The sequence below is a fragment of the Pinus tabuliformis genome, chromosome 2_2 (assembly GCF_031772625.1).
Source record: "Pinus tabuliformis cultivar Carrire ecotype Pingquan chromosome 2_2, CPIR1, whole genome shotgun sequence".
NCBI classification, from domain to species: Eukaryota; Viridiplantae; Streptophyta; class Pinopsida; order Pinales; family Pinaceae; genus Pinus; species Pinus tabuliformis.
The window spans coordinates 512,273,154-512,345,242 of NC_142300.1; positions in this window are offsets into that span (position 1 = coordinate 512,273,154).

Sequence of the window (72,089 nt, forward strand, 5' to 3'; positions counted from 1 at the left end):
TCAAACCCCTTTACAAGGAAGCCAAAAGCTTGAGTTATAATTTTCAATCTTTTAACATAAATTATCATGCAGAGATACAAAGAATGTCCACTCATCTACTAGTTGTGAATGATGACATAGGATCATTATTTATTAGATCAGAAGTCATTGAGCAGCAGCAAGATAGGTCATCATAATGAGAATGTGTGTTTGTTCTCATTTTTTGGGGGGCGCTCATGGCATGGTTCTTCCATTAAAGAAGAACCCATTTATGTACTTTTTACCCTTAAAATGCAAAGATTGGGTTGTCTTGTATGGGTGACAAGTATATGGACAAATGCGATATATTCCATGTATATGGAGAAATTTGATATTTGCATGGTTTGTGAATAAATAATTGAATGTTGTTGAGGTTATAAATATTTTCTTTTGCGTTATTTTACCATGTTAGTGATTTGTATTTTCTAATGCATTGAGGCAATTATTTATAGATTTAAAGTTTAAATTAGTCAAGGGGCCTAAAAATGTTAACATTAATTTGAAAATGTTCTATTGCTGTGAGTTAAAACACAACACCTAACACAACACCTCGCAACCTCCATCACCCTCTTTCATGTTTTTTATTGGAATTGGAAAATTACGCTTAAATTATAAGAAATAAAATAGTATTAAAAACATTATACCCAATGACTTTCAGATCCATAACATTGAACAGAATGTGGGGTATACGCTATACATTTAAACCTTGCCTTTAAATTTTGCAAGACTTTTGCATTCTGCAAACCATAATTTTATCTATAAAATACATTCTTATACTTACTTTCAAGTTGACAATCCAAAATTTTATCCATTGAGTATAGGGGTAGTCTTACCTTCAAGTTTTCAATCTAGAAATTTTATATATGAAGTACAGGTTGAGCCTCATAGTCCAGGTTTAGTCTAAATTTCCACATTGCAGTGTGTTTTGTTTCCTTGGCATTTGCAAATTGTAGGAAAGATGGCTTAAAATGTATTCATCTCTTGTTTTAGTGGGTTTGTTTTAGAAGTGACCTTGAGAATATATAACTCAAGTCGTCTCAATCACAAACAAGATTAATATGTCAATATAAGTACTATTATGATGAATCTATCCAAATGTTATGTATTAATCAAATCATACATATTAGTATTTAAATATATGCTTGCAGATTTCAACGAAATACAAATTGAAGTGCAAATTAACCAATAAAGATGTTTCCTAGATGTCCATCTCATTACATGAGGAATAGAATGGCTCATTATGACCGCGACAAAATTTCAACTTGACAACTGCATAACTACTTGGCCTAACTAGCATGGTCCCTCTTCAACCAAGGATTAGATTTTACATGTTAAAAAGACAAACAGTAACAAAACGAATACTTTTTAAAATAGAATCCTCATTAAACTTACTTTACTACGAAAAATTTGTATACAATGATAAATTCAAACACAAGAAATGTATTTCCTACAATTCCAAAAGCCTAAGATGGTTATCTAATAATTGAAAAATCAGAACTAACAAACCAAGTATTAAATCTAGGAGAATCACAACAATACCTTCTTTACATCATCTATTAGTCGTTAGCAACAAAAAACTATCTAAGCATTATTTGTTACAGGCATTACTTACCATCAATATGAACGCCAAAACATTGACATGTAAAATATTCTCAAAAAGAGATAGGATATTGTAGGAAATGTAGAGCAACGTGAAATGTAAATTATGAAATACGTAAAGAAAAAATTAACCACCACATGAACAAATACAGAGATAGAAGACAATACATAAAATAAAAGGCACTAACATTTTGCAAAACGCTCTTTCTAGAGGAAAACTACTATAAAGGGGGTGCATAAGTTACCATCCCCTTCCAAAAACCAATTAGTGTAAATAGTTTGCAAAAAAGAAGTCTTGAAAAATAAATAAATCAGTTCATAACCTAACACCCACCATATGTAGAATTCAAGGCCATAGTATCTATTTTTCTTCACTATGTTTATTATTGAAATTCCCTTTGTTGGCATGATGTTTAGGACTCTTTTGTTGGACATAACTGTAGATTACTATGCCTAAAGGTAAAACTCGACTTTATGGGTGAATGTTTGTAGGTGACAACAAAGATGGCTTAAAATGTTTTTATATCTTGTTTTAGTGGGTTTACTTCAAAATTTGATTTCTATTTTTAGCCAGAAAATAATGAAACAGGTGAGATGTAACTCAGTGGGTTTGTATCAGAAGTGACCTTGAAAATATATAACTCAGGTTATCTCAATCACAAACAAGATTAATATGTCAATGTAAGTACTATTATGATGAATTTATCCAAATGTTATGTATTATTCAAAATATCCATATTAGTCTTTAACTATTTGCTTGAAGATTTCAACGAATTACAAACTGAAGTTAAAATTAACCAATAAAGATGTTTCCTAGATGCCCATCTCATTACATGAGGAATAGAATGGCTCATTATGACTGCGACAAAATTTCAACTTGGCAACTACATAACTACTTGGCCTAACTAGCATGGTCCCTCTTCAACCAAGGATTAGATTTTACATGTAAAAAAGATATACAGTAACAAAATGAATACTTTTTAAAATAGAATCCTCATTAAACTTACTTTACTACAAAAAAATTGTATACAATGATAAATTCAAACACAAGAAATGTATTTCCTGCAATTCCAAAAGTCTAAGATGGTTGTCTAATAATCAGAAAATCAAAAGCAACAAACCAAGTATTAAAATATGGAAGAATCACAACAATGCCTTCTTTACATCACCTATTAGTGGTCAGCAACAAACAACTACCTAAGAACTATTTGTTACAAGCATTACCTACCATCAATATGAATGCCAGAAAACTGAGTATCAGTTCCTGTGGTGGTTAATTTTTTCTTTATTTATTACATAATTTTTATTTTGCATTGCTCTAATACAAAGATACAAAACAATACATAAAATACAAAGCACTAACGTTTTGCAAAAGGCCCTTGTTAGAGGAAAACCACTACAAAGGGGGTGCATAAGTTACCATCCCCTTCCAAAAACCAATTAGTGTAAATAGTTTTCAGAAAAGAATTCTTGGAAAATAAATAAATCAATTCATAACCTAACACCCACCATATGTAGCATTCAAGGCAATAGTATCTATTTTTCTTCACTCATTTTATTATTGAAATTCCCTTTGTTGACATGATGTCTCAGACTCTTTTGTTGCACATAACTATAGATTACTATGCCTAAGGGTAAAACTTGACTTTTATGGGTGAATGTTTGTAGGTGACTATTTGCAGACTCTTGGCCATCTTTTGAGAACGAGAAGAACTTTGTAAAAGTAGTTATGTAACATAGATCATTTTGTTCCATATCATGGCTATTCCTTTCCTTTCCTTGGCTAACTTCAATAAACTTAATCAAGTGTAATACATATCAATTCTTAACATGATGACTATTGTGAAAAACTCTTTAGTATAACCTCTCTTTTGTGTTTCTTGAACACATTCATTCCCTTCTCAGTTAAATTGGTTTGATATTTACATTTCACATTCTGGAGTTCCATTTTAGCAACTTTGACATCCCAAAATTCTGACATGTAGATTTCCATGTCCAGTAGCCTTTGCTTAAATAAAAGTACAAATTCAAAGGCCATTTTCACATCCCTTCACGGATTGGACTTGATATAGACAATTCTTGAGAGGTTAGACATGACAACAACATCTCAAAGACCTAGACCCTCTTTTAAGAGGCAGAAAGATGAGGCCATATAAACAAGATCCTACAGACCATTCCCGTATAAGGAATGCATTGAACTCAAGCACGTTATCTTCAAGAAACATGTACTTAAGAAAGATAGATACAATTTCCTACAGGGGTTGGTTGGAAGAAACATGGATTTTTGGCAAGAATTTCTTGCAAATGACACTTCTAACAAAAACACAGTGAATATCTTCAAGCACCATGAAAACAAAATACCAAATACAACCCACATCATTTTAGATAAGTTTCAAAGGGAAAATGGTAGGGGATGACTAAGGGGGCAATTCTAGGGCACTCCATTAAATGTTATGACTTTTGTTACAATATTTACACGTTACAATCCTTTGGATTAAACATATTCTAAAAATTTTATGAGCATATAAAAGGAAGCAATTTTAAAATAGGGGAAGCAACATTCCCACTCATGTCCATACTCATATGTGTTCTTATTCTTACAAAAATGAGTAAGAGCTACAAATACTTCAAAACTCTACCAAAGGGAAGACACGTATTGGCATCTTTGTTCAGATTGTAAAAATTGGGATGTAATAGAAGAATAACATATTGATCTAAAAAAGACAGAGCACCACATAGTGATTTTTGTAACCTCCAGATGGAAAAACGTTTAGAGACTTTGAATATTATGAGAGTGAGAAATAAAACATGAATTGTAGTTCATTACAAGTATATTCCAATACTGAATCTTTGCACATATGAGCAGTAAAAAAGAGAACACGCACGTAGAAGGAGGACAAACAAAAAACCAGTAACACATGAATCTTTGAAACCTTTCAAAATTTTGTAGAGAGGAAACTATATTGATCTTTAAAAGCCCACATTACACAAAGGTTTTTTCCCGAAGATTTCGGAAGCCTTTGTACTTTTTTTTCATACATTATATATCAATATGTACAAAACTTTAAGGTCCATAATATTCGGGAAAGAAACCATAAAATATTACAATTTTTTTATAATACAATTTTCAAAAAACGTCTATCCCTATTGACAAAGTTCTGTGTATTCCATGCCGAGCTCTTGAATTGGGAATCATAATACATGAATCTTTTTGTACAAGTTGACTCCAAATCATTTGTTTTGATTTCCAAACCTTTCTCTTTGGCATGTTATTTGTCTGTCAGGAAAATGACTTGCACAACATAACCAACTCTTGAGACACGTCACAAGTTTTCAATATATGCATGTCAATATTATACTAGGAACAATTCTCCCAAGATGAGAATTTGGAACCACATGAAATATAAAACTATTGTAGATATGTAAACTAATATAAAGATTCACCTCTGCAAACATTCAGACACTACATTAACAACATCAATACATCGAGTACACACATTTAAGAGAAAATTAAGAGGGGCGATATAGAAACAAGCATGACAAATCACCAATTGGATAGTTGTCCACCAAGCATGCTCCAGTGGAGGATGATCCATAGGAGCAAACAAACGAATGCGATGTTGTTCCACTACAAACATTTACACACTAATTCATTAAGAAATGGTTATGTCTATATAAACTAATCTAAATATGTTGACCTTGTCACTTTATGGAACTTACCCAGGTCAATAGAGGATGCATTGTTGGAATGAGGAAAACCTCGCTTGTTGAGATGTTGAGACTGAAATGGTTCATAACTAGATGCAGGGACATTCAAATCAGTTTCCAAGCTGCCACTTTGTTTTCATCTTTTGGTTTTCTTTTGAGGGCTAAGGAAACTCTTCTTTCTCTTCAAACATGATGCATAAGCACCCAACCCAAGGGTGAAGTCATAGTCCATAATATGAACATCATTGGCATACATTTTTGTAAACAAACCTATCAACTATTTTTTCCTTCTCGAAGTAGCAGGAGGGTTATTCCTCAACAGGTCTATGTAGCCAAACAACTCCTCCCTAGTCAACTGAAGTTCTTCAACATTTAGATCTACATTGTTATCAACCATGATAGTTGTGTCGACATCTGTATTGAGGTTTGGCTCCTCCATAGCTACCTTAGGAGGGGAATTGAATGTATTGGGTGTGGTATCATTATCTAATAAAGCATCTAAATTCATTGTAGGGAAACACAACCAACCTACATTTATGTCATGCTTACAAACATTGCCATGAATAGACCATGGGCAATCACAGGTGAAAAAAAATTGTGATTCCAAGTGATAAGATATCGAATATGAACTATACTTTGACTCCTCACCCAATAAGCATGAGATATGATCTCATGAGGGTTGCAATAATTATCTTTAATTCTTATAGATTTTTCCATTGATGATTCAAGTTGCTTCTCTTTCCTGTCATTCTTCAAATATCCTCCTTTTTTCAAAATTTCCTTGAATTAGTAACACACTTTAACATTTTCGAGGAGAATATAAAATACCCAATCTGACCTGTGAGAGAATTTATTTCTACATCATAAAGAAAGTAAGTCTTGAGATAGTAGTGGTATGATTCCACAACCTTATTTGTCTCTTGATTTGCATGAGGAAAATCTTTGTAGCCTTTTACCCACATCCATAAACGTAAAAATTCAATTAGTGAATATATATTATCTTTATGAAACAACAGAAGTATAAACACAATAAAGATTATGTGCAATTACTAAACTTATCACTTACAACCAAATTCTTGTGGAAATAGTTCAAAAACTTCACCTTGGTAGCAAATTTGGTGAAACCCCCATTTATTTCATTAGTCACTTCATCACTCGAACAATTTTTCATGATATGGCTTAGTTCATTGAACATCTCTTTTCCTTTTTCTGGACTACTGGCTAACCTATTAATATTTTTGAGCCATTCCCTCCTTACATGCCAAACACACAATATTAATTCACACCTGGTGATGTTCCTGCCATATTTAATTCATTTTAGGTGAGAAATATTTAGATTGAATACAAGTTGCAATGTCAAATAAGATGATTGAGGTTACCTCAAAGAAATAATTCCAACCAATGCATTATCAACCATATAGGAATTGACCTTCCAATCATGACAAAGCTAATAACACCTATGCATTAGGTGCTCCAACCACAACGATATATCCCGTGATGTACTATGTGACATCACCACCCATGCAACAGGAACCCTGCATTATTGCTCATCAAACACCACGAGTGTGTACAACTTATAATGTAATATTAAAAAAAGTGAAGTTAATTTTATGCCATTAACCATATTGAATCATTACAATAAAACTGATTTCACTAAATGAATCATTGCAAAAATACTAACCCCATATTTATTTGTGTTAAATGTTGAATCCATGCCTATTAAGTTATTATGGGATAGCTTAACCATAGTGTCCAACATCCATTTTTTTTGTATTCCAGCTATAAAAGGGACATTTTCACCATTCGGCTTTTGGTAAAAGAAGAAATAATTTTGGTGTTTTTCATACCAAAGATTCACACTCATTTTGTCTTTTTTATGAAGTTGGTAATTTCCTTTCATCAGACAATTATAGATGTTTGCGACATCTTTTATGCATAGGAAAAATTCCCTATCCCAATCTGTTCCATCTATGTCAACATATTTTTTAATATGAATTTTACAAATTGAGTCAATTAGAACTTGTAGAAAAAAACAACTTTCAACATAAGAAACCATGTCCCTTGAAAGCCTTGGCTGATGCAGAGACCTAACATCACCCAAAATGTTATTTTTTCCATGACAGTGCGATCCTTTCCCATCTACATGATCATACATGTTGTATGTTATTATTGGTATCTTAGGACATTGAACCATAATCCCTACAATAAAATGGCATTGGCAGCCCTTCTTCTTCACAAAATACTTCTTTTGTTTGGTTGTACATTTTTCTCTATTGTCCTCTAGACCATATGAGCAAGAATAACTACATAACAAATTTTAAGACATCAAAACATATGAAAAATAATAAAGCACTATTAATATCAACATCTAAATAAGGCATTTCTAAAATACTTACAGTTCTCATCGCAGGGTAGCACTACCCATTAAGCTTAGATCTTTGGTTAAGCTTGAAGTTTTGGTTTTTCGTTGGGAAAAGGTACATGGAGCCTCTTGATTCTTTTCCTCTCCTTTAATGAATTCATCGACTCTATGTAGAGGAATTTTTACAACTCGATCAATACTCATGATGGCTTTAGATACTTAAGACCAGACTAAATCTTTACCAGAAAATATGGTTTTCTCTTTAGGGTCTTGCACCTCAAGGCCCATTATAGCCTTCCATTTATTCACCATTGTGTCTCACAATCTACAAAAAATAAGGAAACATTTTAGGAAACCTATTGTCCCAATGAACATTTGCACGTAAAAAATTCAATGAACCCAACTCCCTAACATCATGTTCAAAATATCACACTCTGGCTTGAAAAGAAATAAAAAAAAGGGGAGATGAGTCTTCTCTATTTTCTAAAATGTATGTAATAAGAGAACTCTGCATAATGGACATAAAAACTTCTCTAAGCTCTAAATTTGTTTGTGAATGTATTCATAAATAAATATCATGTAGATTTGAATGATGGGCCTTGGATCAACTCTAGAATGTGCTTGAATGATGGAAAATATCTCAACTATCAACCCTCTAAAGACAAATTTCTGAGTATTGTAAACAGATAACCCACTCGCAGGCACTCAGGGCTATGTTTTTGCAAATGGAACTAGTCTTGATCCTTTTGTTGAACATATAGTTGGGTTGATTAGATTTCTTATCAATACTTTTAAGTAGTAATTTGTATATATGGGCCACTGAAATGAAATGGCTATTTATTTTTTACACTACCTTTCCTGTTGGGTACCACTGTTAGGGTTTTTGAGGTTGTTGAATTCATCTTCCTAAGTTAAATTTAGATTTTTTTTGGTTCCTACATATATTGAATGTGATTATTCAGAAAACTCAAACAACGTTGAACATAACCACCAAGTTGTAGATTTAAACTACCATTTTTGCCCATTTTTTTTAAGATTTATGACCCTTTTTTCGCAGGGATTTTACAGTTATTTTGAAGTCATGTATTTTCTTAAATACAACAGTTTGAATGCTAGCACTTCAAGTTTACAATCTTGCCACCTTAAAATTGTGATTTCATAGGTTCATGAGTAGTCTAAATCTATATTAAAATTGCAATTTGAAGCATGAAAATTACAATCTAAGGATTTCTTGGTTTGATAGATTTTGGTGCAAAACTGAAAAGACCATTACATAACCTAAAAGGAATAACAAGAAATTCAAAATTTCCCTACCTTATCACACAAGTTATCTTTGACTCTTCTCTTTCTACAATCCTTACTTGGTAGTATTCCCACCTCAGTTCTAGCTTTCAACGAACCTTTTCCTCAATGAACTTGTAAAAAAAACACAACACCAAAGCTAATGGATATCAAATTTTGATGGTTTTCTTGATCAATACATGATAATCCAAGCACATCCATAATTATGGAATTTCCTCATTCTTTTGGAAGAGGACTAGTGTGCCATATAGGGACTTAGTAGGCTTGGTGAACTCAACATGAATGAGCTCAATAAATTTCCACCTCAACTCTTCTAGATTAGATCGAGAACATCAATAGGGGTCTCTAGTTGTATGATACAATCCAATTTCAAGATCAATATCATGGTCAAATATGAGCCTAAGTGGGGGGAATTTGTGCAAAGAATTAGGCATATAACTTGCACATTCGTGACTCATCTAATACATGATTAGAAAGTGCTAGTAAAACATACATCTCCACTCCACCTTCATACTCTAATTGTACATGAACTCTGGATGAAACCAGAGTTGTTTCCCTATCTTAAGTATTGACTACCTTAACTAAAACATTAATCCACACTCATTAGTCACTTGACATGTCACTTAGTGGCTCGAGGTGCTCACTGCCCAACTTAAAGAAGACTAGGTCCCCAACTAAAAACTCTACCTCCATTTTATCATGATCTACCCAATATTCATCCTTTCTAAAACATTTTTCAACTAAATGTGAATCATCTCCAATATGTCTTTCCATACCTCCATGAACCTTAAGCTTGATGGTTTTTGTTGCAAAACTATGAGCGGTTACAAAAATTACTATCCATTTTCCAACACAAGTGAACTATAACCTAGTGCAAAACTCAACATGTTATAGCTAAACTAGATTGCATCTAAAAACTCTGGAAAATCATTTCTGTAGGTGTTGGAAAATTATTTTTCCACACTCCTGTAGGTGTTGGAAAATCATTTTTGAGTACCTACAACAATTCTAGAAAATGGTGATATTGAAGTGTTAGTAAGAAGTTATAGTTTTCTTACCTTGAAAAAACATTATTATTTAATTTAAGGGGTCAATAAAGTACTTCTAGGTAACCATGTCTTGATGTCTTTTGGAGTCTAATACTTCGAGTGAGTTGCATCACCCCTCACCAACACTAAGAGAAAAATGACATATGTGAAGGAATTATATCGATATCCTTATTAACTTAGAGCAGAGGGATAATAAAGAGTGATCATTTGCAGAATCTATAGTATCCACCAACTTGTTTGCAAATGACATGATAACTAACTACATTGTCCCTAGGAATTCCTACACAAGAATAACTTTAAAGTCTACAGGGCCCTTCCTCTAGTCTAATTGTGCATGAATTATGGATGCAACCCTAGTTGTTTCCTTATCCTTAGTATTGAATAGATTAAATGGAACATTACATTATCCAAATGTAAGTTCAAATTCAATTGCTAAATCCTTCCCCAAGTTCATTACAATCAAACATGAATTATATTTCATAACAAGTATATTCTAATAAGAGTTGTAAATCCTTCAAAACTCTGCCAGAGGCAAGAAAAGTATTGGCTTCTTTGGTTAGATTTTAAAAATTAGGATGTAATTAAAAAATAGCATATTGATCTAAAAGAAACAGAGCATGACACAGTGATTTTTGTTACCTATAGATGGAAAATAACTTAGAGAAGAGAGAAAACTATACTGATCTTGAAAAGCCCACAATACACAAAACTTTTTCCCAAAAGAGTTTTGAAGCCTTCATCCTTCATTTTCATACATTTTATATCAAAATGTACAAAAATTTAAGATCCATAATATCTAGGAAAGAAACCATATAATATTACAATATTTTCATGAGACAATTTACTAAACAAAGTTTATTCCTATTGATAAAAAACCCTTAGGAAAAAACCCTAGCTTGCAATGGCCTATGCAGTCTCTGCAAGGATTCTTAACTTGTTCTATTTTGTGATTTCCCTCGTGGATCTTTCTTTTTTTATTTTCTTCGGTGGGGTCTTCTCATCTGCTAGAGCTCTTTTGATTTTCTTCCATGGGGTCTTCTCAACTATTGGAGCTCTTTTTCTTTCCTTCCGTGGGGTCTTCTCATTTTTTGGAGCTTGTGGCATAAATTCTACTAACATCCACTCCTTATCTCTAGTAGTCTCGTCATCCTTTTCATCTTCAATGACAATAGTCTCCTTAAGCTTGGGATTCAATTTAGCTTCAAACCGCAGCCTTAGTTTGTTCGTGGGTCTAGATCTTGCCTTCCTTGAATAATCTGTTCTAGCGTCAAGTTCTATAGGATCTTCACCCTTCTTTTGGCCTTCCTCCATGGTCTCAACTTTCTTAGTCTCTTGAAATTTTGATGGGTGTCCTCTATCCATTCTTCTATAAACCCTAGAAACCCTAGGGATTTTTCTTCAATTAAGTTTTTTGTTGTTTTTCTAGCTGCTTGTTAACTGCTCTCAGCCTATATAGCAATAATTTTCTTCTTCTTATGCCTTTTCGAAAAGGGGTGTCCCAATGTCCTCCTTGGATTCTCTGCTTTCTTGTTCATTTCATGGATGTATAACTTCTTGATCAAACTATGGTGGTATACAGAATGTGGGTACCAAAACCTCTTTTTTCTTACATAGGCCACCATATTAACCAAACTTTGCTAAAGGTAAGAAGGTAGGTTTATCCTATTAAAACCAACCAAATGTACAAGAAATCACATATGGTATTAGAAAATTTTGGAAATACGACCATCACATGTCAGATAAAGTTGAATCTTCCTCATATGATCAACCCATTTTGGCTTTAAAATATTTATGTGCACTGCAATGCTCCAGCAAGGATCATAGTTGTCATCCTTTAAGAAATAATTTAGACATACTCCTTGCACCATTTGTCTCTTAAACCATGTTTTCCCCTCAACAGGTGTTTTTGTTGCCTCAACGATGCTTTATTCTATTACTTGAAATAGCAGCCCTTGAACCCTAGCGTTATTGTTATCAAATGAATCAATTAAAACATTGGTGAGCTTAATATCATACCTGATGAAGAGTTGAAAAATCATCTCCAAGCCAAAATCTTTGAAAAGTGAAAATGTGTCATCCCCATACACCTATAAGAGAGTTGATCAATCTCACTCATACAGTTTGAGGTGGCCAATTTTACCCATTTGTCCAGCTAGCAGGTTCTAAGAATTGACCAATTGAACTTTTTCCCCTTGTGTGCTCCACCACCATGGAAATGGTTACCAACGCCTCGGAAATGGTTGCCACTGCCTCGGATTTGATAAACCCTTTTTTTTCATACACTTGGTTTCCACCACCTCAAATTTGATAAACTCTTGTTTTTCATGCACTTGGTTGCCACCGAATCAGATTTGATAAAAACTTATTTTTCATGCACTTGGTTGCCACTGACTCGGATTTGATAAACACTTGTTTTTCATGCACTTGGTTGCCACTTTATGTAGTAGGCATACTTTACCAAACATCTAATTTACCAGTGTGTACAACAGTGCCGAAAACTCATTTTGCAACGCTTTTTCTCTTCAAATCTTCTTCAATCTCTATTAAAGGAGAATTACAATATGGGCTAATATCAATAGCATTACGATATGGGTTAATATCAGTGAGTACCTCTTTCCTCACTATTCCCCCTTTTGGTTTGTGGTTTCATTCAAGAATGTGGTGGAGACTCTAATCTCTTCTTGCTCTCTTATGGTTGTACTTGGGTTAACTATCTTTTATTCCAGCCTTGGATTTACCACATTTCCACTTTTTCTCTCAAAATATGGGAATCTTTGGACATGCATCCTTTAAATAAATTATAAAACTCATCAATGAAAACTAAATTCCCAAGCACATGCGGACACCACAAATAAAGGGGTAAATCAGTTAAATGCACCCACACCAACGATATTTATAGCCATGGTTGTTGGATTGGGTTATGAGAACCTAGGTGTGATGTAAACAACCACTTTTCCCATAAACCATGGTCCCTCATGTAATGGAATATGACACAGGGTCCTGAAAATTCACAACGAAAAAAACCTTTAAAACTTAGAAGAAGGTTAAAATTGATGGACCATGTTTTCATAAACCAATAATGAAGAACTACAATGAAATGCTACAACCCATTACATGTGTATATGAGACCATGGGTTTTGTAATGAATAATGTATTCAATAACCCCCTATATATCTAATTTTAGCACTTAATTGACATTGAAAACTCCCATGTATAGGAGAGGAGGAATTCCATTTCTAAGGGTGTGCCTCTTCTCGACACACCGCCACATTGGCATAAAAATGACCACATAGTGGATTAATCGTAGATGAAATATTATCCTATCAATATGAATTTAATTTCTTTCCAAGAAATAGGAGATTTCATTGGACATGGATCCCCTCTTTAAACCTAGGTTTGTAGTTGTGAACTAGTAATATTCTAAAGTAGTCATGAACAAAGTGATAGTGATTTGACTTTTTGTTCTCACGAAGTTGAAAAAAATTTGGCCAATCCAAACTAGAGTTTTGGACTATGACTGATCCTTCCATTGTCTCTGTTATATTTCCATGTCAATTTTCCTTTTTCTATCTCATTTATCCTCATTCACTTTTCCTGTAGATATGGTAAATGATCAATCTTTATTAGCCCTCTACTCTAAGTTAAGAAATATATCTATATAAGTCCTTCATACCTATCATTTTTCTCTTAGTGTTTTTGAGGAGTGATGCAACTCACTTGAAACATTAGACTCCAAAAGACATCACCATTTTATAGCATTGTTGTAGGCACTGGAAATTGATTTTCTAGTGCCATCATAAATCATTTTCCACCATTTTTTTAAAGGAGGCTTGCAATTTTTTTTGGAAGTTAAAGTTGTAACATTACAAATCAAATGGATGTATGGCTAACCTGAAATGTAAGGTATGAAATGTTCAATGTTCAATTAGATTATTACTTTGGAATTTGCAAAACTTTGATGTATATGCCTCATGTTTATAACTTTAACACATTAAATTCCAAATTGTAATATGCAAAAGTCAGATCATTACTAGATCAAGGGCAAGGATCATTGCAAGTGGAGGTAGTCTAGGAAGCAAAGCCATGTGAGCCAATACCAAAATCTAAATTTGAGTTAATAGAAATTACTTTCTCTTCCCTTGATACTTCTCCCAATCACAATAATGTTGCCATAATTTGGACCTTTAAATCCCTTCTTCTCTAAAGCTTAGCCCTAGCATGAAAGTGAACATTAATTTCCTAATGCAGACGAAGAAAAAAAGGTACATCAAGGAAAGGTTTGCAAAAGTCTCTATGGTGGTCACTAACGATACAAATTTGGAGGTGATTCCACAATTTGTTGGTAAAACCCTAGTTGCTCGCTTTTGTGGAATGGTGGTAAGGGAGAATTATTTATCATAATGGATGGAAAAATCATGGAAGTCACTACTAGGATATGTTCCAAAGTTTCACATTTTGGCTAGGGATTGGCCCTATTTCATTTTTACTTTGAAAGCCAAATGTAGCAAGATTAAAAGGTTTTCATGGAATTGTGGCCAGTCAAGACTGCTCAAAAAGTGTTCAATGGATTTTTTGTCTAACTATCAAGAGAGTTCTCAAGTGGTTGGCTACGGTTGTAACTGTTTAGGAAAATGTTGTGTTCCAGGTAAAATTCTTACTCTCCTTCATTGGTAGTTAGAACAGGGATACAATAGATATGATTTACTAGGAACAAAACATTGGGCTAAACAGTTACAACCACAACCAATTTCTACTAAAAAATGAATAGGGATACGAGAGAGATTTTATAGTGTCCACCCAAGGAAAAACCCATAAATATATCAGTAGTTGTCTTTAGTATTATAGTTTTCACGTAGGGGAGCTATCAGATTTTGGATAGCATTCACAATGTAATAAAAGCAGGAAGCATACTGGTTTCAATGGGCAGGGGAGTTTTCAGAGAGTAGGGGAGATTTCAAAGCACAGGGATTGGTCTTTTCATTCGAGATCCCGTTGAATTCGGAATGGTCATTTGTGAAGGAGGTAGATTAGCAATTTTAAGGGCATGCACAAAATTCAATTTTTTTGGTCCAAAATTTGCAATTTAATGTAGCCTTGCATCGGGTTCCTGGGCAGGGGAGGGTGGTAGAGGGTGTGGGTAGGGGAGGAGGGTGGCAGAGGAGGAGGGGCTCTGGGGAGGCCACAGACAATGGGGCCCTTGGGTGATGGGAGGAGGAGGGTCAGGCAAAGTCGACAAGACACGATCGCCAACACCAGAGGAGTTGTTGAATCACCTCTGTTCCTTCGCGTGAATAACTCATTCCTAAAATTAATCTAAAGGGCCGAGAAATCACAAGTGAATGTCCAGTGACATAAAAGTCATCATAGTCGTACAGTTGTTGTCTAGTGACATAATAATTTTATTCAAAATACTTTTTTGGGTAGGAATGTAGTAAATTTTGGATTGAAAAATCTTAGCTTTTTACGGTTTGAATTATGATTTTAATTTTAAAAATGGATACAACATTATAAAAAGCAGGTGCATCCCAAATTTCACAACTTATAGTTGTAGTCTGGGTTTTTTAAAATTTTGACCAAATTTAACAAAAAAATTCCAGAAAAAACAACATTTTCCTCACAAAAATGTCAACTGTTTAAACTAGGCTACTAGATAGTTGGAGGTTAATTCTTTTATAATTTCCATAATTTGTTAATTTCTACGATATATTTATAAATTTGATTATTCTTAAGGTATATTTGTTAAGAATTTGTTATAATACTAAATTTAAATTATAAAATCTGTAAAATATTGTTATAAATACTGTTATAAGATGTTGAATCCATTTTTATATTTAAAAAAACACAATCATATCTAAAAATAAAATAAATTGAAACATTTAAAACAAATCACTAATTCTTAATATAAATAAATAAAGTTAAGTTAACTTATTCCTAATATAAATAAATAAAGTTAAATTAACTTATTCCTAGCGAAAAGAGAGGATTTGGGTTTTAATTAATAATTAAATTTATGGTTAAACTAGACATACTGTGAAACGAAGGAATTTGGGTTTTAATTAGCGATTGCTAAATCTCAATAGGTAATAATCTTCTATGTTATGTGGGGATTGTCCTTGTGACCAACCGTAGTCGTAGCGTATTGGGAGGCTGATGTTCAACCCTTTAATTGCAAATTGCATCCATGTGAGGCTTCCAAGTTCAAAGAAAAGACTAAGAAATATATTGTATCTCGTTTATCACGGAGAAGGGATGCATGTTATGCTATCGACGGGGTACTTCCCATGAAAATATGAAGATGCGTCGATATTTTCACACAAACAAAACAGGTTGTATTCATATCGGAATTCGTAACGCCTATAGCACCAAGCATTTTATGAAATATTTTCAAAGGAAAAGAATCTTTAATGTTAATTTATTTATTTATTTTTATTTTTTTTTCAGCTGAACAGAACGTTGGTTTTTATTAATTAAAGACTAGTACATACAAACTCAGTAAATTCTCCATGCTTCATAGAAATTTATCAAAAAACTGCAGAGTGTTGAGAGGCGATAATGCAAGTAAACCTTATACTTATACAAGAGTAAAAATCCAGATAAAAGATTGTAGTACTGACTGTCTTTACAGAAAAGATATTCAAAAATAAGAAAAACAAAGTTTCAGAAAGGATCAATGTGGCAGGCTGATCACTCCAACTTCTGGAATGTGCTGATCCATTATGAGTTTGAAATGCATGATCCCATATTGCCCCCAGAGGGCTTGCCTTGGACAACTTTGCCCCTTCCACATTGAATTCTCTGAATATAGGAAGTAAGGGAGGCCAGTACAAGTAATATCCTATTTATCTATCCAGCAAGTAGAAATATATGACCCATAATACTTCCAATGAGAGATTGTGAATTGCCATATATATTGATATTGTTTAATTGCTTTTCTTTTGGCAAACCAGAGTAGCCCCTAAAAAGCCATGGTTTCTGCTCTAATGTTGGTACTAGGACCTCCATTGCAGTGTAGAATATAATAGATATTGTTATTAGTTTTGAGAACCGCTCCACAACCATAGATTCCTCTTTGTGAAGCTCCATCGAACCATCCAACAATTAGATTAATTGTAAGAGAAGATCTGATCTTCACCAAATTTTGATTTGATTGTGTAGGTGAAGGATAGGTACCCACCCAAGTGATCACTTTGAAGCAAATTATGTCTCATCCTTAAATTTAACACATTGTATGATTTGTTTTCCATTTTAAATATGGATTGTTTTAAGATGGTGTCACAATGAGGTTGAGTTTAAATATTTTTTAAATATTTTATTTTAATGAAAATTAAGGAAATTAAATTTGATGATGATGATGATGATGATGATGATGATGGTTAACGTCCACTGAGACCAAATTGGTCTATCGGACCTACAATTTTCTTAATTTTTACTTGTCTGGCTCCTCGTCTTTCTTGGCGAGATTGGTGTTGTAGCTTTCTTTTTTTTCTCTACGGTCTTCCAACTTCCTTTATCTTGCATCTCCTTCATCTCTTCTGGTTCTTGGGACATTGGTGTCTTAGCTTCGCGATCTATTGGTGTGTCATACAAATTAATTAATTAACATTTTTATAAATATTTTATACAAATTAATGAATTTACTTTTTTATAAATATTTTGTATAATTTATTTTCAAGATATATTTAATTTCAATCTTTAAACGTTTTATCTTTAATTTTTATATTTACATAAAAAAATATAATATATTAAATTTATTTTCGAGAATAGAGAGTAAATATCGTTAATTACAAATTGTACAATTTAAACATACAATGGTTTTTTAAATTATTAAATATATTTAGACATTTAAAAATACAATATTAATAATAATATTTTAACAAAAATATATAATTAAATTTTGATGATAGTTTTTTTTTAAGAAAGACCGAATCTTATAATATTTAGACTCCTTCAAAATAAAATATTAAATATAAATTTATTCATAAAAAAAAATACTTCTGGATCTTTTCTAAAATTATTGTATTTTCCCAAAGCTTACAACATTCTTAAAAGAAGAAATATATAAAAATTATATGGAATTTTTTTCTTTTCTTTTAAGTGAAAACTTAAAACTTGGTTAAGTTAATTTTTTTAAAGTTCTAATATAAGATAAATTCTCAAAATTTAATAACCACATATATATATATATATCATATGATTTCACAAAATCATTAAATCTAGTACATCAGTGATCATGTCATCACTAACATATATTAAGATAGATGGTCTCAATATGTCTAATGGGAAACCAAATGTTTTTGACCACTTGTCGATAGAATAATTTGTTCAAAATTTTAAGAGTCTTGAAAGTTGTAGTATAACTAGAGATTCTATTGCAAAAACATAATACAAAAACATGTTATTTACCAAGAAACATATTGATATCGGAAGAGATAATGGGTGTCGAGTCTTCCATAGTAGATCCTGAAGGAGTTGACATAGTGGTGATGTAAGGGATATGCCTCTCAATTTGAGACAGACACATGTGCATTCTTTCCATATAAAAACATTGGTTTCTCTACTTCGGTTTCACTTCTTCTAGACTTGCAGAGACATTATACCTCTCATCATGACTCTCATTAGGGAACCTACCCAGTAGGGTTTTCATTTGCCAATAGAAAGAAAATGATTGATAGTACTTCCTTTTCCTTCCCCTAGCATGGCCAAGACTAGGAACCCACTATCATATGCCTTCTATGAGCTCTGAATCAGAGAAGGCTTCCCTATTTCTCATTGTTATGGTCTCTAGGTTCTACATTTCACTCTAAATTTTAGTGGAAACCGCAACATGAAAAGTCTCAGTAGCCTCTTGGGCTTGTTGTTGGACTCAGGATTGGCCTTGAGGAACACACCCTCTTCCCTTTATACTGTTTTTTCCGCATTAGGGATGATTAACTACACGGTAATGGGTAATAACTAGGCTAATGATAAGAGGATAACTATATGAAAAGATGAAACATATAAACAAACAACTACCTAGTAGGAGGGGTAATTCCCACAGGAGATACAACACATCACAGTCTATATAAAAATGAACCGCCCTAGGTATAAAGTGAGATAAAAAATCACTGATAAGAGAGGGTAAGGCACTAGCCCAATGTATGTACAAGAGCCCAATGTTCCAACAGGTGAAGCTTAACAACATTTGAATCCAAAAATCAACTTGATTCACAATTCTTAGAGCATAAACCATATGGAAACTTACATTTGTGTAACCAGATAGAGAATCAAAATCAAATATAGAAAGCCTAGAGATCTGCAGAGCTACCGAGAAGGATGAGACTACCAAAAGATGTGTGTTAGAAGCAACTTGAGGTCTCTACATGTTGTATCCCTTATGAACGAATGAGCTAAGAGGTTTTCCTATCTTCTCACATCTTCAATATCAAACTCGCTTTCTGAGTACCATCTTGTGAAGATTTAGAGAAAAATTACCCTCAGGGAAGTGAACACAATGTTTCCTTCAAGTGTAATAAGTCAGTGGAATGTTTCTCCTGGTTGTGTGACTACTAGAGTTCCAAACCATATTAGAAATATAATCAAGCTTAGGCCCAAAACTTGCCTAAAAATATGACTGTTGGGTCGTTAATATGCCATTATTATTATCACTTGTGAACACTTATTCCACCCATTTCTACCATTCTTCATCACGTCATTTTTCATAATTTATTATATAAATCCATTTTATGATTATTTATGCTCTTATGAACGAATATTATTTATTCTCCTTTATTTCTAATAAATTGATGATTATGCATGATTTTATCAATGATAGTTTTAATAAATCAGTTGTAACATTATTCACCATTTTTAGTCTCCAAGATAATTTCCAAATTGAAGATTTGATCATTAAAAGTGCCAACTCAGAAATTTGCTGGAATAAGAAGTGACGGTTTTGCGGTTGAGATTCTGAGCAAATGAAGCAGAATCTGGAAAATTTGGAACATGGGTTTTGTCCAGAACGGACCCAATTAACTTTAGTTAAGAATTGTTTGCCCAAATTCGGCTTTTATTGAGAGAAACACAGGGTTCTTTGAGCACGATTTTCACAGATTTGTTGTTGCGGCCGTCCTCCAAATCTCAGCTGTAAAGCCAAATTCGTCTTGCTCTTGTTGAAAGCTGGATGGAAATATATCTTCTTGTTGATCAAATGGTTAGAAGAAAACCAATTTTGTAATAGAAATCATGTTGTACTTATCTTTATTGTAACTTCTCTTTGATCTCTCTCTATTTAAATGAAAACAGAGATCAGAGATGGGGTGATTTCGGGGGATTCGAATGATGGAAAAATGATGGAATTGAGGATTTAGAATTAAGAATTCATGATAGGATAGGAGGAAGAAAGGATTGTTTCAGGCTGTAAGTCTCAAAGCTACTGCTGTTGTAATGATTTTACCATTTAATGATTAATACCTAATTTGGGAGTTGTTGTTCATTCTTTTCATCTGAAGTAGCCCAGCAGCATCTGCTGGCAGCTAAGGGCCCAGCCTCTGGTGGAGTACGCTGCTGCTGTGTATCATATCTTTACAATTGCTATTGTGTGATGGTTTGATTTATTTCCTATTCTTTTGAATTGCATTATTTTACAGTTTCATGGTTTTATAGTGTGCGGTTAGAATATTTTATGGAATTGTTTTATTGCACAAGTTGAGATTGAATCGCGTGGTTGTTCTTTTCCATCATAACAGAGATTACTATCCTTTTCAACTTATATTGTTATGCTGTTCATTTCAAATGTAAAGCTTCGCTGTTCATTTTAGATTGTTGGTTATTCGATTCCACTAATCAGAGTTTGCTGTTCAGATTTATTAAATATGATTTGTTTTTTAATTCCTTTAATTATAAGTTTGTTGTCCATTTACTTCGCTGTTCAGTTTGGTTGATTAATTGCAAGAGTTTTCTTTTAAAGAGTTTTCCTAGTTTACTTTCAATGACAGCTTTAGTTCAGTTTCGATTTCCTTTTGATTCCTTTAAAGCAGGACTGTCAACTGTAGAGAACATTGGTTATTGCTTCCTCGTTCCCAGATTGATTGTCTTGTTCCGGTTTGATTTCAATTGCATCAATATCCAGAGGAATGAGTTATTGCTACTGTATCCTCGATTGATGGTTGTTTGAGTGAATGATTTAGTTTAGAACATTTTAGTTTCTTGTTGTTCCAATTAGATTTTGTTTCCAGCTTTCCTTTACTTTTGGATTTTGAGCACTATACTGCAAAACATTACTCTTGAGTAAATAGCCGCCTCAGACTGAGTACACTCTTGAAATAAAAAGTCGTCCTTGGGTTGATAATTAATGTGAAGGTAATTAGGAGTTCAAAGTCGCCTTTTTATCGCTCCACAATGACCAAGAATCACTTCTACATGTAACAAGTGAATTTTCCATAGGGATGTTATACAAGTAGTCTTCCATGCCTCTCCTCTCCTTCCTTTGACTCTCCTCATGGGTTTTGAGTGATGAGCTATTTGCATGCAATTGCATGCATGGCGCTAGCCACACCATCCCCTCCATTCAATTCACTTGCAATCTCATAATGGTGAGAACATGGCCCTAAGACACCAAACTCCTCAATCCTCATCCCCATCAGGGGATAATAATATTATATTTATTTCTAATATTTTGTATTTATTTTTAATCAAAAAATTATAATATCTTAATTGAAAAAAATAAAATTAGATCCTTTATATATTAAAGCATGCCACATTTTATTACTTAAGTTTAAATTAAGGATGAACTTGTTTATTTTTCCAAATTATATGAAATTATTTCTTGTACTTATGCCAAGACTCATATGACTTGTTGTTGCAAACATTCCATAGTTATCAAATTTAAAAATTATAAAAATTTAAAGTCATCATGAACAAATCACATAGTTAAAATCACTTAAAAATATAGATTATCTAATATTATAAGGTTTGTCGATGCTCCTATGACTCATCAATGTCACATTCCTCAAGGTGACACTCTAATAGGAGGCAATAAACAACATCCCTTAAAAAAATCATCTACTTTTTTACTGCAAACCCAAAAAAAGGTATAAAATGGAGGTATTCTCAAATATATATACCACTTCTTTTAGGTTGGTTCTTAGAGTTTTAACTATAGGTTGTGAATATTTTTCTTCCCATTCATCCAATATACCACATGTTATAAGTCCCTAAAACTATAATGATTTAAGACTTGAGTCATATAATTTTCTTAACAAAATCTTCAACACCAATAATTTAATCATTTTACTTGTCTCCTAACCCCCACAAGGCTCAAGCCTTCATATAAAAATAACATAGTTTAGATCAATAATACCACCCATAGACCACACAAATGGTTTGAGCGCTAACATTCCCCATTAAAGAATCCCAAATTGGACCCCTTATTAATCAGTATTTCTCCCACTTTTTATGCCAATTGAGGGGTATTTTCTTCCTCTAATATATTGAAAAATGGTACCACCTAGGGAAAGTATTAGAAATTTGGAACTTCCTTGCCTGCAAAGAGTTAATTGTTGTCGCCTAACAAAATCCCCCATACTACTAACAATGGTAAGTCTCTAAATAAAATTAGATATACCTTATCCAACTAGTCTTTGAAGAATAGGTCAAGCTCACTTTCAATCCATATATATATATTTACTTGGTCAACCTACCAATATCCCGCTATATTTTTGAGTGAAGGGACACTAAACGAAAAAGTGAACTATTGCTTCATAATGATTTCTAGCTTTTATATATTTTGGAAAACATGGTATTCCTTATAGAAAAAACACCTTTAGTAATCATTCATATAACCAAATGAAATATCATAGCACTAGTATTTTTGCATGGTTTAAACCCTTTTAAGAGGGAAACAATCCATGGACCCAACCAACATGTCCACCTCAAGCAATTTTATAAATGCAATAGAAAACATGCACATAAAGAGTTTCTAACAATTTATCATCAATAATGAAGCTCGATTAGGCTTTAAGCCATGGATTGATACCTAAATTTTCAGATTACTTTATGTCTACAATATATTATGACCATCAAATTGCAATGCAACTAATTCACGCTAATGGAACACATTTTTACTTAAAGACACATTATATAAAGTTGATCATATCTAATTCCTAAGTGTCAAAATATATTAACACCCCCCCTTAAGGAAAAGTTGGGATAGGATTGAAGGATTACAAAGGTGACATAATAGGAGAAGGAAGGAGGCATTAGAGCCAATCCCCCTTTAACGACAACTTCTTTAACTCCTAACATAGATTGAACATTATAAAACTTTTCCTCTATAAGAGGCTTTCTGGAAATTCTTTGACTTATCATATGTAGGCCAAAAGGGAACTTTGATAAATTAATCCTGAATGACATTTATGATCAAGTGCACTTGTAGATCAATGTGTTTTCTATTCTAATGTTTGTATTGGATATTTTGAAAACTTGATGGTACTTTTATTATTCGATCATAGGGTTGTTATATGCTACTAGTGGAATCTAAACACTGAAAGTAGTTTTTGAAGCCACGAGAATTCTTGACTTGTATTAACTATTACTTGATATTTTACTTCTACTAAAGAAATAATAATAGCCTACTACTTCTTACAAGCTGTAGCGATAGATACTAAACTAGAAATAAAAACATAAGCTCTAGTAGACTTCCAATCGTCATGGTTACGAAACCAAGTTGAATCATTAAAATAAATTAGAAAAAGAGCCCCCCTAAAATACAATGTGTCCCAAGCTTAATTATAACATGGATATACTAAAGCGTCTTTTTTCTACATTTGAAGGAATTTCATGGGGTGTTTGCTTATACCAAGCATGAAGACTAGTAACAAAGGAAATATTAGTATGTGTATGACTTATTTATAAGAGGTTACCACAGTAATTGATGGTAGAAAGTGGCATGAAATTTGGGATTAGTGTAGGTGGCAACAAGTTTGGCTCCCAAATGAAAGGGAGAAGGGGCTAGTTTATAATGTTCTATGTGAAGGAAATGAAGAGGATCACATGCATAATTATATTAGGAAAGATAAATTCCTATGTTAGTTTGCAATACTTGGAGGCTAAGGAAATAATTCAAATATCCTAAATCTATCATTTCAAACATTTCCTTAAGGATTAATTTCACATGGGATAAAAGTTTAGCATCAATAATAGCGAGGATAAGATCATCAACATAAAGAACAAGAATTATGAGATGGTTTCCTACTTCTTGGTGTAGACATTGGGGTCATAATAACAAATAGAGAAGTTGGTCTTAAGAAGAAATCTCCATTTTTACATACCAAGATATCTTCAAGGCGAGAAATATATTTATTAAGGTGATAGAAAAAGAAGAAATCATGTTGAATATAGCAAAGAAGTTGTTCCAAATAGATTTACTCTTGTAGATCCCCAAGAAAGAAGATATATTTAACATTCATTTAATGGACATCCCATCCATGTGAGGAAAAAAGGGCTAGAAGAAAATGTATGGATTACACTTTTGTTATGGGGACATAGTTTTTTGTTGTAAGAGAACCCCTTGGGAACTAATAAATCCTTACCTATTTCATTATTTTCATTCAATGCATACATAATTCTATATACCCATTTACCTATAGCAAGGTTTCTTCATTTTGGAAGAGGCGTAGGTTCCCATGTATCATTCACATAATTATATCCCACTCTGAATGGCCTAAAGCTTCTACAAATGTTTCCAAAAGACAATTTTTTGAAACTTGAGATAAAAGAGGGAAGGATTATTAGAATTATGAGGAAATACGACATTGGTCTATAAGATCATTGAAAATATCACTAGTTAATTCCAAGGTTGAACAAACTCATTTGGAAAGCTATGGTGTTAGTGCATGTTCATGATCAACAAACGTATATAAAGGAAGGTGTGTAGCTAAAGTTGTATTTTCATCCTAATTTCCATCCTTTGAAGAAGAATCTATAATACAAATAGAAGGTGGCAACAAATATGGCTCACAAGCTAAAGAGGTTGCAACCATTGAATTATTCCTACACACCAAGAGTTTTTTCATATAATTTAGGATATCTTTTAATGATATTATTTCATTGTAATGAGGTTGAAGAAGTATATAACCTTTTACATCTTCAAAATATCCCAGAAAAATACACTTCTCACTTTTAGGTTGTAACAATTTCATTTTCTCGTTAGGAATGTGAGCCCATTCTACATTACCAAATAAATAGAAGTGACTTAAATATGGCTTGATATTAGTCCATGATTCTTTTGATGTTATAATTTTTAAATTCTTTGTGGGAGTGTGATTTACTATGAAATTTGCACAATTGAATACTTACACCCTCTAGTTAAGACTTAATCCTTTATATTGAATCATACACTTAGCCATTTCTTTTAATGTATGATTCTTTCTTCCATCAACATCATTTTTTATGGTGTGTATGGAACAATATGTTGCATTTGATTTCCTTGTGTGATATCGTAAGTTGTAAATTTTTTGTTTATGTTTTAACATCCATTATTTAATATTAACCTTTGTATTTGATGCCCATATTTTTTTCTACAAGAACGTTGTAGGCCAAGAACAAATCAAAAATTTCAATCCTTAGCTTTTGGAAGTAAACCTAAGTTTAGCTAGAGAAACCATCATTGAAAGTTAAGAGGTACCTATTCCCAGAGAAAGGAAGGGAATAAAGTGTACCATACATATCAATGTGAATAACCTAGAAAGTGGTTGAGGCATGCCAAGGGGCACATTTCTTATAATTTTTCTAATAATGTTTGCTAAGAAATAAACCATCACAAACACCACCTCTACATGAAAGAAAAATATGAACAATGACCATATTTTGATTACTAGATTGTTGTAATGAGTGATAGTTTAAATTACCAAATCAATGATGCCAAAGATTAATTAACTTGTGCTATGAGAAACAAAAACTAATGAAAAGTATGATGGCCTAGATTTTTCAAAATTGTATAAATTGGCAATATCATCAATAATTCCAATGGCAAGGACATGCTTATAATATTCTAAATCATTTGTGACAACTTGGTGAGGTTAAACTCTATTGTTTTATCTTCACTTAAATAATTTATCTAATATAGCAATAGAAGGTTGTAGGAAATACTTGGAAAACATAATACATCATTAAAATGACTATTATCGAATTGAACTATTCCATACAATAAAACGCTAAGAGATCTATCATTGCCAAGAAATACTTGATTGGTGTTACAATCATTAAGAGTATAAAATTGGATTTATCCTTACACACATCATAAAATGTTCCAAAATCAATAAGCAAATGAGTATAAGAAGAATTAAAAGTTATATTGAAGGAGAAACTAAAAGAAGAAAGTGCTTGTCCATGAGAATAAGTGTTAGAAGAAGAAGATTCAAGATTGATGTTTTCCTTCTTCAATACTTCTTCTAAGGCCTCCATATTTTTAAATAATTTATATTATAGATGAACATATTTCCCACAATAATTTTAATCTCTATAAATCTACTTATTCTTTGATTTTGTTTGTTTTTTGCCATTGGGAGTAGAAGTTGGATAAGAGGGTTTCAGACCCTTGTTTTTCTTATTGCAAGGATGCATCTTATTTGGATGTTTAGTTTTATATTTCTATTGGACCACTAAGGCCTTGCTAGATGTACCTACCTCTTTTCTTTTTTTGTAATCGCGGTCACAAAAAAATTCAAGAGTGGGATATTTATATGTAACCCATAGAGTTTTTCTAGTGGTAGAAAAGGTAGATACAAAAATATAATATGCATGGCCAAGATAGGAAAGAATAACATTATATGCATCAATCATCCTTTAGATCAACTTGGAAATCTTTAAGTACATGTCTTAGCGTTTTGAACTTAGACAAATAATTTTTAATGTAAGAGAAATTATTAGAACTTAAACGCATGATATAATTTCCAAGTTGATGACATATAATCGCATTAGGTTCATCAAATATTTATTTCAACTTTTCCTAGGCTACATCTAGATCATTGATTCCTTAAATATGAAATAAAAAATTAGGAGAAACAAACATTATAATTAATCGACATGTTCCATCATTCTTATCACCCTACTCGGATTTATTATAAACATTACTGGGTTCTTCCTCTTTTTCCAAGGAAATTTGATATAAATCTTCACTTCTCAATACATCCTCCATATGACATTTCCATGAAAAATGGTTGGTACTAGTAAGAAAAATTTCACTTGGAGTGGCCATGTTAAAATATGTAGATAATATGATTCAAAATATGAAACTGGCTATTTCGATGGAAAGATCTTAAAAACATAGGTTGTTTAAAGAAAAATACACCAAAATGGGGTTTGGATATGAGTGTTATGCACTTCATAAAATAGGCATTAATGGTAAAAAATAACCATGTGCTAGGTAGAATTTGTCCCACATGGTGATTGATGATTTAAAGAAACAAAAACATTGTTTTCCCTGTAATACTTTAAATCAAGTACCATTTCTAAATGAAGTAACTTTCAACCAAGTGAATTGGTGTAACACATCTTAATACTAATAAATTAGGATGGGGTGTTTTGGGGGTTGAATACGTTTCCAACATCACCCCCCTTAATCCTAAGCGGTGTATGTGAGTCCAATTCCAATCTTCTTATTTATGTTCGATCAATAACACTCTAATCCATCACTTAAAAATCATTATTTGATATGGTTGATGTTGGATCAATACAATTCTAGTCATGTTATAAGCATGGTCTATTTTTATGGATTATATGGTTCTCACTCAATGCCTTTATCTCTAAGATAACTCACTCCATTATGTAAGAATAACATCATTCAAATGCTAAAATATTGACATTGCAATTGATATATCCAAAAAAATGTTGAATTTATTTCTACCTCTATTTTTTTTCAATAATAAGAATAGTTGAATGCAATAGATAGCTCTTATTTTATTGAAAGAACATGCTAGTGTTTAGTGAGTGTCATGTTTGATCTATGTCTAATGGGTCAAGATACCATTATATGAATACATATTATAATTCTATTACAATCCAAGGTTTTTTGTTATTATGATTTCCTATTCAGTGGTATGATTTTAACCATTTGATACCAAGAAATTACATGTCAATGATTGAAACCCTAGTACTAGTGCATTTAATATAGTTCTTTTCGATGATGTTTAAAACATTTCCTATTTGCATTTCTTTCTAGTTTTTCTCCTTGTATGTAGACACATTCTATATATCTAAACATAAACGAATGGTAGCATTTGATTATACTAGAATATCCTTTAATCCTTAAGTGACATAAAATGATCATGATTTCACTCAATGAATCTATTACTTGTGGTTCCAAAATTGATATATTTTAGACACATTTTTCACTCATACTTGAAATAAATTCATTTTCAAATAGAATCACAATTTCAAAAGATTCATATGCCTCCTACAGTTTATAATTACTAAGTGACACATTGTATTCTTCAATATATGATCATTACATAGATAGTGGATTTTATGTATCATCGTAAGAAGTGATTCACATCAATTCCCTTCTTATTGCTATTGTATTAAGTTTTGATGACATCATGAACCATTAGTTTTTTTTTTATTATCACTTATGAATTCATTCATTATTGATTTCTTTGGGACAATAAGATAAATTATCAAATGCCACACTAGTTCTCTTGCTAATGATATATGATTGACTCGAGTGGGTTCAATGCCTAACTTTATTTGTTTAATAGATTGATATAGTGATGGAAGCAAGTATTATATAATGTTTAGTTCACATATTCCGTCTCTCCCTCTTATCACTTTCATGTGGATGGGTGAGCTAATATGTTGATGTTGAACCAAGTCTTATGTCATTTTTCTATCTTCCCAATGACCTTGACTTAGTTTGTGTTAGGTACCTATAATACTAGTGTATTTCCATTATTTTTATTGTTATTTAGCCCCCTATTGCTATAATTGTGCCCATGTATCCCCCATGTTGTATTTTTTGTGCCCCATAGAGGCCCAATAGTGTTATTGTTGTGCCCTTACATTATTATTGTTATGTAGATTCTCATTATATTGTGACCCCTTAGACTCGTATATATACCAAGGAGGTCTTATAATTCATCTCATCCAAGAACTTTTCATTTATGTAATGTAAAGGAGGTTTCCCCCTCGAAGAGGATACATTTTAAGTCATTGATCTATCGTTTCTACTTTTTGTGGGTTGCTTGCATAACATCTAGTATCAAAGCTCGATATTGAAACTATTGTATCTCTATAATTTTAGATCTCCAAGATCTAAATTTTCATCATATGGTAGCCTTCTGAGTCTTATTCCCAACCCGACAAGTGAGACCAAGATTGGATTATTCAAGAAAGAGTTATGCCCGACCTCCCATGATGACCTAATTATCGAGTTTTTAGTAGAGCGAACTTGTATGAAGTGCCACGTGTGAATATTTCACCCTTTAGCCCCGAAAATGATATAAAAAAACTAAAGTTTGTGCACTTTTAGTCACTTTTTACAAAATTCAAATCTGATGATTAGAGAGAAATTTATGATGATTTTTCCTACCTCGCATGTTTGAGATTGAATTCTGGAACTTGCAGAAACCCTAACTTCCTCAGATCATATCTCCGAAAATATAGTGAAACAAGATTTGAAATTCATACATGAAGTTCACTAATATTTTAGCTCCACGTGGTTGGAGTTTTACTTCTGAAGCCTTGTAGGAAAAAAATTATAGCGAAAATTCCAAGATGACCTATTTGAAGAAGCTAAACCCTAGAATCTAAACCTCTGATACCAAATGGTATACAACCAGCTCACAAAATGTATGCATTACATCTTTATATTTAGAACCCAATCAATTTCTATGATATAGATGTCTTTGTTCTTATAAACAACTTGTCATGTGGTCAATTTTTATGGAGGAAATGATAACACATTATGAATATACAAAGAGAAACACCTTCTTTAGCCAATTGATAAATCTCAAACAAAAGGGTTCAATGGCGGAGCACATTGAAGACTTCCAAAAATTGGATATTAGGGTAATTTGTATTCAATAGGAGAATATGATTGATGTCTTCATAGGGATTTTGAAGGAACATGAGGTTTTCCTTTGGGAACCTTATTCATTAGAGAGGGCATTCAGGGTGGCAAGAAAAGTTGAAATAAAAAATATGGAAACAAAGAAGTCTACCACTCACAACTATAAATATGGATGTGTTATTTCTCCTAGTCTTCCACAACCTACAGGGTTGACACCACAAAAATTGGAGGAAAAGAGAGTAAAAGGGATTTGTTACAAATGTGATAGGAAATACACTAAAGGTCATAAGTGTACTGAGAGGAAATTTTTCTACATAGATTGTGAAAAGGAAGAAGAAAAGGAAACAAAAACATCAAAAGAGGAGGATATACAACAAGAACCAACCCCAGAGAAAGAAGAAATGAATCCAACCATATATTCTAATGCATTGGCAGGAATTACCACTCCTCAAACTCTCAAGGTAGAAGGATATATCAAGAATAAAAAGGTAATAATTCTAATTGATTCAAGTAGTACCCATAATTTTATTCATTGTAAGATAACGAAGGAATTAAATTGCTTCCTATATCCAACACCAATGTGTCAAGTGATTGTTTCAAATGGAGGAACAATAAATTACTCTGGAAAGTGCTATAACATTAGCTAACCATGGGGGAATATGTACTAAATAGTCCAATGATCTCCATTTCAATGGGTGGCACTAATTTTGTACTAAGAGTCTAATGGTTACAATATTTGGGGACGATAGCTTTTAATTTTCAAGAACTTTTCTTGAAACTTTTTGGGAAAGGAAAGGAAGTTGAATTAAGGGGTATCACAAGGAAACCAAGAAAGATAATCAACTCTAATGGCATGAGAAAACATTTGAAGAAAGAAAAATGGGACTTAATTACACAGTTATGCTCACTAGATGTTCAAATATTGAAATCATCTATTTCTCCAGATCTTTGAAATTCCTTGGACAATCATTCCAAGGTATTTGATACTCCCAAAGGCCTCCCACCTATTCCTGATCAAGATCATGCTATTCATTTTATTCTAGGAAGTGTTCCTCCAAACATAAGATCTTATAGATATCCCCATGCCCAAAAGAGTGAAATTGAACATATGGTTGCAGAAATGCTAAAGGTTGGTATAATTCAACCTAGACACAGTTCTTTTTTTGCTCCAGTAGTATTGGTACATAAGAAGGATTGATCATGGTGTATGTGTCCAAATTATAGGGAGCTCAACAAGCTCACTATTAAAGATAACTTTCCCATTCTTTTCATTGATGAATTTTTGGATGAATTACATGGAGCAATTTGCTTCACAAGTTGGATCTTAATTCAGGATATCATAAAATTAGAATGAAGACTGAAGACATTCATAAAATATCATTCAAAACTCATGAGGGTCATTATGATTTTTTTGTCATTCCTTTTGGCCATATTAATGCACCTTCAACATTTCAAGGTTTGATAAATTCCATTTTCAAACCCTTCCTTAGAAAATTTGTGGTAGTACTTTTTGATGATATACTAATATACAATAGGTCTTATAAGGATCATGTTCAACATGTTGATAGGGTGATCAAACTATTGGAGGAGAAAGAATTATATCCAAAAACATCCAAATGTTTCTTTGGAGTATAGGAGGTGGAATATTTGTGTCATATTGTATCTCATGAGGGTGTTAAGGTAGACCCTAACAAAATTAAAGCCATTAAGGAATGAAAAATCCCCACAACCATAAAGAATCTTCGAGGATTTCTTGGGTTGACATGGTATTATCTAAAGTTTGTTAAGAATTATGGGAGAATAGCAGCACCTATAACAACATTACTGAAGAAAGATGCATTTTCTTGGAATCCAAAAGAAACGAAGGCCTTTGAACATATTAAAGAGGAAATGTTCCAAGCACTGGTCTTATCTACACCAAACTTCAAAAAAACCTTTATTGTGGAATGTGATGCCTCAGAAAATTGAATTGGTGTTTTTATAATGCAAGAAGTAATGCCCACTACTTTTGAAAGTTATCCAATCAAAGGAAAGTATTTATACAAACCTATTTATGCTAAGCATATGTTGGAAGTACTACATGCACCTAAGAAATGGAAACCTTACCTAATGGGAAGACACTTAAAGGTAAAAACAAATCATGATAAACTTAAATACTTTTTGGAACAAATATTATCTTTAGAAGAGTAGCAAAAATGGGTCACAAAGATGTTGGGTTACGACTTTGAAATCATCTACAAAAAAGGGAAGAAAAATCTCGTTGTAGATGCACTCTCAAGAAAGGATGAGGATGTGGAAGCATTTCTTTGTGTAATTTGTATTATCCAACCTAATTGGATAACTTAACCAAGGGATGAATGGAAGAATTATGAAGAGGCTTGCACACTCATCCAAAATTTGCAGCAAGATCCCAGTTCATCTAATACATTTAGCTGGAAAAATGAGTCATTGGTACAAAGATCTCTTATATATTGTAAGAATTCCCAACTCAAGAAAATATTCTTTTGGAATTGCACACCTCCCCCTTTTGAGGGAAATCATGATTTTTAAAAACTTACCATAAGGTCAAGAAGGAATTTTTTGGGATGGCATTAAATCTAATATTCAAAAGTTTGTGGTAGACCCTTTTGTTTTCCAACAAAATAAAGTTGAGACAAATAAGACCCAGCGTCTGTTACAACCTTTAGCCATTCCAAGTCAACGTTGGGAGGAGGTCTCAATGGATTTTATCATAGGACAACCCAAGTCTGAAGGAAAGAGTCTCATCATGGTGGTAGATAGACTTACCAATTATGAGCACTTTTGTGCATTATATCATCATTTGAAAGATAGTATAATTGCTACTACAATTATGGAAATAATTCAAAAGCTACATGGAAACCCAAAAATTATTGTAAGTAACAAAGATCCCATTTTCTCTGGAAATATTTGGATGGAATTTTTTTCTTGTCTTGGTACTCTATTAGCTCATATCTCATCTTATCATCCACAATCTAACGGGCAAACTGTGATAGTGAATGAATGTTTAGAAGGATATCTTCGTTGATTTGTATTTGATAAACAATTACAATGGGTCAAGTGTTTACCTCTAGCTGAATGGTGGTATAACACTTCCATCCATACTACAACAAAAACAACCCCATTTATGGTACTTTATGGATATCATCCACCATCCATCACATCATCTTTAAGAAAAAATTCTAAGGTTCAAGCAGTGGAAGATCACATCGAGCATCAAAAAAAAGTTCTCAAACTCTTAAAGGATCACCTCACTCTAGTATGAATTGAATGAAACAATAGGCATATCAACATCATAGTGAAAGAATTTTTGATGTAGATGATTGGGTATTTTTACAGCTGCAACCATATAAACAAATTTCCCTCAAGAAAGCTAAGAAGGATAATAATTTATCACCCAAGTACTATGGTGCTTACAAGGTGTTGCAAAATATTGGTAAAATGGCATACAAATTGAATTTTCCTGCATCTTTATGAGAACACCCAGTTTTCCATGTTTCATGCTTAAAGAAGGTTATCAGTGACAAGCTCCAAGTTCAAACAGTGTCACTAGAACTTGATGAAGAAGGAACAAACATATTTTAACATGAAGAAGTCACGAAAACATGAATGCGACAACTATGGAATCGATTAATTTCAGAGTATATGATTAAGAAGAAGAACTTAGCTGCTAAATATTCCACATGGGAGGATGAGAATTTTATACAGAAACATTTGGAACTACTCAAGTGTTGAGGACAACATTTTTTTGAAGGAGAGGGGTATTTTAGGTCCCTACAATAGTAGTTGATTCCCCTTATTGTTATCGTTAGTGTATCCCCCTATTTTTATTGGTGTGCCCATGTATCCCCCATGTTGTTTTTTTTGTTCCCTTACGTTATTATTCTTATGTAGGCTATGATTATATTGTGACCCCTTAGACTCATATATATACTAAGGAGGTATTATCATTTGTATCATCTAAGAATTGTTCATTTATGTAATGTTAAGGATATTTCCCCCTCGAAGAGGATAATTTGTAAGTTGTTGAGCTATCTTTTTTATTGTTATGTGAGCTGGTTGCATAACAATTTGGAATTTAGAGGTTCCCACATTAGGTTTTATGATCCTTCCCTAATTACCTTAAAGTCATAGGGAAGTCCACTAAGGTGATATTGGGTGGCGTGGAAAGTACTTTCCTCTTGGATATTATCCATAGGACTATAGTTTTCCATAATAAAGAGTTTGAGGAACAACATTTTGGCATAATTGATGAGAATTAAGACTTCAATTATCTTGGTAGTTGATCTTTGTATTCAAGGGAGATTGATGAATATCATTGAAAGTATTTTATTCAGTTTCCTCATATAGCAACATCATGGAAGTGGAGAACCCAATTTTCGTTTTGGTCTTCCTATTGGTTGGGTCAAGCAAGTAACATTGTGTTGGTTTTTGGAATTCATCCGGGTAAAATATTTAAAGAAATGAAGAATCAGAGCACTAGAAATATTAAACATTATATGTGATCCACTTAATTTTTCAAACATTTTGTGAGCACTAAATAAAGGCACCATCATGATTTACTTGATCGTATTAGATATTTTTAGATTACCTAGACCTACCTTCTTCCATTCTTCCACATTGCATATTATTTCTTGCATTTAGTTCAGTAATTTGTATTTTCCATGAAGATGTTTGGATGTACATGCTCATGTGTTATGTTAAAGACAACGATTATGATTGTTTGTGTAATGATCTTGATAAAGGATTGATCACTTCATTTGCTATTTTTTTGAGATTCTTTCTCAAACAATGGGATCATTATGAATACAGTAAGAGGATGATTAGATGTACCATGAAAAATGTCCCTAGGAAGGAAGAACCAATACTTGAAGAAGATCAAAGACATAATGAACAAGAATCAACTTCATCTCCCATTGAAGATCCTGGCCATGGGAAATAATTTAATGGTAAGATTGAGGAAACATTTTCATTATATATTAGAAAAATAATCAAGAAAATTTTATGTTCTAAATCAGGCATCTTATGTAAAATAATAAAATGATAGCTAAAGAAAAAAATACGAGTTATGAACTTTTAAAGGAAAAGAAAAAAAACAAAAATTATTGTATTTTGGACTTTTCTCTTTATAGATCTACTCAAATGTCAAGTGGTGGCACAAATTATATATATAATTTAATTCCACATTGAATGAGTACCCATTTTACATACTTTTGATAGACCCACAGCTTAAAAAAATTGAAAATACATGAAAAAACACCTTTCTTGAAAATACATATTTTCAATTAGTTTTTGGTGTGGGTCTACTCAAAAGTATGCAAAATGAATATGCATTATATTCAATTCTAAATTCCTCATCCAAAGTTTTGTATGTAATTTTCACGATTGTCGCAAAGGTGAATTCCCTAGATCTAGTGGCCCGATCTAGAACAACAGAAGACAAAACGATTCAAGTTTCCCTTGGAGAAATTAGAGAATGGGAAAAAATCCTACCTGGAACCTAAAGCAAGCCTTCCTTTCCTCCTTGCTTTCACGCTCCAACTCTGGCTCTAAGTTCTATAATTATAACCTGCACACACAACTAAAACAAGAAAAGGAACCACAACATCTACGTAGCATAATTTAAAATCTCTATTCAACGGGTCAACATGGAATTGAAATATGTGAGTGCAAACATAACACAACAGATATAGGAAAACAAGATACTCTTTGTTTTAACAAATATTTACAACCATAAATGTAAGTCTAACTTTGTAGATGCCTCCCCAAGTTGATTTGTCCTTCCTTATCACAAAGCACACCTCAACACCAACCCTAATGCATGAATATAGTGACTCCTTTAGGTTCAAAGAAATAACATGAGGGCACTATTAATATCCAAAATCTAACATAGACTTTATGGGAGGCTATAAATTTATAAGAGTGTGGCAGTTTTGGAATTATTATCCAATTACCAATCTAGGCTTGAGATTCATTTAAGAGGGGAAGATGAGCTCAAGGCATAAGAGATAAGGTCTCTAAGATATAATTTAAGCTCCTATCCATGGTAAATAGCTAAAATTACCTTCGAAGATTTTGGAAGAGGAAGCTTCAGATTTTATTTTTTATTTTTTCCAAATATCTAGAATAAATGCACCTACATATGGGAGAAACAAGTGGTGATAAACGCTGGTGAACATGCATGAAACATGCACTAAACGTAAGTGACCAAGTGGGAAATGTGCACTAGGCTAAAAACTATGCTTTTGAGAAATTTGTCCTAGAAACTTAGACTTTTTGGAGAAATGATGCTTAGGGATTTGTGAAGGGATGATGAAAAAATATTCAAGGGTGTTTATTGATCCAATTTTCAGGCCTATTGACTAGATGTGACAAAATGGCCTGTAACAGCTTGCCCCATAAAGTACAAAGTTAAAATGAGTCGCTGAGGACTGAAGTGCTTTACCTATTGACAAGTCCAAATCATGAAAAAATTGGTCAAGATCATCATCTATTAAATATATATTACCATTATGATATAATAGTTGAGGGAGGCATACCCATACTCAGTGATGCGCCTCCAAATTAGATACAAATTAAGGCACATCCTACCATCCTTTAGGATATTAAACCCATATTTTTGCATTGGATGACATACTTTTAGCTTTAATGTGTTCATTAGGAAGGTTTAGAGATAATTGCATATTATGTGCGTAATATTATTTATTTTTGTAAAATATTGTGAGAATATTGGTAGATTATGATGATTTAGAGGTTGAGATAATTTAGGGACTTTCTCTCTACTATAGGATGGACCAAGATTAGATAATAAATGAACATGATATGATGAAATTATTGAAAAAATACTTGAGCTGTAGTGATTGAAAAAATCTAGGAATGTTCTCCGCGTCATTTAATGAAAATTCCTTATGTTGGGAACCGGATCCACTATTTGAGAGATTTTGGAGGAGAAAGCTTTCCTCCTCTCAAGGAGAATGTTTCCCCATCAATTTGTATAAGTGCTAATTCGAATTTTCCTCTAGGTGAATGTATTTATTAGTCTTGTTGTGGAGAAAACTTGTTATTTAGTAGCTCCACTTTCATTTCTAGCAAGGATGTACTACGATTGACACAAATAATGAAGTTTGGTGCCATTTTGAACTTCTAATATTTAGTTTCATTCATAGGACTCTGATAATTCTTGCACTTGGCAATCCTAGGAGCTCCAGATCCCTCTTGTATAATTTATTTATTTTCTTTGAATGTATTTTTCACTTGCTTATCTTATTTTTGCATGTACTATTCATGCTTCTTTTGTTGTAGGTCATATTGGTTAAATGATTGAAGTGAGTTGTTTTGTAGGTTATTTATGAATTCAAAAAAATGACGCATATTTATAACAACTTTGCAAAGTCATATCCATGATTGATCTACTTGGATTGGTTTACTAATTCACAATTTTGGAATTTCTAGAAGTGTCCCATAACCAAACAATAGTAATTTTCTTCTATTTTTTAGAAAGTGTAACGAGGATATTTTTAGTTGATTCCAATTTTATTGAGTCTTAAAAAAATTTACCCCATATTGTTTTCACTTCCTCATATTAGGCATTTGGTAAGTTAACTAGCTTACTAGTTCTATAATTTCTGGTTTTTAGAGTAGTAAGTTTCTACTATTTTTAGCACATCCTAACAAGGGTATTTTTGAATGATTCCACTTTGAATAGAGTCCTAGGAAGTCCTAATTAATAGAAAAATTTACCTAATCTAACTTCAATTTTATTTTCTTTGGCATTTGGCAAATTAAATCGAGTAATAAACTTCCTGTAACAATCCTATAACAATCATGTAGCAATTTGTTTTTGAGATCTTCTTTTCCCAAATTCAGTCCAAATTCACTCCAAATTCATGGTAGAAGTATATTTAGAGCCAATGAATTCTCTAATACCACTTTGGTCAAGCTAAGGCTTGGTTAGCTTGTCATTAATATCTTACATTGCTTGCTTCTTGAATGTTGATTTATGCAATTAGTCTAGATTCCCTTTCCGTAATTTACTCTATGCAAAGTGTTATTTCCTTTTGATAAGAGTAATCTAGGACTTTAATTTCCTTCAAAATAGAATATATTTCCTTTAATGTCATTTCCTTTCGAATAAGATAGATCATATTTTCTTATTTTCCATTATTCTTTACATTTTTGCAAATGGAATAGATTTCATTTCTGTCATTTACATTCCAAGTAGAATAGATTTGCTTATTGTTATTTACCTTTTGCAGCTTAGGATTGGCAAATTACACAAATATTTATTCATTTGAAGTTGTTTCATTTCCTTCTTTCACTTTCATCAAAGGGATTCAGACTAGGAAGAGGAAGGTGTCTTCTGCACATACAGTGTCGATCCCTCTTAAGTTTGTATGAACCCTAGGCTGATAATTTAAGTTGGTAGCCCTAGGATTTGTATCATTCTTGTTGAAAAACTGGGTATTGTCACTTTTTGTCATCATTTTAGGGGAGGGTGTCAAGGTAATCACTCTCTTGTTCTTGAAATGATTCCTTCTTTATTTTCTGGAAAAACAAAAAATTTGCATTACATTAGCATTCTCATTCAAAAAAAATTATAAAAATTATAAAAATATATATTTTTCAACACCACAAACCCCCCACTTGATCATGTGTAGGTAGAAGGAGGAGATGTGGCAAGAAGGCATGGAGCAGCTCTACATTGACAACCCATATCAACAAGGGTCTTATCCTCCCCAACCTTTTCAACCATATCAGGGGTCTTATGCCATTCCTTCTTTTCATCCATATCAACACCAACCTCCCCAATGGGGTGATCCATATTTTCCTCCATATTCATGGTCTTATCCTCCCCAATATGTCATTCCTCCTTTTCATCCATATCAACACCAACCTCCTCAATGGGGTGATCCATATTTCCCTCAACATCCTCAATATCCTCCATACCAAACTCAATGTTATCCATCCCATCCACCTCCACCACAACCACATCCTCAACCACAACCATTTTAGAGACCCACTCCCACTCAACTACCTACGCAACCATTTCCAAACCCCAACAATAAAATGCCTCAACCCCCTTACAATGTTGAGATGAAAAATCTCCAAAAAGATCCTCTTGATCTAAATGATATTCATCTTAGATCAAGAAGAGTATTCCAAAAAGAAGATTCATCTGCTGCCATTAAAGAACAACATCAAGAAGAAGAATATCTAGAGGAGACTAAAGAATCATGGATCCTATTTGATGGAGAGTAGCCATTCGAGCCAAAGATTGAAGAATTTCTACAATGCTTATCATCAGATCCTTTATTTTTTTAAGGGGCCAAATGGAAAATAATAGAATATTTGAATGGAACAAAAAAAGAAGACATGAAGAATGATTCAAATGAGCAAGTGAACCAAGGGCATCACAACTATATTGAAATTTGGTTCCTGACAATCACTAAGAAGGAGCACCACTCTCTTCAACAATGTTTGGCATCATCAAAGTCAAAGAAGTTTGTGTCTCATATTTAGGTACATATCAAAGCATATGTTTCAATCCTACACACTCTTTTATCTATTATATTGTTATGCACATGGCCCCATTGGAATTATTCATATACTTGAAAGATATTTTCTTTCTTTCAGGTAGAGTAGGAGAGAAGAATAAAGAGAAAAAAAGAAAAAAGAGAAAAAGTAAGTAAGAGGAAAAATGAAAATCTCGGGTGAAAACCTCCTTTGGGGCACCTAAGATTGGCTCACTAATTGAAAACCTCCTTGACGCATCAATGGGTTAGAAATAAAAGAGAGAAAAAATGAAAATATCCTGAAAACCTCCTTTGAGGCGCTTAGGCAAGCCTACTAGTTGAAAAACTCATTGAGGTAGCTAGTAGGCCTAAGGAAAAAGAAAAAATAAAAAAAAATATTTTCTCCATGTATCTATCTCTAATGAATGTAGGTTCTCTCTAACCTTTGCAAGAAAACAAAGCAAATTAGCACAAAAGGAAAAAAGTTGATAAAAAACTAGTCAAAGAAAGTCAAAGTCGAGCTTTCTCCTCCTTTTCCCAGATGCTCCAACATGAACAAGGCCATGTCAATCCATCACCCTCATCCATTTCCAACATCTTCCCATCATTACCAAGCCTTTCCCATTCATTTTCCTGGTTGTCCTAAAGTGGTACAGGAAAGTTCTATTTTGATACAGTATTGTAAAAATAGATAGCGCAAAAATTGTTTTGACCATATCTCAAAAACCATGTATAATTTTGTTTATTATTCACATGGGTATATGCATACAGATGATAGTAACAGGCTCAATAAATTTCAACAAATTCCATTTTATGCCTTTCGAGAAATTGACGTCCATCACCTACAACAATTTTTCATTCTTTTCTAGATTCGTGCATCTATTGACCAAGATGTTTCATGGGGATATTCATAAGGATGATGGTCACATGATAATAATAATAATCTAGGTCAATACAATCTACTATTTGGTAGATATGGGTTAAACAAGGTTGCAACAAAATTGACACAGAGTGCTACAGGATTGACCAAACTGCTACAAGATTGTGAGCGACATAGAGAGAGGGGTCAGTTGACACTAAATTGTTGTAGAAACAACTCGATTAACCTATCCATTGTATTTGTACCATTCTAGGGGAGAGTTCTAAACCATTTTCAAGCTTCCCCTTCTAAACTTTGCATGAAGAGTCTCATGCAAATGTCATCATATTCAACACCCAACTACATGTTCCTCTGCAATTTTCCCCATTCATTATCGAACCTAGGTAGGGTCTTATCATATTTGGGAGGAAAATTGTGGAGTTCCCCTTGAAGATTAAGGTGGTGGTAGTGAGCATTCACCCAAGCATTCATGGGTGGATGAGAAGGAGGTAAATATTGGTGAGAAGAAGGTGGCAGACTATTCCGTGCAGTAGATGGGAAAGGGAAAGATGGGAGGACAAATCGACAGGTTGATGATGAAGGTAGCGATTGAGAATTTGAATCAGATGAAAGGGAAAGAAATTTTTTTGCTACTTTGGGACAAGGAGTCAAAGGATGGTTTTTCCTAAACTCGTCAAGGTGTCTCCTTCTATTTCTATAGTAACCAATAATTTTGGGTCATCTAAAGGAGAGTGAATAATCTCAAATGTATACCTAGTCAATCTTCGTGGAGTATATAGATTAAAAAAATCACCAAAATACAAGTAACCAATATTATAATTTCATTTTTTGTTTTATAATTATTTATTGTTTAGAAAATTCAATATGGTACATTTTGATTGTTAAACTAGTCTCTAAAAATAGACAGAGATATCATGAAAACACATAACCGAGTGTCACTAATAGGGCACCTGGGTAACCACAAATGTGCACTTCCATTGTAAACTCATACTCTCTCTTGTTGTCGTTGCCCAGGAGCATTTGGGTTTGGCTACACACACTCGTCCTCTTGTGCTAGCACTTCCTAGTTCTGATGAAGCTCTAGGTGAGTTTGGGAAACCTACAATGAGAGTTCATATAGATCATTTAGTATAATACACTGATTGGCCAATCAAAAAAGAATATGTGGTTGTATAGGGTTGGAATTAGTCATCCAATATACTTGAACTAATCAATACTCGACAACGATGCCAAAAAATGTTAGTGCTTGAATCATCCCCACATATGAATGACTCGGGCTTTCTTTCTTCCCACTTTCCTATCCCACGCTCACTTGAATTAACCCTATTTGTACCCACAAATCCCATAGGCCCTGATGGACCTTGTTGAGTGACTGTTGGTACTGCTATCCATAATGGCTCATGAGATTTGTTATCACATCATGGACCACAACCCTAATTTTCTCCAAGTCCCCCTTTGTGAGGACCAATGGTCTCGCACCTACTGATTTGTCAGAATTTTTCTTCTTGCCTTACCCTATGGAAGTCCTCTTCTTCCTCTCCTTGACAATGAAGGAGGATCCCAACTTCGCGCCCCCTTCTTCATCCACCTCAGTCTTTTCCTCCTCCTGCATTTTCACAGGGCCTGATTCTTCAACATCAATCGTAGTTTTTCTGTGCGCGTCTTCTTTTTCCTTGACCGTCTCTTCAACAACTTCTTTCTCCCTTACCACAACTACTTTCTTCTGTGCAACCTTTTCTCAGGAAGATTTCTAAGCCTCCTTCTTTTCTCTGTTACTGTGGTTTGCGATTCTGACCCTTCAGTGGCCGTGTTGGTACTTGCACCGGCATCAGAAGGGGTGAGCCAATAACTTGGCCACTTTCTGAAGACCCCTGCTATATACTCCTTGGATACCAAATAAGGAAACTTGTGCCATATGCCTCTGGCATTTTTATTTGTCCAAATGTGCAGATTGTGGAAATCTTCGTTGAAGTTAGCAATGTGAGCGTACTGTGCATGCAAGGTGGGCGATAGCCTTGGCTGCTAGCTAATCATCATTATGAGTTCCATTTCGAACAATGACCAAAACATTTTGGTCTCCATTACATGTGCGAGGTCTTTAGTAGCCCAAAGCAAAGCAAACTTCACTGCCTCTGGTAGATCTGAGTCCTATTGATGGAATTAACTCTCTTCGGGCATCCTCCACACCACTAAGGCGATCAACAACAACCACCAAGTGTAGTGAAATGCCTTGCCCTCATCCTGGGCCTCCCTGTAGTCCTCCAAAAACTCCTTACAAAGATATTGAGCCCAACTATATTGGACCCCTTGCACACACTATGCAGCCAAAGAAATGACTGGCATTGGTACTTCATCAACACGACACTTTCTCATGATATTTTCATCCAAGATCTGCATAGGAAACTGCACTACACCATCTGATATGCATTGAATAGAGTATCCTCATGACTTCTTGACTAGACCAAATTTTTCCTTCATTTGGTCTGCTGACTTCCTTTCCTCCGATTTTTTGATGAAAGCCTCCGCAGGGTCCACTCCTTGGGATGGAAGCAATGCTATATGGTGGATAAACATGTCTGTCATTAGGATGGTTTCTCCCACCTAGAGACACCCATCGTGCACTAGTGTTAGTAATTGGCAAACGCAGATGGTGTTGATATTGGTGCGACTGAAGTGTGGCAGCCACAACATGTTTTGGAGCCCCGCGTCCCCAACTCCAACACCCTAGTTCATTGGTTCAAGGTGTGTAACACCCGACTCCTCATAATAAACCTTCTTGAGGTACTTACTTAGCGCTAATTGATGTAATTTCTCATGGTCCCCAAGGTCCCAATCCTCCATTTTTAGATTCAGTATCCGACCCAGCAACAGACCCTCAAACAACACACTCTCTGGAAACAATGGTGTGGAAACCATAAACTTTGCATTGTTTGGGTCTTTGGGCACCTTTGCCATGGGTTTTCTAGGTAGTACATACTTTGGCAACCGAGTTACTGGTTCAACCTCCTCTACATCAATCTCTTCGATTCCTCCACACAGTTCTCCCTCATCTAGATCCATTGGCTCCGTCGCTGTTTGGACATATCCATTTTTTCCTTTTGGAAAATTTCTATCTGGTTTTTCCTCGATGATTGCCACACCAACACTTGCTTAGGATTATTCTTATTTGTAGACGTAAATGGCATAGGCCTTGGAAACCTAGGTGCAGTAGTAGGCAACCCGCTAGATATCGGTTTGGCTGGCGCTACCTTAGATGGGGCTGGCTCAATTTCTGGGTGAGTTGTCATCCTATTATCAATGAATATTTTTTGGAATTACTCAAGAAATTTTTTTAACTCTGGTCATGAAAACAGTTCCTCCCAATTTGGCTCAAACATATAGCACTATTCTTGGTATAAATCAAGGAAAAAAATATTAACGAAAACTCCCAGGAAGCAAAGTGTTCGAATGCGGAGTAGTTTGCTGTATTTATAGACTAATTTGAATTCAAATCCAATCATTCCCTCCAAGCCCTGGTCATTAATGCACATTTGGAGGAATATTTCCAAGATATGCTCCATAAATGCTTCCCCCCCCACTCCTTTCAATGGAAAATTCTCCTTCCAATCATCTATAGTGCTTCCAACAGTTACTTTTTGTCCAGGCTACACAAGGCCCACCGACCTAGCACAGATCCTTAAATCTCTCTTCGGCGCCATCCTTCGACTTGTCGTGCAGCCCCTTCACTTCTCCATTCTAACTTCTAAGCAGTGTAGTTTAATGTCTCATACCTCCTTGCAGCTGCCTAGAGTACTAAGACTGTCCTGCAATCATATAGTCATTGCGCAGGGGAGGGATCACCCCTGTATAGCTTCAATCGACTCCCATAGACCTTTCCTGGAAATAATTCCCCATTTAGCTTCACGAGCTAAACTATGCCTCCATCTGTAATTTCCTTAACAACATAAGGTCCCAACCAATGCATTTGAAATTTTCTGGGGAATTTTGTAAACTTGCTATCATAAAGCAACACTAAGTAATCATTCTTAAGGATGTGATGTTTGATATGGCAATCATGCCATGCCTTTTCACGATCCTTATGCACCTACTGACAAAATCCAACCAAAAAACGTTCTTCCTCCAATTTAATGAGTTGTGTGAGCTGTTCTTCCATGGTATCACGATCATCCATGTCCATAACTTCTGCAATCTCTAAACTTGGCACTATGTAATCCAAGGGCATTACAGCCTCTTGTCCATATACCAGTCTGAATAGTGTTTGTCCTCTCAACTTTTTGCAGGTAGTCCTGTACGCCTAAAGGACCGCTGGTATGCATACATCCTATTCATTCCCCTTCGCTTTGCAAACCTTTTTCAAGGCACTCTCCAGAATATCAATGAAGGCTTCTACTGTGCCATTCACTTGAGGGTGATAAGGTAGACTCTTTTGATGATATACCTAGAATTCCTCAACCAGCACAACAATTGTTTCATTTAAGAGGTGAGTACCCCTATCACTCATTAATATCTTAGGGAAGTCGAACCGAGACAAAATATACTCAAAGATAAAATTTGTGGTCATAGTTGTAGTACAATATTTCACATGTTGTGCCTCTACCCACCTTATCAAGTATTTAATCACTGTAATAATGTATTTAGCTCCCTACTTTTTCCCTGGTGGTTGTATTGGTCCCACAAATTCTATCGCCCCATTATCAAACGCCAATAAAGTCACTTGTGGATTTAGGGGAAATTCATCTCTTCGCGATGGTCTCCCCATTCTCTGACAAACATCGCACACCTTGCAATACGTCTTAGAGTCGTTATGCATAGTTGACCACAAAAGTTCTGCGTTTAGGATCTTCTGCATAGTTTCTCTTCATGCATAATGTCCTCCTGCTACTCCTCCATGTTCTTCTGCAAGGATACTTAGTTGCTCATACTTTGGGACATATGTGCGCAATATTTCATCAGAGCTCGTTTTGTAAAACTGTATGGCTAACACAGAAAAATCAGTAGCCTGGACCACCAGTTCTTTCATTTTTTGCATCGAATATTTTTCTGGAGTTGTACCTATGGACAAAAAATGAATTATATCTGTGAAGTGATCATCTGCGATGCACATAGCGAAGAGCTACCCATTAGGAAACCCTTCCTCCAGACTCGTAGGCTCATTCCCATTCTTAATTCACGATAGGTGATCTAGACCAGCATTCAGGTACCCTGGCTTCACAATTACTTTGAAATCATATTCCTAGAACAACAAAAACCATCTGCAAATCTTCCCCCCCAACACAAACTTGTTAACCAAATATTTAAGAGCAGAATGATCGGTATACATCTTGAAATGTGCACGCAATAGATAGTGCCAGAATTTATGCAATGCATACGCCATTGCCAAACCTTCGTGTTCTGTGGTTGAATAGTTATTTTCTGCCTTTGAGAACTTTCTACCTACAAATGCTATTGGATGGTCAATATCTCCTTCGCCTGGTTGGATCAACACAGCTCCTAACAAGATACATGAAGCCTCTACATGAACATGAAACTCCTTCTTCCAATCGAGGAACACTAGAATGGGTGCAGTGACCATTTTTTGCTTTAAGATATCAAAACTCTTATGGCAATCCTCATCCCAGTAAAATGTTGCATCCTCTTTCAACAGTTTTTCCATTGGAGCAGTTGTTTGTGCATCCGCCTTGATGAACTTCCTGTAATACCCTGTATGGCCCAATATTGCACGCAACTGTTTAACATTCTTCAAGGCCTCCAAATTAACGATGACTACAATCTTGGTGGGGTCTACCATCAATCCCTTCTTGCAAACCACATGGCCCAAGAGTATCCCATAAGGTACGCAGAATATGCATTTCTTCAAGTTAAGGGCTATCTAATGTTTTCGACAGGTATCCAGCATGAGGCGCAGACTAGAAACATGGCGCTTTACCAATCCAAACATTGTCCAGTCATCAAAGTAGACCTCCAAAAATTTGTGGATAAACTCCTTGAAGGCCACAATTACCACTCGCAAGAAGATTGTGGGCACATTATTTAACCCAAAAGGCATCATTGTATATTGGAAATAACCCCACTCAGCTCCAAAGGTGGTTTTACTCCAATCCTCCAGCGCGATCTTGATCTGACAATACCCTAAGAATCCATCTATGAAAGAATATGCTTCCTTTCCTCCAACATTCTTCAGGACCGCATCCGCGAATGGAATAGGGAATGGATCATGGACACATGTGTCATTCAACTTCCTTAGGTATATGCATATCCAAATTTCACCCTCTGTCTTCTTTCCTTGAACCACCATAGGAATAACCTAGTTTGATTCCTGCACAAGTTCAATGATCCTAGCTTCAAACATCATATCCAGTTCCTTACACACATTTTCCTTATACTTGGGATTTAATCGGTAGGGGCATTGCTTTACTAGCTTTGCATATGGCTTCAAAGTAATCTTAATGACACCCAGATCCCCTACTATCCCCTTTAGATCAGAGAATTTGGTGGGAAACAAGCCTTGATATTCTCGCAATAGCTCCATGACCTTATCTACTGTATCTTTTTCCCAATAGTATACTATGTTTGCAAACTTTGGCTATGCTTTTGATCCAATATTAACTTGCTTGGTCTTTAATGGCTCTAATATATCAGGGATTTTTGCCTTCAGTCCCTCGACTTTGCATTGTCCTTCAAACTTAGGAATGTAGATGTTCCTAGGATCTTTTTTGCCATCCTCCATGGTCACATTGTAGCATTTGAGTGCATGGCGCAATTGCGTACCCCAATCTGGTTGTACCCATTCAACTAGTTCTTCAGGCATTCTAAATATAGCATCTTTGATCTCGTGTAGTTCTCCATCTATACATTCAAACCCATCTTCAAAGCAAAACGTTAGGTGAAAAATTTCTTTCAAAATATCCCATTGTGCGGTTCCATGTCGCAGCTTCATTTCTAGATACGAGTTTATTGGGATGGTATCCAATGTGTGGCAAAATATATGAACCCACTCCAGCTGCGGTTCTTCTTTCCATGCTTTCGTCCAACATGCCAAATACTCGCGCAGATCATCCTTCCCTATCTATTTCTCCATCATGCAGGTATTAGCATACCCAAACTTCAACTTCATCATTCTTTGGTACTCTTTGCAATAAGCGAAGCTATCCTTATGCGTACCCCACCATCGGGCAGGCGTAGCTCGTAGAACAATATCTAGAGCTTGGAACCACTGCTCGTCTAGAACATCCCTTTCAAATTTATCCAAAAATAAATTAACATCTTCTAAACCATAATAATAAGGTAAATTTTGTACCTCAGCGGATATACATCGAAGTGACTTTGTAAGCCTGTTGCAATGCAGTGATGACATTTCATGCAATCGGTTCTGCTAATGCTCATGCTCCTCATCAAAAACTAAAGTGGAGGAACTATCCTTATCCTATGAGATACGTCCATCCATAGTAGGTTTAATCGAGTCGTCATATTGCGTAGTGATCTTATAGATATAATCAATGTCATCCTCTTACTCATAATCATGGACCAATTTAGTATATCGTGCACCTTTAGTCAGATCCAAGGGAACGATAACACTGAGCTCCTTCTTTTCAAATGTCATTCTATGCTTTTTGAGATTGATGACCACGTCCATATCAAAGGCCCAATCAATGCCAAGTAGTGCTGGGTAATGGTTACTATCATCGACTATCTCAATCACTTCAAAATCAACTAGGGTGCTTGCTCCTTCAATATCTGTTGTTACCCCATATAGGTGCCCCATAGGAATGATCTTATGTTGGTTCACCATTTGTAGCTTCATTAGAGACCATTGTAGCGCGACTCTACCCATTCTATCCCAATTTTGCTTCGGTAAAACATTCGCATTAGACCCCAAATCAAGAATTACCTTATCCATTTCGCATTCTCTGATTTGCACAGTCAGTCTCATCTCTTGAGTGGTTTGCTTCTTTCTTTTTCCGACTTTACTTACTGCAAGTTGTTTGGTCAAAGGTTTATTCTTTCTAGTACAATTATCTATAAGCTCCTGTAGCCCCTCTACTTCCTTCCTATCCCTTAGAAGCTTTATGCAAGTCTTTAAAAATGATGCTAATAATGAAGGTTCTACTTCCTGTGCAGTATTGCTTCCTCCAGACTTCTCCTAGCTTCCTGATGTAGAAGCTTCTGCAAAGCTCTTTTTAGCCTCCATAAAGGTTTCCTTTGCTTTACTTAAATCAAACCCAACTTCCTTCTCAGCAGCCTTGCGTACCCATACATATTCTTCTAGTTTCCTCCCCTTGTCTTTGTTGGTATCTATACCACTTTGTGTAACGATATTGACTCTAGGTTCCTCTTCACGAGGCTCCAACCTCATCATTTGGATATTATACATAGGCTGGTAGGTCTGAGTCTTCTTTTCTTGCATCTTCACTGCAAGTATCAAGAAATCTTCTATGACATGGTCAAACTGCCTACAATACTGACAAGAGGCATGGGTTGGATTCTAACAATCATGTGCAAAATGACCTTATTCCCCACAATTTTAATAGATGATCTAACCACAACCTCTTCCAGCTCCTCCTCTTCACCCTCTCCCTCAGCCTTTGAATCCTCTGTGCACTATATTTGCACCCTGATCTTGAAGATGAATCTCTAGTTGCATTCTATATGGATGGGTTCTATCCATCATCAATCAGAGCTTCAATAATGGTGCTCATCATGACCTACAGATTTGCAAAAATTGAAAAATAATTGTTTCGGGTCTGTACAAACTTATGTAGTAAGTGACAATTATTTGTTTTGCTGAGTTGCAAATTTGTGCAACTTCTGATCTATCCACTTCTCGATTTCTTTCTTAATTGGGAACCACTTATTCAACATCACACATTCCTCAAATAGATCCCAATCTTGACAACAAAACCATTTCTTGGCTTGAGGGGTCTTGACCCAGGTTCAAAGTTCGCTATGCCAACCAACAAAACCCTAAACTGTTGGCCCTTTCGGAAATAGCCTACGTAGTGCAGGCTGCAATCTCACCCAAAGCAGTATTGGTGGATGACATAACCAAGTTTCTGGATCCAAAGGTCTATGTGATGGGTGCCTATGGCTTCTATGGATTATTTCTTACCTTCGCGAACCTAACCCTTGAAATACAAATAATTGCAGTAACTTGCAGAAACATTATCTAACCCTTTGCAAAGTGCTTTAAACATTCATATCATCAAGTAAATGAGCAGATCTACTACTTTCATGCATCAATGAAACAATTATTCATATAAATTTGGATAATCAAGTGAATATATATAAATTGTATAAGTAAATACAAACATACACATACACAATTATGGTTCCAAAATGATCTTTATTAGATGTATTATTTTGTATTACAGACTTCTTTCCCTGCACACATAGTTGCAGGGTCCCGCGCACTCAACCTGTAGACTTACGAAGGTCTCCACACACACAACTGCAGGAGCCTTCCCCTTCGCCTAAATATGGGAAATAGACTTTCTTGTATCAGACTAATTTCCCATACAGTGATCTTCTATTTATTCATGACCTCCTATGACTCACTAAGACTTCTTTATATATCTCTTTCCATTACAATACCGTGGTTTGTGAACCATGGGCAGGTCACAAAACATCCTATCTTCTAACAAACTAAGGGACTAAATTTCCTTTGATTCCTATGACCTTCATGCTCCGCTCCCTCAAAATGAGGATACTTTACATAATTAACAAAATTGATTACAAATTTACCTTAGGGGACCTTGTCCCAAGAAAGGGACTTACTAGTTTAATGGAAGTGAATTCTAGATGCCAGGCTTGCTCGGAGGTTCACTTTTTCCATTGACAGGATCTTCGAATGACATGCATAAACACAGGAAAAAGTGAATGAATTTTGGGAGGTTGGTTGTATTAACATTAAATGGGGTTAAGAGGTTAATTAATGTTTTGTAACACTTTTTGAGTAATCATTGGTAGACTCGGCGAACGAGAAGATGGGTCCTGTCCATCGGGTATAAGCACATGGTTAAACTTAGAGTGGGTACGAACCCGAAAACCATTGATAGTTGGCACATCATATGGATGGGATCATATCAGGTCCATGAGATATGTTATATTCCACGCATGTTCAAACCTGATGTGAACAAAGAGTCATTGGATCAACTTGGTTTTAACAGCTATGATCCATCGGGGAGAAATCCCACCCGTAACCTCCGCACATGTTTGGATGCAGTAAAGTGGATAGATATGGTGATATTGCATCAAATGGCTAAGGAGACAGGGAATTAACTAGATCTTATATCCATCAAGCATTTAAGACAATATTAAAACTCAGGTAACATCCAACCCGACAAACCATTTCCCACCATTGATTTCTAAAGGGAGTAGATCAAATGACCACCTCTACGAACACAATACCATCTACCCTAATCACCTCAAATTTAAAGGTGAATTTGGTTAAGTTCATTATTATTCCTTAAAGAGTTTGGAATGGGGTAAATTTAGTGTATAACACATGGGAAACACTTCACAAAACAACCCCTTGGCTCTAACTTCGAGGCTCTGCCACATCATCAACTTAGGTTGTGTTGAAATCATCTTGGACACATGGCACCTTCTAGATGGGGACACGTGCCACCTGGATTTTCCCCATTAGGCCACTGAGAAATGTCAAATTTTAATGCCACGTGTCCTTCCTACTACCACATCACACTCACATCATTTTCCATGTTGTTGCCAACAAAATCACCAAGACCCAATCACATTTTTCCATTTCTGCTACGCAACCCCGACATGTGACTAAGCTCGACTTCCGAATTAGAGATCGTCCCACACAATTCAAGGGTCAGGGCCTCGAGATGTTCTCCTGCCAACTCTGCTACATGGTCTCGACCTTCGACTAGGCCCAAATTCTGACTAATTCACATGCTCGACTATGAACTAGTCCCACACATGTCGGAGATCGAGGGTTAGAGATTTGTTCTCCTACTAACTCTGTTACTCGCCCCAACCATCGACTAGGCCTGACTCACCTAAGTCCAACCTTAGATCAAAATTTTCTAAATTCCTAATTGAATGAACTTCTCTATCTCCAAACTTCAACTACCTGTAACTCCTACACCAAAATGATTTTTTTCGAACTTCAACATACCATTGAACAATTCTTCCAGAAAACTATCCAATGAAGTCATTTCTAGATACAACTAAGATGGTCTCCTAACACATATTCTCCTAAAAATTCAAATTGTAGGACTTTCAACCATCATAATCATCTTTTTATGGCTTCTCTGCAAAGCTTGCTACTATGGTTCTTCTCTACAGAACATTGTAGCAACCATGGGACTCCCCTGGAACAATCCTACTCACATCAATGCTAACATATGTTGCTTCTAACCTCAATGTTAGTCTGGTTGACATCAATTCCAACACACTTTCCAACTGTCAGGCAACGACAACTACCTGCCTTGATCTCCTAGGATGATTGTGGACATCAATGCCAACACACTTACTACCAGTAGCCAACCAGACAATGCCAATTGTCCATGAATCTCCCCCTTTGGCATTGATGGTAACACCTCTTCACTTCTCCACATTGATGGTCAATCCTCATGATTCTTCCACACATCTCCTTGCATGAGCCACCAATGGACTTCTTTCCTCAGCTTGGGCCATCACAACTTGCTCTCCAATAAGCTTCTCTCCCCCTTTAACATTAATGGAAAAGGGCTACAAGGTGCTTCTTCTTTGCCATGCAATCACCAACTATAAATTACCGATATTTAATTACGAACAATTTTTTTCTGATGTGTATTTTTCTTTGCATACTTCTCCTCAAGGACTGATAGTTGTTGCTTCTATATACATTCGACATATGTGATATTCTCCCCCTAAACATACACTGCCTCTTCTTTGAATGCCTCTTGTTTTTGAAACCTTATGACTTCCAAATGAATACTCTCTCTTCCCATGCATATTTTGTACCAATTAAAAAGAAATCGATATTAATTAAAATTTCTCATGGTATTATTGTTGTTTCCAATACCAATCATTAGTGATGCATTAAGCTCGTTGTTCATTTTTTCTGCTACTTCATCCTCTGTGCTCATTTCTCTTCACCATCTTAAACACTTCCCCCCTTGAGATCATACTTCTACAATAGAGACTACTACTTAAATAATACCAATTTCACAAAAAATGATATAAACTAGATGATATACTGGGAAACCTCTTATAGCTCTTTCTCAAAAATAAATTTCCACTTACACAAAAGGCTACCCCATACAAACCTAGACCATAAATTGTCATAGAGACATCAATTAAAGACTAAGGAAAATTGAAATCTTATACCCATTGTGATTTATGAACACAAGACTGCTTGTCAAAATTGTTACACAAAAATATCGTCACCATGATTATTTGCAGTGAGTATGGGTCTATCATCACTTGTATTGTCCTCCTAAGCAAGTCTCAGACCTCAGCTCTTCAAGTCAAGCTTTGAAAATAAGAGAAAGACATTAAAAATCAATGAAACTCTAGTTCTGCACTTTCTCTCACTGTTACCTGCGGTCCCGCACCTTTTTTTTACAAAAACTGCAGACCTGCCCGCTCTGTCCCTAAAGGTGTGGGTGCGGACCCCTGTGAAAGTCAAAAAGGCGCAAGTTTATTCTAAAAAACTCACTTTGGGTTAATTCTAGATGATTCTAGAAGGAATTTTGACGTGGATTTGCCGCTCTTAGGTGGTTCATGCATCCCAAAAGAGAAGGAGCTAATCCCTTGATGAGAGGAGCTATCCCTTTGAAGGAGGGCTTTATCCCTTTAAAGGAGGGCATCCACAAACTTGCATTGGACCTAAGGTAGGCCCTAAAACACTTGTTTGCCTTTGTTTATAAAAGCATATTTAGAGAAAGATAGTGTCTGGTTGGTTTGCTTGTCATTAGGTCTTCTTTAGATTCTAGGAAGGTCTATCTTGTCTGCAAGATCGACTTATTCCGTGTGACAAAATGGCGACTCCACTGGGGACTTGATTGTTTCCTTGTTTTTACTTTGACCTGAGAAACTATGTTTTTGTTTCTGTTTTTGGCTTGTTGTGTGTAAAATTGGGTAGAGTTTGTAGATCCAGGGTTATTTTTCGTTTTTCATAGCTTTGGGAGAGGACCACACCCTAGCCTTTTGACACAGTGCGTACCTATCCGCACCTTTGCTTTTAGCACAGAGCGGTACCACACCTGTGTTAACTGTGGGCCTGCGGACCCTGTCAAAATTTTGAAAAACCTAAGATTTCCTCTGTTAGTCAACTTACATTTTGTTTAGAAGTTGTTATCCACTGCCCAGACCTGCATATAACTTGTCAGAAGCTTTCCTTAGGTTGATTTCATTAGTGTTAGGGTTTTAGGTGAAATTCCTAGGAGTTTTGCTTGTTGGGCTTGTTTTTCATTTTGGTCTTGTAGTAGCTCTGAGCTTAGAAGCTATAGGGACCTCAGATCACCTTGGTGTCTACCAGCCTTCTTATGAGTCTGACCATTTATGAAATCTCCCCTTGTTGAGGAATCCGCTTTGAGTTTTCTCTTTACAAAACTTCGAAAAGCTTGTGTTTAAAAGTTTGGATTTTCATTTTTAATAAGAAAACAAAATTGGTTGTTCTTGACTAATTTGTGATTCTGCATAAATTGGTCCTTAGCTTACATCTAGCTAAGTAAAACATCCTTAAAAAATACATCTTGTAGGCTTTGACTTCAAATAGGTTTTTATAATTTATAGATCTCAAAGTTAGTCATTTTCGTAGTTTTGAGTGTTTTATAAAAATAAAAATAAAAATCTCTTTTGGAAAAAGTTTGTTTTTTGTAGTGGTTGAGTGCTTTGAAACAAAAAAGGGAAATTTTTGTGAAATAACTAGTTGTCTTGTTTTGAGTGCATTGGAAAGGACAAAATCTCTTCTTTTAATTTGTTTGATTAAGAAAGATTTGTGTTTACAAAGTATTTGCATTCTCAAACTCTTTCTTAGTTTAGAAGTTCATCGAAGAGAAAAGATTGTTTAAATCATCTTAGGTGCATTTTTAGTGATTTTGAGTCGAGTCTTCATACCACGAGTTTCATCTCCGCACCTTTTGACTTAAACAAAAACCAATAAAAAATAATGCTTAAAGTAAAATTCATCTAGCAACATTTTTATTTCTAGGGCTCTGATACACCAACTTAGCTTAGGCTAGTGTCTTGGAGTAGGAGAGTAATTAACTCTCCAAGACAGTAAAAACAAACAAGTAGTTGTATCTTGTGGTAGGGAAGAAATCCAATTGTTGCATTTATGCTCTGGGAAAGCTCCTCTTAATGGAGAAGCACGAGATCGTGTCCAAACCAGTGTGGGAATCAATCCCTCCTCATTGGGAACGACGCCAGATATTCACGTATTAAAAACGGTAAACCTCGGATTAACCATTGTCGAGGAGCCTAGGGTCACTTGTTGGTAAACCTTGGATTATGTCAAGGAGCCTTCAAGGGGATTGAGCTTGCTACTCTGCCCTTGCATGCGTATCGGATCGTAGACTGTTCCCCCAGGTATATTTGTTTCAGTTGGTAACCTTAGTGGCCATATTCTTTAGGATTCTTCCTGAGGTGGCAGTGGTGGGAAGATCCCACTGTACCTGGAGCAGACGTTGGCTAGACTCACTTGGATTTTTTGGGGGGTTCTCTTCACTCGAGACGGTTAAGTGGAGGAACTTGTGCCAGTCTATTCATTAAGCAAGTTGCCAGGGTAACTGTTCCAACCGCCATTTCTATATTGAACTCTGCGACGTTGGATTTCATCACCAACTAGTGTTTTCAGTATGGAAAGTTACTGTTTGTGTGTGTTTGATCTCCTAGATTCTTTAGGTGTGTGATTCAAATTTTTTGGTTCTTTAGAGGCTTTAGGTGGTTTTCATTGAGATTTTACTTTGTTTGCGTGTGAAGTAGTTAAAAGATTTTAACCGTGGCTGAATTACTGAGGAAGTCCCTAGACTTCGGGGCCAACCTCCTGAGTTTTCACCAAGCCAGCTTGAAGGCTTGAAAGTCCTCGTAACTCCTAGAGACAGTAGAGTTGGGTCACCTGAAGAAGGAGAGTCTTCTTTGGTAGTACATCCTGATTTTCAAGCGTTAGTAGCAGATTATAATCCACAGTCAGTGTCTGTTTCTGAAGTTACTAGTAGCTTTTCATCTACTAGTGATATAGGTGAGGAACCTGAAATATCCGAGCCTGAAAGTGAATTTGCTACTACTCCGACATCGGGGTTTGCTTCTCCAGCTTCTAGTGGTCCTGGTTCACCTAGGGTAGAAAGAGTAATCACCCAAGAACTCCCTTCTGGACTTATAGCTATTGAAGAACTTGCTACTCCAGAAGAAGAAGTAGGCATCCCTATCCCTGAAAATCAACCTGTTATTGAACTAAGGGAGCGTGAATCAATTTTTTATAGTCCACCTAGGAGCAGTACTTGGTATCTTTCTTTGACTAATTTCTTAGAAAACTCATGGTTAAGTTTTTCACCACCTCGCGTTTCTTATCACCCAACACCTAGAGGTTATTATCCTCCATTAAATATGTCAAGACAGTCATCCATGTTTACTCAATCGCCCGAATCCTTATTGTACGACGGTCCTTCTGTTCCCTCTGGGTATCAGTCACTTTCTGGTACTTTTTCGGGAGCATCTCCTCAACCCATTGAGCAAGGGTTATTAACTGGAAGCAATGGTACTAAGCTGTTGAGCGTAGAAGACATTCTCATGATGTCAGGTTCTATTCCCAATCCTCAACCTCAAGGTGGCTAGTTACCGCCTGGGGGGCAGCCTCAATTATCGCCTGGGGGGCAACCTCAAGGTACCCAATTTGCGTCAGGGGGGCAACCTCAAGGAGAGTACATACCTACAGGACAGTACGTTCCTCAAGGTCAACCCCAGACTCAATATGTACCCCAAGGTCAACCCTAGTATCAATTTATACCTCAAGGTCAACCCCAGTATCAGTACGTGCCTCAAGAGTATCAGCCCCAAGGTCAGTACTCGAACCAAGGTTTCCAACCACCCTCCGGTCAAACATATGTTCAAGGAGCAGGAAATGTACCTTTAAATTATCAATCCTACCCTTAACCCGGTTATGGTCCTCAATATTCTCAACCTGTTATGGGTCCGTACCCCGGAATGAATATACTGTGGGATCCATCATAAACTCAACAGATGTTGCAGCCAAATGTAAAGTTGTCATCTCAAATTGGACAACCCTTAGTTTCTGGTACACCCCAGCAACCAGTCCAGTCTAACATTCAAACTTCTGTACCTTCGGTAGTTTCTCAGCCTGGGCCTAGTACGCCTCGTACTCCGCCTCAAATGACTACTACAACTGCCGCAACATCTGTTCAATCTACCCCACCTACTTCCGGAGTATCAACAGCTCTGTTTTCTACTGTTCCTGTATCTACTCCTCAGACATCTTTACCACCGTCTAGATCTACGATTCAAACTTCGGTTCAGATGCCTGTACGACAACCTGGTTCAAGTACGGTTGTCACAAGTCAACCACAATTCACTTATCAACCGTACCAGGGACAGTACCAATTTGGTCCTACTGTGCAGCAGCCAGTTTATCAGTATGAACCGTACCCTGGGTACACATATCAATGACCCCAGCAACCCCAGTACAGTCCGGTTAATCCTGGTTTTCCGTGAGGATACAATATCCCAAATGCAATTCCTATTCCTAGTTATCCTGGATATCCTCCTCCTGGGGCTGGTCTCATGACCCAGAGTTTTAGGGACCCTAATCGTCAGTTACCGTTTATCGCAACTTTGGACTTGCCTGACTTGTCGCGCCTAACGAACGATCCCATTAATTATCTTCTGTTTTGGCTGCCAATGCCGAATAAGTTGCCTAGTGATATTCCTAAGTTCGAAGGTAAATCAGGAGAGGACCCGTCGAACCATGTGATGACTTACCACCTCTGGTGTGCGTCTAACTCCATTTCAGATGATTCAATCCTTCTAAGACTTTTCCAGTGCACTCTAATTGGTCTCACGGCCAAGTGGTACATTGAGTTACCATGAGGCACTTTTATAATTTTAGTCAATTAGCTACCTCGTTTTTAACTCATTTTCAGTTTCCAGTCCGATATGACAATGGCACGGAATTGTTAACTTCGTTAAAACAATCGACGTCCACTTACATTTCAGATCATATTCATGAGTGGAGACGTCGACGGCGTTTAGTGAAGGTTTTTATTCCAGATCAGATCTTGGCTGAGTGGTTTGTAAAATCTTTGTTGCCAAAGATCACTGAAGATGTAGCTAAAGCCGGAGTTGTTACTGAGGAGCAAGTAATTTCTCAAGCACAATACCTTGACTTGGTCTATACTCAGTCAGGTACGTTACACAAGAAAATCCTCGATCTTCCCAAGCAAAATCAAATCACTGCAGCTCCTTCGGGATCTCATGCCACCGATGGTATGATTGGTACGGTTAACACTAAAAGTAAGAAGAAGTCTTCCAAGAATTCTTCTCCTATCATAACCTTGCCTGATTCCCCAACAGGAGATTCTTCTGCAGAGATTTCCATCGATATTCACGTTGTAGAGTCATCTACAGCCAAATCAAAATCCGGTGGGAAGAAGAAACGAAAGAAGAAGAATAAAACGGACAAAAATTCAAAGGAGAAACCTAAAAAATCGGAATCCAATGATGAAAAGCACAAACCTCGTTATCCTTGTCTCATTTGTGACGATGAACATTTTACAAGAGACTGCCCTCATCGTGCAGAGGTTGTGAAGATTGTCAAAGGTTCCCAAACTCCTGCTTTTTTGAAGGATCCTTTTCCAGCTCAAGACAGTAAGATGATAGGTTCTTCCTCGAGTGCCAATGAAGAACCCATACTGATGATGTCCCATGTTAGGATTGTGACTCGATCGCAAGATTATGGTAGTAAAAGTCCTGTTGATGCTAAAGAAGCAGAATCTTCTCATTCTAATCCATCAACCTCAGCTTCCAGTTCCGATCCACTACAGATCGAGAAACCTAATCCAGACTTGGTAATCAAACCGCCTGCCAAGGGTATACTTCAAAATTCAGCTTTCAATCCACATGCGAGAGCGGCTCAGAACTATAACATTGTTGAGGATTTAGCTGTTTCACCCTCAACAATGTCGGCTTTGGAAGTGCTGCAATCATGTCTAGCACAACGCAAATTACTTTTGTCGGCTATAGGAGCTATTGACGTTCAGGACTCGAACCTAATAATTTTCGATCTAGAAAATAGTACACCATGTTTACCTCATCAAATGGCTTTCCAAATTCCAGTGATAGTCAAAAACATGCCTATTCATCGGACTGTAATTGATGAGGGAGCCTCAACGTGTATTATGTCAATACAGTGTTGGAGATCGCTTGGTTCTCCTTCGCTAAATCAGTCCCCGATGATTCTAAAGGCCTTTGATGGCCGTGGGTTTCATCCTTTTGGCATTCTACAGGATTTGCCTATAGGGGTTGAAGGAAAAACTGTTAATCTAGATGTGGAGGTGGTTGATGCCCCTCTAGATTACAACCTTCTCTTGGGTCGAAGTTGGTCTTACGCTATGACAATGGTCGTTTCATCGATCTTTCGGGTTATAAAGTTTCCTCATAATGGAAAGATCGTAACAATAGACCAGATGGCTTACTTTTCATCCGACCCAGCCTCTTCTAAAAGTATTCAGCATGTCGGTAAAACGACTATCCCGTATAAGGATGTTGGAGTACGACTAGTTAAAGATGTCGGTTTACTGGGAACTTTTCCTTTTCCTCCTATCAACGCATCGTCTTCATTTGCAACCATTCATATGATTACGTCAGACACCATTGTTTATGATGCTCCTTGGATCATTCCTCCTGAATCTGAGATAGACTCGTTTGGTGATGTCATGCCTTTGAGTCCATATGAAATTGCGTATGAGGCCGTGCAATCGTTTACCGACCCATCTTCAACCGAAATTGACTTCATGAATGTGGTCCGTGAGGAATCACTTTTCACATCAAGCTCGGATTTAATCACGTTTTCTGAACTTGTTCATTCTAATGAGCAAATTCGTGAAATCCTATGTGTAGATGATTTACCATGGGAAGATCTCCATCACAGATCTTCGTTTTTACCAGAGAATGATCGTTTTGAAAATGATTTTTCATCAATTTTTACGACTGAATATGTAAAGGAACCTCAGAATCCAATGAAACATCCCGATTCAGAGTTAAATTTGGGAAACATCTCTCGAACTATTCCTATTGACATTTCGGTTAAGCCTGCAATTGTTGAGAACATTCATATAGGTGCCTCGTGTACAGATGACGAAATTCAAATATATAAGGCCCTATTTCAAGAATTTTGTGACGTGTTTGCCTGGTCCTATGAGGAAATGCCAGGAATTGATCTCGCGATTGTTGTTCATGAGATCAAGAGTTACCCGGACGCTAAACCCGTCCAGCAACATTTGCGTCAGATTCACCCAAGAAAAGCTGCTGCAATTAAAGCAGAAGTTGAAAAATTACTCAAAGCAGGTTTCATTTATCCGATCCCTTTAATGGATTGCGTATCGAATATTGTTCTGGTTAACAAAAAGCAGGGAACAATAAGAATATGTATCGATTATAGGGACATTAATCGAGCCTGTCCAAAAGACAATTACCCAACTCCCTATATCGATCAAATCATTGATGATTGTGCTGGCAGCGAAATATTCTCCTTCATGGATGGTTTTTCTGGATACAATCAAATCAATATTCTACCTGCCGACCAACCAAAAACGGCTTTCATTTGTCCATGGGGGACATTTGCTTATTGCAAGTTACCTTTTGGGCTCAAGAATGCCGGAGCAACTTTTCAAAGGGCCATGTCTTATGCGTTTCACGACATCAAGCACATTGTGCAACCCTATCTCGATGACTCGCCTGCTCATTCACTACATCAAGCCGATCACCTCGTCCATTTACGAGAAATCTTTATGAGGTGTAGGCATTATCGGATTCGGTTGAACCCACACAAATGTGTCTTTTGTATAGAAACAGGTCGATTGCTGGGGTTTGTAGTTTCGAAAGCCGGTATTCGCGTCGATCCCTCGAAGGTCAAAGCTATTGTCAAATTGCCTCCTCCTTCCAGTCTTCGCCAACTCCAAAGTTTGCAAGGGAAAGCAAACTTTTTACGACGATTCATTCCTAACTACGCCGAGGTTACAAAGGGTTTTACCCGGTTGTTGAAACAGAATACTCCATTCTATTACGATGAGATAGATCAGAAATCTTTTGATGCACTCAAACACGCGTTGACCCATGCACCGTTATTGCATCCTCCCAACTACAACCAGGATTACTTCTTGTATCTCGCCGCCTCTCATTCCACCATTGGAATGGTCTTAGTTCAGGAAGATGAATTCGGAACTGAGCATGTGATATATTACCTTAGTCGAACCTTAAATCCAATTGAGCTAAAATACTCACATGTGGAGAAATTGGCATTGGCAGCTATTCAAGCTGTCCAACGTTTTTGTCGCTACATTTTACTACGTAAAACTACCGTAATTTCGGATTGCAACCCTATGATCTACATTTTGACCAAGAAATTGCTAGGGGGCAAGTACTCTAAATGGATTTCTATCCTGCAGGAGTTCGACTTGGAATTTGAAAAATCTAAGTCTAAGAAATCTTTAGTCTTTGCGGAATTAATGTGTGATTTCCCGCGTACTGATATAGAAACTATGGTGGAGGAGCCCATTGCAGACAAATCCTTGTTCCTAATCAGTACTTTAGATCCGTGATATGGGGATATCATCGTTTATCTCCAAACCCAATCCTTTCGGCCAGAAATATCAAGGTTAGAACGTTGAAAAATACGATTCTAGTCCCAACAATACAGGATTATTGGAGATACTCTTTATCGCCGTGGGGCGGACTCTGTTTTTCAACGTTGCTTAACTCACAAGGAAGCTGAAAGGGTTCTAAATGACTATCACTCTGGAGCGTGTGGCGGTCATATGTCTGGGTATCCCACAGCCCAAATGATCTTGCGCGTTGGCTACTTCTGGCCATCTTTGTTTAAAGATTGTATTACTGTGGTCCGAAAATGCCACAACTGCCAAATTTTTGATCGAAAGATGCGTGGTCCACCTGCTCCTCTCAACCCTATAATTGCCCTTGGTTCTTTTGCCAAATGGGGTATCGATTTTATTACATGTAACCCTCACTTGGCCGGGGGGCATGCGTATATCATCCTTGCAGTAGATTATTTTACCAAGTGGGCCGAGGCGATGCCTACATTTGAGGCTGACGGCAAGACAACTGCAATTTTTGTGTTCAATCATATAATTGCTAGGTTTGGTGTCCCTCAAGTGATAATCACTAATCATGGGCGTCATTTTCGAAACGTTATGATGACCAACTTACAGGCCAGCTTGGTTTGCGTCACGATAGTTCAACCCCTTATTATCCACAAGCTAATGGTCTGGTTGAAGCCATCAACAAAGTTTTAGTCATCATGATCCGACGAATCATTAGGATTCATCGGTCGAATTGGCATAACATGTTATTTTCAGCACTTTGGGCATACTGAACTTCAGTAAAAACATCAACAGGGTTCACTCCTTTTCAACAAGTCTATGGTCTGGAAGCTGTGTTACCCATTGAATGCGAAATCCCGTCACTGCAAATGGCCATCAAGTTACTTCCAGCCACTTCCAAAGAGGAAAAGCATTTATTATACTTGGCACAATTAGATGAGAATCGACGTGATGCTGCATTGGCGATCGAAACTCACGAAAAACGTATGAAAGCTCAGTATGATTGAAATGTGACCCCTCGAAATTTTTCAGAAGGAGATCTAGTCTTAGTTTACGATCAAGCTAATGATAAATTAGGTGCTGGAAAATTCGTTCCTATGTGGCATGGTCCCTATGTTGTCAAGCAAAAGCTAGGAAAAGGGGCCTATGAATTGGTAGACTTTGACGGGGACTCTTTGGGTAAACCCAGAAATGGTCTTTACTTGAAGAGGTATTATGCTTAAAGAATGGGTATGGAGATTTTTAGTTAGGATAGCTTTTCTTTCTAGCTAGTGTGTTTTATTTTAAACAATGTGCTTAGCTTAGAGAGTTTTTTTTCGTCATTATTCCTGCTTATCTTGGTTTTACTCTTGATATTGCAGATGTTGATGCCTCTCCAAACATACATTGGTTTCGCTGATGGTGCTTGTCGTAATACACGGAACATTTCTTTCGCATCTTGGGTTATTTATTCACCCTCTGACGAGTTAGTATCTATGCATGGGGTAAGCCTCGGTCAAACAAGGAACAACATTGCCGAGTATAGTTCAGTGATTAAGTTATTATCTGAATCTATTTCATTTGGGATTCGGAGTTTGATAGTGAGGTTAGATTCTGAACTTGTTGTATTACAGCTTAATAGAGTGTATGCCATTAGAAATCCAGTGTTATTAAGATTATTTTTTAGAGTGCGTCTCTTGGAACGTGAATTTGATTATATTGAATATCAGCATATTCCAAGATCTTTAAATACATTAGCAGATGCAATTGCTTCTTGAATGTTAAGTAGACATTTGCAATAATCATACATGTAAATTTAAAACCATTCCATAACATGATTTACAAGTTAAGCCGGTAATAGTGATATATATATATATATATATATATATATATATATATATATATATATATATATATATATATATATATATATATAGGAATGTGTCAAAAAATAAATCGTCCTCGATCATAGGTTGAAAAACACCTTATGATTGGCAAAAATGATAAGTACAAAAAACAAAAATGTCATATGTGCCCACAGTAGGCGATTATCCTATCACTGGTGATGATCTCGATAAGAAACCACTGCACGGGCCACCTTGCAAAGGAACCTCCTAAAAGGTCCTGGGACCCCAACCACATAGCGCTGAAGTCGATGAGGAATGTCATATATAGTGGTCTCCGGAATATCTCCTGTCAAGCGCTCGAGATGACCCTCCAACTCGGCCAAAACCTTTGCTGATTCGTCTTGTGGGGCTGGCACAATTGCAACTGGTTGTTTCCTCTCGTAAGGCCGGAGAGCGGCTGGTCGCTGTGGACCCACATCTGCATTTGAAACTTTTGCTATCAGTTTTGGGATGATAGAAAAATAATAAAAAATTTAAATAGGAAAAATGTTGAAAATGATTTTACTTGAGTCATCCCACTGCTCTCCTGGTGGAAGAGACATGTCTGGGTCGCCACGAAAATCTACCACATCATAAGGGAAGTCCTGAATAGAAAAGACCTGGTTTTCCAACCATTGGAAATACTCAGGTTTGAATCGAGCAACCTCTGTCCTCTCGTCCGAGTGACGGGCCATAACTGTGACCCATCGCATCAGTTTGGGCTCTCGAGGAAGCCCAGCTCCAATAGTAAGGTGCTGCGGGATCAACATAGGAACCCTCTCCAGACCAAAACTCACAACCAAAGCCCCATAACCAAAGGTCTTTAGTTGTCCGTTCTTGGCCCTGGTCAGTTGGCCTTTCACATTGGCCAACACAACATCGCACCAGTTGAAGATGGTGCCTCGAAAGCAATCAATTGCCATACGCATCTGGGATCCGGTGGCAATATGTAATGTGGCACTCTCACAAAGTATGGTGACAGTAAACGTGATCACCATGAGTTCAGGACGGGATATGGTTTTTATGTCTATCCCTTTGTCTCTAGCCGGAGGCTATCGACAGACTGGCCACCTGGCCTAGCCCCAAACAGAGTCAAGTCTTCACCTCTCTTAGGAAAACCAGTCAAGAAATATATGTCCGCCGGCTCGATTTCGAGCTGGTGGCCACCAATGAAGAAGCACTGGTCCTGTATGCTCCATCTGTCAACCAGCCACTGTAAGAAATCCACCTGAGCCCTCATGCCAGGAATGGCCCAGAATTTGTACAAGCCACACGCCCTCAAAGCATCAAGTGAAGGTTGATGGTTCCATGCAGTAGCATCCACGTCCTCATGCTCTCGTTCACGCCAATCTAGCATGATGTACTCTCTGCATCAAGTAAAAAGATAAATTAAAATGCTAGAAATTATTTTGTTTGGTCCAATTTTGAGAAATTTTGGGTTAAAAACCCTTGCGGTGGGGACCGCACCCTCCGGGTTAGACACAGTGCGTGGGACCGCACCTTGTCTACATGGAAGGTGCGGACCCCTGACTTTTTCCCAATGGAGAAAAAGTCGGGGTCCGCAGGCCAGCAGTGGTACACCTGCGGGCCCCCACGCGCGGGTTTTAAGCCTAAAAACCCTCCCAAAAATGAAATGAAAGCCTAAAAAAAAAAATGAAATGGTTAAAAATGAAGAGTAGGATGATGTGGATTACCTGGAGAAGACGGCGTTCGATTCCGACGGTTGGATTTTTCGCAATCTTCACGGGAAGTTTTCTGAACAAAAGCACTATTTTCTCACCCAAAACTCAAATGGTAAAAATGAATTGACGAAGGCCCTTTTTATACGTTTTTTGAGTAAATACATTGCAAATTTGTTTATGTTTCACTTTGGAAAGGTATTTTTGCAACATTTTTATCCATTTCAAACAGGTATGAGTAATGTTTGCGTTTTTGTTCAGGATAACGGATTATTCAGGCGAAATCTATCATTTTTGACGAAAAAACATTTAGAGTCACCTTTAAGCTCTTTTCTGTCTCCTAAAACATGAAAATATCGCCGAGTTTTTCTTTTCTGACCGTAAAAACATGAAAAGATTGCCGGATTTTTGTCGCTTCAAATTTGATATTGGTTATAAAACGACGTGTCGTTGATCACTTTTTTACTTTTTCGGGTCAAGGGCACTAATGATGCAAAGTACTCCTTGGTCGTAAAAGATCAAGTGGTTCTCTCAAGTATTATTTTATACTTTTTCGGGCTTGGGAGACACAAATTTACGAAAAAGGTCAACCCTGGAGTCTTCTTAAGTTTTTTCAGACTCTCTAAAAATGAAAAACACCGAGTTTCTCCTATACTGGACTCGTTAAAATTTAACAGTAAAGGACCTGTTCAATTACAAATAGGAACGAACCACTCCTTCTTAGGGTTCAAATTTAAACTAAGTTGGACTCATCCGAAGGATGAGCTTATAATCAAGCAAATGTTATCCTCCTCAAGCTTGTCAAAAATAAAGAGGTATTTGCTAGAAATGGTGGGGGAAAAGAGAGAAAAATGAGCCTGTTTGTCATACTTTGTAACCACTCTTGAACACGACACTTTTATTCACCTAGGTTGGGAAATCCTTTGCCTAACAATTGATCAAACCTCATTGAAAGTCTTCAGCCGGTTTCTGGGTATTAACTTTGGGTCAATTGTCAATAAGCCATTCAACTGCAAAATATCTGTCATCCATCTTGACCATCCCTGAGTCAGTCCTTGCAACTAAATTTCTTCAACTTGATCTATGATTTCGTGTTGTGGGCTTGCCTGCGACAGATCACTTTCTATCGAGTTCAGCTCATTATCTAGAAAGATAATCTAGAAATCGTCAGTACCTTGGGATCTGCATGCCTCAATGGCAGGTTTCTCGCCTTTGACGACAGTTTCTATCATTGACCTTCGATCAAAGGATTCCGTGACATGTTCGACATCAACACATTTATTCACATTTCATGGATTGTACTGGGTACTTTGAGAGCCATTAACATCACTGGTGGTTTCTCTCACACTTGTTAACAATTTACATCATTGACTGGTAATCAAGTGGTTTCTACCATGTTCGACATCAACACATTCATTTGCATGGATAGAATCGTATTGTTTCGGGAAGTAGAAATGAAGACCCTGGATCTAGTTTCCACAATCTAGGTTGCGAGGAATTTTGTATGCATTATATAATGAACTATTTATAAACAGATGGCTGCGCCAATACTGTGTCCACATGAGTCTATACTTGTGATGTTTTACAAGATCATTCCTGTATAAGAGCAGTAGTTAGTTTTCTAAGTCAGGTTTGATCTGAGTATGGGAATGCCTACCTCAACGATGATATGATCTCATATATATATCTTGCATTGAATGTTTTTACAGGCTCCAACCGGGCTCTCCACAAGATGATCCTTGAACTGATAAAGTACTTCACTCTTCCTAAATGATAAATGAAATCCTCATCTACTATAGACTTCGCACTTTAGGGGGCAATCTGTTACACAAAAATATCGTCACCATGATTATTTGCAGTCAGTATGGGCCTATCATCACTTGTACTGTCCTCCTAAGCAAGTCTCAGACCTCAGCTCTTCAAGTCAAGCTTTGAAAATAAGAGAAAGACATTAAAAATCAATGAAACTATGGTTCCGCACTTTCTCTCACTATTACCTGCGGTCCCGCACCTTCTGTTTACAAAAACTACGGACCTGCCCGCTCTGTCCCTAAAGGTGTGGGTGCGGACCCTTGTGAAAGTAAAAAAGGCGCAAGTTTATTCTAAAAAACTCACTTTGGGTTAATTCTAGATGATTCTAGAAGGAATTTTGACATGGATTTGCCGCTCTTAGGTGGTTCATGCATCCCAAAACAGAAGGAGCTAATCGCTTGATGAGAGGAGCTATCCCTTTGAAGGAGGGCTTTATCCCTTTGAAGGAGGACCTAGTAACTTCCCTCCATTGCACTATAAATTTAGGCATTGGCCTAGTTGCTAGGGATGTTAGAAGCTGAACATTTTTTAGGGTAAATGCTGGTGAAATTAAGACTTCCTATTTGAGCTTAAGAGGAGAGATCACATACCTTTCTGGCTTCATTGGGAAGTGAGTGAAACTTGTCAAAGTAGAGGAGACTTCTTGCTGGACCCTGGGAGGAGCTTGTACAGTGTCAAGGCACAGGTTGTAAAGTTCTTCTTCTTTTGAATTAATACAATCAAACTCATTTTTCTCAACAAGTATCTCATGTTATTTGTTTCATGAACTCCTTGACTTTCATGTTAAATATGTTTTATGATATTGGCTTTTCAGGTGCTATTTAATTTGTTTGCTTGTTTGTGTTTGCAGATTCGTGACAAAGGAGCTCATTTGGATCGAAGGAGCGAGGGCATCCACAAACTTGCGTTGGACCTAAGGTAGGCCCTAAAACACTTGTTTGCCTTTGTTTATAAAAGCATATTTAGAGAAAGATAGTGTCTGGTTGGTTTTCTTGTCATTAGGTCTTCTTTAGATTCTAAGAAGGTCTATCTTGTCCGCAAGATCGACTTATTCCTTGTGACAAAAATCATATTGACAACTTAAATGAAATAATTGTAGTTTACCCAAGATGAAAACCTTTTATTCACTCTACAATGCTTCTTTCTAAGGCCGAAAATTGTTTCTTTCTACTTTTATCAAAGAAGCTCCCCATGAGCTCATGCTCTTTGATCTCCTTCATATACTTCCTTTCATTTGTGCGGGGACTAATCATGTGGACCTGACTTAACTGTGGGCCTCTTCATTCCAAAATTCTACTGCAACTCATCTTCTTTTCACAACATAAAATGTTGTTGTGTACCCCCCCTGAAACCATGTTGTCTACTCTTTCCTATTTCTTGTAATGTTGATGTACTTGAAGATAAACCAATCTATTCCTATAATCAACAAGGGGGGAAAACCGTACCTTCAGATGCACCTCTCTGACTATTTCTTCTAGCTTCTTGCATTTGACTTATTTGGCCTCCCTTAAGGATATTCTCTTCCTTTATTGAAGACAAATAAAGAATCTACTCCCACATACTAGATGGTCCCCTTTCTTCTTCCAGGCCATCAATGGCCTAGTCCTAGCAACATCATTTCTTCCCATCTTCTCCTTTGCCCATATTTGGGCCTTTCCTTGGTTGTGCATGGCTAGATAACACTTCTCCTTCAACTCCACTTTCTTCACCGCCTTTGTCTCCAAGGAAAAATTGATTGAGCTTTTACTACCCTTCATCACTTTAGGCTTTCAATGATTGTGGGTGGAAATTACAGAGGGATTTATCCCTCCTTTATTCAGCACATCCTTTTGACATGGAGCACTGAAGACACACTTGGCTTCCTTTTCTCTTCCATCTCTTCTCAACCTCACTGACCGACTTACTTTTTTTAGCTACAAATTTTTAGGGTAATTTATTTTCCTCTCATATCTGCAGTCCACTACCTTGTGCCCAGAGTTTCCACAGTTGTGGCATTCAATGGATTAAGAATTGAGAAATGGGTGTTCCATTTATGCTAGAATTATTACCATGGTCTCTATCGTTGCAATAATTCCTTCTTCTAGCTACTTTGCACATTATTGGGTTATTGCTACCCAACTCATCTTGTTTTCCTTCATGCCATATATATTCTATGGCTTTATGTCCAAAATTATTGCAATAAAAACAATATCCATAAAATGGATTTTGAGGACTGAAGATACCTTTTCTTTATGGGATTTATCCTTGAGGAGGAAAGGACCTCTAATAGTTCTTCATGTTCCTTCCATAAGAGTTTGAATTATTCCCTTATTATTGCTTGGTTCTCTTCTATTACTCTACTTGTTTTTGTTCTTACCATTCTGAAGTTGCCTTTCCTTTTCTTGTTGCTGATTCTTTCCTTGTTGTTGCTATTTTCCAACAACCTCTTTTCTCGTGTTGTTGTTGGAACCTCCAAATACCCTTACTTGGATAGATGGCCCTTCAACATTTTCCTTCTTCGAGCTTGATTCTTCTTCGAGACCCAAAACAACCTTGATGAGGGGGGATCTTTGCTTAACTAACATCTCAATCAAAGCCTTTGTGCTCTCCTCAAGCTTCTGGTATTGAGAAAATTCTTTATTTGATTTTTCTAAGCCATGTCTCAAGGAGACTACTTCAACTTGTAGTCTCTCACTGTAAGCTTCTCTTTCATTTAGATGAATGGTTAGCCTCCCATTCAATCTGACAACGTCTTCTTATTTATCATTTATATCAACTATTATTTTTCTTAACTTCTCATTCTCAAGCTCATTCTCATGCAACTGCTCCTTTTTCTTGAGATTTTCTTCTGATAGATTCTTGATCTCTTTTAGAGTAGAGATCAACTTCTTTCTAAGAAATGTTCTTTCATCAAGATCCTTATCTTCACTATCATAGGTGATAGTTGAGACACTGTAGAGATCTAAATCCATATATGTGTCCATGGAGTCTTCCACAGGTCTGATGGTTATCCCTTCTTCATCACTACTAGGGGTACTCTTATTTTCTCCTATGGACGAGCACACTTGGGATCCCTCTTCTTCTTCAGAGGATCCCTCTTTTTCTATTGCTACTAAAGTAGGTCTATCTTCATTACTACTACTAGATGCATGGTTATCTATATCCTCAATTGATTCACATGAACATCTAGATAATGAGTGACCTATTTGTTTGCATTTATCGCAAAGAAATAACTTACCTTTTCAGTTGCATGACCTCTCATCCAGGTCTTCTTCTCTACCATCCTTGGAGTGAAGATCAGCAGTCTTCTCATAGGAATAAATATCTTCAATCTTTAGAGCATGTTTCCTTTAAGATACCTTCTCCTTCTTCTTCCTTCTCTTCTTCCCATTATTAGCAACCTTCACAGATTTAGTTACGCTTCTTGAGCAACAAGGTTCTTCGACCTTCTCTAGAACACATTGCAATATTCTCTATATAGACATTGCAATTTGTCTAACATTTCCCTTGCTATATCACAATGACTTAATTCATTATCATTTATCTTAGAAAACACTTTCATGATAAATTCCATCGCTTCTTCATTATGCTCACTCTTTTCTCCATTCAATAAGGAGCACCATACATCAACATCGAAAGCCATTAAACAGGATTCCATTCTAGCCTTCCCGATTGCATAGTCTGATAAAAATGGAACTCCTTCTAATGTAAGCCAAGTTTGATTAGCCAGTGTTTCCCTTTGATCTACCTTCGAGCGGTTAAATTGTTCCTGAAGGTACCTCACTTTGATACTAATTACTAGAAATAATGTTAATACTAAGAGGGGGGTTGAATCAGTATTAAGGCTAATTTAAACGTTTACGACAAATTATATTTATTCATTAAAAATTGGCATCCATTATGTGAGAGAAGCCATTAACAAACCATAACAACAACCATATCAACCAATACAAGCATACACATCATCAGCAAGAAACACATGAGACACGAAAGCTTAACATGGAAATCTTTCTGGGAGAAAAACCACCAAAGATTGTTTCTATTATCGATGTAAAAATAAGAGCACCTACTCTATTACATCAATTTTTTTGTTATCCACCACTCATAGGAATCACCAACTCCCTTTGATTGTTTTCTAGCACCCACTATTAGGAAGCACCAACTCCTTTCTTTTGTATACACCTGATCAGCCTACTAGAAGCACCAACTTCATGGAATTATTGCTAGCATTAACTTGTAGGAGGCACCAATGCCCAAACCTTTTGAGACACCGACTAGAGATGGAAGCACCAACTTCATGTATGCAAGATCCAACCCATACTCAATAACAAACTAATGTTATTTGTACATGGCAGCCACTCTTCCTAATACCAACATTGTTCTCCTCAACCCTTGGCCCATGTAACATTCTCTTTCCTCTGCTCACTATGCAAAAACTCACTATTCTTCTCAACAACATTCACTAACACACAACCTGCACAACACTCTATCCACACTGCAGCATCATACTTCTGCTCCCCACCCTTTACTATTCCATAGTCTCTCTCAGCCTCACATAGCATCACTAGCCCACTCAACCCCTTTTCTTTGCAACATAGGCAGACACAACCTCTTTCTATAGCACATGCACACTTGGTCTCTTTCTACAACACAAGCTCACTTGGCCTCTCCTCAGTAGTGCAATCACACACATAGCTCTCAACATATCTCATTGGAAACAATAATGATTCCCCCCTCTTGTTCAATTGCATTCTTGGGTTTTGTTTCACTGGAACATAGTGATTGATGTTGTCTCTTTCAGCCATCATTTCGCCATTCATGTTACCTAAGTGTACTCCTACACTTAACACTCCTGCCTGTTCTTTTTCTGATATGTAGGCACTGTAGGCTCATTAACCACTGAGAATGGGGTCTCTTCTATCACCCATTTTTGTTGAATTAAACATGAGCATGAGAACTTGAGTGTTCCCATGTTGAGACATAAATCCTCAGTCAACTTGCACACTCCAACAAGGCTCTTGTCATTTCTGTGAAAAAATATCTTGTCCTTTAAGCTTTGATCTTCATTCAATTCCTCGTAATATAGAAGCAAGATCAGGGATGGCTTTTCTCAGCTCATGATAGAATCCATTATTTCATCCTATGCAACTGTGGTCCTATTTTCTCTTCGAGGCAGGAGTTTCTATAGTTGCTATTATTCCAGTGACCAACTCTTCTATGTGCATTTACTTATCTCTCTTACCTTCCTTATTCCAACTACAACCATGACCAATTTGACACACAATTCCAAAAAGCTGTCAAATCATCAATAAGCTCTTCTACACCCAACCATCTTTTCAATTTATTCCTTGTAGTGTGCAAGAAATCTTAAGCATGGCTTTTCTGGAATTAACTGCTACTTGTAAAAATCATGGTCCTCTTTGTCTCTATATCCTGCCTATAACAATCACTATTGAAACCATTAAAC